Raw genomic sequence first — 72089 nt, forward strand, 5'->3', positions numbered from 1 at the left:
ATTAAAAGATGTATATCTTGAGGCTCCTTCATTTAAATCATATCAAAAGTAAGCTGTCTAACAGATTCAACAATTTGATAACTTTACAAAATATTGTGAAATTGAGAAAATAATTTGGGTGCATTCTTCTAACCTGAAAACACTCATCACCTCAAATTTAAGACATGAAAAATTCACTACTAAACAACTCAAGCAACTATAAACCATTGTAATGTTGCTTACCAAAATCCACTTGATAGGGACTAGGAACATCTAATTGACAAGCATCAAATAGGCTTGTTGATGGAAGAAATTTTGTAGCTAATACAAAAAACTCATGTTGATGAGTGGATTCTGCAACATTTCAGGCCAACACGTGAGGCAACAGTAAAACTATTATATACACACACATAGTAGAATTATATGTAGTTCGTCAGTCCTCTCCCAAATAGCTCCAACGGCTACTTCAAGATTTATGATGTGTTGACACAAAGGAATCTCAACAGCACCTCGATGAAACTACACAAAAGAAATTTGCAACTCTCAAGGCCAAATCCAGGACCAAAGTAAAAATAAAAAGATGCAACACAACCACATGCAGTCTACATTAATTCCTTTCTTGAACAGCTCCACTGGTTTTGCAAATTGTATTGTGCCGCCATCAAGGGATCTCGCTAAGATGACCCCAATATTAATAAATGAAAAACAAAAAAGAAGAATGACCCATCACAAGTGGTGCTACCGTCACAAACCCAACCCCAACCCCAACCCTAACCCTATTCTTGAGTTTTTGAGGCTTGCCGATCACAAAAAGTAATAATGCTACAACCTTCAAAGTAATAAACTCCCCCCTTTGAATGAAAGGAACGTGTGAGGGAGATATATGTTGAAGTAATGGCGCAATTTCATTCTCTTCATCATTTTAAGCGAGAGAGACAGGGAGAGAGAATTGACGAAATAATGGCATAATTTTATTCATTGATGAATGGTTAAAAACAAATTGTATTTAAGGTTTTCAAAATGGGAAAACTATTAATACTTTTCCACCATATGCATCTTCCTAGTCATACAATTTGAATGAACAGTTATGATGACCCCAATCACAATGTCACACCTATACATTGTTCTATATTTTATTTTTTACTACAAAAACATTTTGACACCAAATTTGGGGCGTTCGCTCCTCTCTTAAACTTGCACTTCAAAAAATATATATATTCCATACAAAATAAAATGACCAATACCTCTGAAAGTTTTGGGAGCATTTTGATCATTTTATTTTTTAAAAAATATTTTATTAATATTATCTTTAGGTGCATCCATTGAGATGATGAACATACTAAATTTCATTATATGATTTATAGAAAAAAAATTTTTAAAAGAAATCTCTAAGACATCATATCCAGATCATATGGCCAGTGGTTTATTTGTCACATTTTGAGACAAGTAACCTCGGCTGTTCATTTAAATTGGACGACTGGATAGGAGGAGAAGTATATATGATGTGTATGGTGGGAAATTATAGAAATTTTCCCTTCTGAAATATAGTTTATCAAACAAGTTACTATGCATAAGAAATTGATTACATGATTTTCCAGATGCGTTTACTAACCATGGTAAAAAAACAAGTTTGAAAAGCTCTTTTCTATAAATTGTTTGTATACATAAATAATTGGACACGATTTCTATACGACCAACTTGCATATTGTAGAAATGCAGGCTTGGCAATAAATATATTTTTTAAATATAATTTGATCCTAATTTTTAGAGAATATATAACCTTTAACATGAAGATTATGAATATGGAAAAAAAATAAATAAATAGAAAATAAAAATAATTATATTAAGAAAACATTTGGACCGTGTAGATATGCAATCCAACTTGCATGAAACAATTTTCCTAAATAATTTTAAGGCCCCATTACTATGCGGCCAAGCCCTCTTATGTAGATAAATCTATTTTTGAGTCTATTTTAAGACTTAAGTTTTTAGAACATGTAATCTCTAACAAGGAGATCATGAATATAAAAAAATAAATCAATTTTAAAAATTAAAAATAATAATTATAATAAGAAAATATTTGGACCGTAAGTTTCCATTGTTTTTAGATGGAACACCTACTTGCATCCATCTTTAAGATGGATGCTTTACACTTTCTGGACCGCATATGTAGAAATACAGTCCAACCCGCATGAAACAATTTTACATAAGTTTGTATGAGCAAACCGTTTTGTATAAATCAACCATAACGTTGTTAAAAAAATACATATATTATTTCATCCTTACAAAACCCGATTGGAGGGACAATTTTGTAACTTATAATTTAGACTATGATGGATCCTGGCCCGACACAGATCTGCGAGTTGTCAATTTGTAACTATAGGATGCAAAAAGGGGTAAAAAAGATGCCCCACACTACTGAAGTTGAGCTGACCACCAACACAATGTTATGGATTTGCGAAAATATCTGTCCCCTTCCCACACAATGCCCAAATTTAGTACTCTGCCCTACTTGTTCAATGCTCAAGAACCTGGGTTAAGTTGTTGTTATGCTCTATTTTGATCCAACAAATTAAGATCATTTACTTACAAGTAATATCCCCTAACAATATTGGATATGCATAATAAATTAGTCTCATTTTCTAAATTCAAGGGATTTGTATAGGAAGGCAGAATCATGTTGGAATTAGATGATAATAAACTGAAGCCCAATCCCATAAAGAGTCGGATATTAGTCTTTCAAACACTAATCGCTTGCAGTTTTTGGATACATGGATTACATTCTAAAAAGAGGAATGAGCCATGCCAAGACTTTGAACATGATGAGAATTGCTCAAAAAAATGGCTAACTTCATGTCATTCTTATATTTGTGCCTTGGATTACAAAGGATAAGCATAGCAGCACAATAAAGAAAAGCTTGATCTGGCAAGCCAGAAGTATCTGCAACAATATATATTCAAGGATGGAACAACATTATATCAAATATATATTTAGCCCAAATGGTAAGCATAGTAGATATAAATAGCGGCCTGAGTTTGCTAGCCAGAAATATATATTACAATACATATCCAAGAAAGGAGAAAAAATATATGGATCTATCTAAACCCAAATGGTGAAAGAGAGCACTCACAACTATGACTTGCATGAGAGGAAATTGAGACATCCTTGAACAATTCGTGTTCAAAAAATGAAACACGATTTACAAGCCATAGAAACCACAGGTAAAGACTGGGTTGCCTTAATCAAGTGTTGTTCAATTGTAAGTCCACCAAATGTCAGCATTCCATAATTTATTCAAAAGTGAAAATTTGCCTTCCGGGTAAATTTAAAATGGACTCCGAAAGATACAAAAGACAACTACAATGTTCAAATTAAATATCATTGAACCCAAAACCAAATGGGAAAGGTATACATGGCTCAGCTTTAGGTGACCTTCACATTCAAGAACCGTATCCTCGTGTTTCCCATTCATTCAAATGCTTCTTGTTTTCTAAACCTAAGTCTTCTTTTCTTTCCTTGATTCCTTCTTCTTCACCTTGAGAATAATCCTCCATATCCTCAGCAATCTCGATATTCTCATCATCTCCATGCTTAATCTCTACAACTCCAAAATTACAAACTTCTTGAGGGAGTGTCATCTTCAATCTCATTACGAAGAGTTGGATGCTCAAATGCTGATACTAGGGATCCATCTATGTAGAACGTGAGATATTACATGATCCGTTGCCATACGACAAAGTTACCAAATATACTTGGGATTCGTCTATGCAGAAGGTGAGATATTACATCATCAGTTGCCATACAACAAAGTTACCCAATAATTCTCACCTATTCATATGCAGTAATTGGGCCATAAACTCAAAAGAGAAAATATAGAAAGGATAAAAAGGAACAAAAAAGAAAACTCACCTTTGATTTAGGTATGCTTTTAACTTCGTAGTTGGTCTTCCACATGTTCATCATTTTCTCATGGACATTAGTGGACCGAAGCTCATATCCCAACTGAGTAAAAAATGCAGCAACGGATAAATCCAAACAGTAAATATGGTGCCAACACATCATTATGAAAAGAAGTCATATACACATGAGCTGGAACTAGCTAACCACGATAGTAGTTTTTGGTCCAAATAACGCATTTAAGGTTGCCACTGGTGGATCCAAAAGATGCTCTGGATAAACCTTGAGATACGAAAAAGCAATAAATCTCTCCATATTCTTATAAAAACTAAATGCAACTCTGAATGCTAATGAATCGATCACACAGAAACACTACCAGTACATAGAAAATGAAAGTCGGGCTGTGTGACATGTAGGAAGACAGTGTTCACTACCAAAGCAAGCCGACTTTCGAAGTTGAACAATAAACTCCAAAACTAGGTGAAATTTACAAACTATTTTGGAAAGAAAAAAGTGTCAATTATGGGAATCAACCTAGCTCAAGAACACAGAATAATAGAAAAGAAAAACCATAGGTACATTCCCATTTTTTCATTTATAAAACTTGTTTACTAAACAAGTCAAGTTGCTCAGTCAATTTGTGCTACTTATAGATGAGACTTTATTTACTGAATTCATATATACACTCGAGCTTATTAAACCAATAAACCTGATATGATTAGAATTGCAGAAGATCACTAAAGAGCATCAGTTAGGGTACTAATTTTCAGGAACAATAAAGCTTTGCATACAGGACATAAAATAGGCACGAGAATTGAAAAGGATTAAAGTGCACAAACGAGACATTTTCATATTCTCAATTGTTTTCTCAGCAAATGCAATGATTAGAAATGAAAAACTACATGGAGTGTCCAATGAATTGTACAAGATTTATAAGCAAAGACTAAGCTTAAGATTTGACCTAGTCTTGGGCTGAGTCAACTCAAGAGCACTCTACAAAACACTACATGAGCTGACTAAGTCTTTCAGATAAAAAGAAAAAGAAAAAGAACCACAAGACTCACCAAGTAGATGAGGTTAGACAACTAAACTGGCTGATCTTTCAAACACCGGGATTGTGGAACCTCGTGCTAAAAAGAGGCAATGAGAACGGTAAAATGCCTAAGTCTAGCATAAACTCCAAATTCCTTTGCATGGTAAAACTACAGACCAAAAAACATAAGAATCTCTCTCTCTCTCTCTCTCTCTCTCTCTCTCTCTCTCTCTCTCTCACACACACACACACACACACACACAAAAGAAGCTCAAATCACGTTTACAACACTATAAGATTAATTGATATGAAATGAATTGATTCGGAGGTCAAAAAGTTACCCACCCAATATATATATAAGAATTGTATACAATGAGACCATTTACCTTTGGTATAAGGAGGTCACAATACTTACAATCACTCGATGTGAAATCTGATAACTTGGGTGTGTCACAAAGTTCGAAAAAATTTCTTTTGAACTTTAAGCTTGGTCAATGAAATAAATGCAGCCACCTAATTTCATATCCGATAGACAAGATTAATTGTGACCACCTTGTATTAAAGGTAAATGGTCTCATTATACACTTTCCCACATATATATACATGGGTTATGTTAGGGTGCTCACACTATAAAGCATTTTATAATTGTACTCAACAAATTTTGGACCCTTACATACCATTGTTTTGTAATACAATATTTTTTAAGGATATTTTTTGACATTAAGAGGGGTGTGATATAACCCACACGGAGCATTAATGGTACCTCTTTATTGGGGAATAGATACTTTGGGTTCCAAGTGATGAATTGATGGATTGGAAAGCTAACCTTACAGCAACCAATTTTTGCCAGTCAATCTTCTAAGACCATAATAAATACAGTACAAGAGAGCTTGCGGAAGGAAAAACCTTTCACCATTGGAATACAAGCTCTTAACTTGAATGGTCAGACCATGAGAGCAAGGCAAAGTGAACTTACAAAGGAAAAAGGCCAATAGTAGCCAAATATTTTGTATCAATTAAATTTAAAGGAGGAGATGACATCTTTATGCTCGAGGGCGCTTTCTCATCATTAACATTGATGAATGGATTTTGGGGCTTCTTAGCAGAAGTCTTTCCATGAAAGAAGTGAGAAAGCCACTCTTGGCAGGAAACTTTGTGGCTTTTGGAGGCAGCAGCCAACTCTTGATATTCTTGAAAGAGCCTTTGAAGTTCTCGAGGAGGAACATGACCTTCAATTCGTTCCCTCATGAAGATTACCGAGTTAGTGGGAGTAAACTCATCATAACAAGCCCCAAGTAGAGGTAAACCACCGATGAAATTGAGGTTGAGGAGGGACATCCCGGCTTCACATGATCAAGAATCACGTTTGAGCAACGATCGTATAGCCAGGACGAACATTAGTAAGCTCAAGAGACCCGCCCGGCGTAAAGTGGGTTCGAATCTTGTGCATACTTCCTCAGTCCAAAAAAAATAAATTTTTAGGTAGTGGCCTTCACCGTCACTTCGGAAGCCATCCCTGTCCCATTCAATCTCTTTATCCAATATGTGATGGCCCAAGGTTCGTAGCTCTCGATTGCCTGAAACCTCTCGGTGAGCATAGTGGAGCACGAAGCCCTTACCTAGTCCATCACGACAGAGCCCTTAGCCATGGAAGGCCAAAAGGTTGGACTCATGAATGTCAAATCAAACGGCCTTTTTAGGTTTAACTTAGGACGCTTGAGAGCTCGAAGGGGAATATGGCGAGCTAAGCTAACCCCCGAAAAAGAGATGGTCCAGTCCTCTGTATCGATTGGAAGTTGTTCTACTGTCATGATGAACCCGCACGAAGACGATAAAGATGCACGCCCAATCAGTAAAACAACACAAAGGAGGTTCTAAGAGTTAAGAAGCTGAAAGCCACAAAGGAGGCTGAGGCTCTAACAGTTAAGAAGCTCAAAACCACAATATCTTCACCCAAAGGTCATACTGGGCAGACCCAGCCCATTATATAGCGAAGTTGTCAATTTTGACTAAAGAAAATCCATATCTTCTCTCTCCAAGTTCTTAACTGATAGATTGAACTGAATTCATGGCTAAGCCATTGATTTCAACCATGAATCCCTTATTTTCTCTCTCCAAAGTCTTAATTGGCGAACTGAGCCCAATTTATGGCAAAGCTGTTAGTTTTGACCTTGAATCTTATATTTTCTTTCTCCCAAAGTCTTAACTGACGTATTGAGCCAGGCTATGGCAAAGTCGTTAGTTTCGACCTTGAATCTCATATTCTCTCTCTCTAAAAGTCTTAACTGAAGGATTGAGCTCAGTGGCCCAGTCTATGGCAAAGACGTTAGTTTCAACCTTGAATCTTATAATTTCTCTCTTTAAAAGTCTTAACTGAAGGATTGAGCCCAGTGACCCAGTCTACGGCACAGCTATTAGTTTTGACCCTAATATCATTCCCATTATAGAACCATGTCGTCAGTTAAGTGTAACCAACAAATCAAGGGGAAGGAATTTAATGAGGGCCCATTTGTTAGGGAGCCCATCTCAAATTTGATGAGATTCACAAAATTTTCGATAGAATCCCCCACCCCCCCCCCAAGAAAATGGGGCCCTCAAAACTGGAACCACGAGTTTTTGTACTAGAATGCACTTGCATATAACAATGGATCACATTTCCATTGAAATTGATTATATTGAGATTTTGATAAAAATTCGAAAAAATCAATTCAAATATTAAACTCTCTATGAAAAACAATCCCAATAGTTGGTAGCAATGGTACAATATCATTTAGTTGGAGCAACTAGTCGATTTCAAGCATCAGTGAAAATTAATGGCATGTTTAGGAAGGGGTTTTGATGCCTTAAAGGCTGAAGATCGTGAAGAATGAGTTGGCGGTCAAAAGTTCACCATTTTGCCTGCAAATTTTACAATTGAGTTGTTACTGGAAATGCACGTCCCATATTTTCATGAAAGCACGTATGTTTGGGTATAATTTTGACTTACACTAATTTTGCCTTAATACATTTTGAGAAAACATTATTCCTCAACAAATTATCATTTCTTTACTTAGGTTATGCATGAAAGATACTATATAAATTTAAGTTGATGCTTAGGTACACTCATAAAGTACCAGGGATGGCATCTAGTATATGACTCGCCTAGTACAAGTATAGTTCTAAAATGTGTACTACACTTGATTTGCTTATTGTGAGACACTCTGGTGAATTTAAACCTATTATGAGACTCCGATGAATCTGCTCCTCATACGACTAATGCTATGGTGGATATGAAAAATAACCCTTATTATTCTATATCACACTTTTCAATACATAGACCATCTACCCTCAAAGATTATTATTGACTAAATACCCTTGATTGTTACTCACATCTTCTAAAACCTAGAGATCCGAAAATTTGTGAATGCATTCCAAAAGACTACATACACTAAACTTATCAAAAGAATGAAACATTTCACCCAAGTTACTCCTCATGGAAGACACCACATCCTTCTAGAATGATGCTTTGGTACACTCATGAAGTACCAGGAATGACGTCCAGTATATGACCCACCTAGTACGAGTGCAATTCTAAAATGCGCACTAACCTTGATTGGCCAATTACGAGATTCTCTAGTGAATTTGAGCCTATTATGAGACTCTCTGGTGAATTTGCTCCTCCTACCACTAATGCACCGGTGGATATGAAAAATAACTCCTATTATACTATTTCACACTTTTCAATACAAAGACCATCTACCCTCAAAGATTATATTTGACAAAATACCGTTGATTGTTACTCATCTTCTAAAACCTAGAGATCCGATGATTTGTGAATGCATTCCAAAAGACTACATACACTAAACTTGTCAAAAGGATAAAACATTTCACCCACACCCAAGTTACTCCCGATGGAAGACATTACATCCTTCTAGAATGACAAGCCTGATAAAGATGTCGCGGCACACATTCAAGATGAGATGACCAGTCTAGAATCTACAAAAAATCATGCAAGACCACGTGTCATTGTCAAAGCAAGACATAAGGACCACTATACACACTACATCCTCACTACTTGACACGATCAAGAGCCACTAATCGAAGTGTTCGACGACTATAAATAGCTCTATCAAACACATCAAGACATAAAAGAGAAAAGATGAGAGATATATTAAGAAATACAATCACTGAAAGATAACAGGCACACCAAGATATTTATTTGTGTTTACCATTGTATTTATATGAACAAATTCATACAAGTAGGCATAGCAACAAGACTTACTAGTCAGTTCCTTCCTTCTATGTTTCTCTTCTTGATGAATTCGTTTATGAACATATCCATTGTATGAGGCAATGAATGTAATTATCAAGGCATCTATGGATACCTTGGAATTGTTTGATCCCCAGAAATAAAATAAAGCTCTATCACAGATATACCCTGACAAAGTGATTTTTGAAGTTCTTCTGAGTATGTTGTGTGTTCTTTACATATTTTCAACTTAAAATCACCCCAACATTCTGGCGACTCCCCAGGGGATCAATTCACCGCTCTTCTCTTCAATCACGACTCGAACGAGTCGAGGGCCAATGAATATGTCCACTTCTTTCACAGTAGGAACAATTTGTGTTCCATACCAAACAATGCCATTAACGGTAGGAACAATTTGTGTTCCATAACAAACAATGCTATTTGCCCGACTAAGAATAATATGGCCACATGCCTGAAAACTATTGTTAGCCAGCCATGGAGTTCCCATCCAAGACCTATTCAACAACAAAGGGATGTCTCACCTTCTGAGGATTTTATTGTGGTAAGTGCTCCTTGTGATGACCCTTATCATGGGTGATAGAGGTCAAACGGTCAAGATTATCGTATTTAGTGATAACTGTCAGCTGCTAGTTCTTCCCTCGATTATCTAGTACGGAAGAAAGGAAAGTTTCTCAAACCAGCCAGAGCAGGGGGTATTTATCAAACCCGCTCATCTGCATCAGTTCTGAAACCATCTTTGAGTTTATCTCTTAGTCCTTTGGAATCCCAGAAGGGTTTGAATAAGCACTTCCCTCGCCTAGGGTGTGATAAGGGAATTGCCTCATAAATATCCTCCACGCGAGTTATACAAGTATCTAGTGCTACACCTTTTCAACCTCGTCAGTTGCGATGTTCGTATCAACCACTGAAGAAACTTTGGTCTACCTCAGAGAGGGATGACTACAGGTTCCAAGATCTAGGTAAGCATAAAGGGGGTATCGAACACATATCAAACCCTCAACGAGCGACTAGCTGGGCTGATAATACTAAGTACATAAAAAGGAGGGCACCAAAGCCAATATCTCCTAAATATATTTATGTAAGGACTACCCCAAAGCAGGAGGACTACAGGTTCCAAGCTTTACGTAAGCATAAAGGGGGTATTGGACGTATATAAAGCCCTCAATGAGCGATTAGATGGACATATAACTATATAGTTACTAAGCCCCTTAATAACAAAAAAAACGAACGGCTCTCTCAAACTTAGGCCCTATGGAAGGATCCAGGGTGTAGGACTTTAATAGCCTCCCCCAACCATTCGACTGGATGGGATATGAGAGATCGTCACTGGGCTAACCCTGATAAAGTATCTTCTATGCGTTTTGTGTGCTTTTCCATGTTCTAGGGAAGTCGACACCATCAAAGCCCTTTTTAATGACATTGCCCAAATTAAGGAGGATCTGTCAAGAGGTTTGTGGGTTGGCGAATCTCCTCAAAGCTTATAAGTTGCAACAGCTCCTTGAAGCTGCATATATGGAATTTGTAGCGACTGTAAAAAATGACTGTATCCTCCCGATGAGTGCAAATATGTGTCATTGATATAAAAGAATCTGCTGCACGTGGTAGACTAGCCCAAGGAAGAGGTAAAGCTCAATGAAGGGATGATCATACTTCTCCCGCTCTGGTTGAAGACAAAGCTTCTCTCTCCTCAGCATATGAGGAGGAAGGAGGAGTTGTCTCTCGATCAGATGATGACCGAGGAGTCCCACAATTGATCAACCCATTGTTTGAAGAGAATGACGAGCCAATTAGGCTTGAAATCCCATAGCTTATCCCAATATCAGGAAGAAAAGGGAAAGAAGCACTCCATGAGTCATCCCAATACACCTCCTCAGCCAGAGTTAGTCGACCATGGCTACAGCGTTAGTAGTTGCCGTGGGGGATTATGTGTCACAAGTACTAACATACGAGATTCAAAGGCTATTGGCAGAGAAGGAAGTCCATACCCAAGCATTGCTCTCAAGTAGGGACATTGACATCGGGGATTTGAAAGATAATGTAAATAACCTGCTTTCTGCACGACCCCTCCAGTGAGCAATCATGTACCACAAGATTCTGTACTGCCTAAATCAGGCAACCCCTTTTTGGGCCCAATACATACAACAACCTACTGTTGCCCAACGCTCTAATCAGCCTTCTGCTAATGCTTCTGAAGTCGCACAAGCTGACATCCAAAACATAATTGTGAAATGATTGAAGAAATTACAACTACTGGGGGTATGACCCTATGGGGCCTATCAAAAACCATGTCCGACATACATTGATTAAGTACCCTTCCCAGAAAAAAGACTAACCTCCATCACTTAAAAAATTTGATGGAACTAGTTGTCCTTAAGAGAACATCTCTCACTTTTTTGGCCTATAGTGGTAACACCATCAATGACGGGAGGCTTATGCTCCAGCAATTTGTCGCTTCCTCACTGGAGCAGCCTTAACTAGTATTCCATGCTTCAGCAGTTTGCTTGGAACAGATACAAGCAAACCTTGCCATCAACCATTTCAAATGAAGGATGAGCAAATGAATACACAATATGTAGGATACATATCTCTGGCATTGGAGAGATGATTATCATACGATATATAGCATGTAGACAGTAGTCCTACTAGTTATAGTTGAACACTTAATCATTCCTAGGTTAGGTCATGCAATGAACATTGCATGAAAACATCAAGAAACAATACATTTCAAAAAATTAGTATGGCACAATAAAGTTCTACTTTTGATTTACATGAGATATTAATGTAAAGTGCAACATTCTAATGGTGCTATGATTGTATCAGAAGCCCTTGCAACAAAAGCATTTACTTGAACTACACAATTCTCGCCCCCCCAGACTAAAATTATATCAAATTGTTTGAATTATGTTATGCATCATGCCAAGATTTTAAAATTCACATAACAAATATATGCCAATATTTTGGATTCACATCATCAATGTGTGTGTGTATCTAGAAGAATCTGAGGTTTGCCCACTAGCTGATAGCTACAGTATTAGCCCAACGGTCCAGATTGAATTTGGGCCGATCTAACAGTCATGACTTCATTTGGTAATATAATTTTAATATTTTTTATATAAATCAAAATCACATGAAAATTTTAGGCATCCATTCTTCACATTAAGGTGCACCTAATAAAAATATCAAAAAAATAATTCGTAAAAAATAAATTGATCAAAACACCCTTAAAACTTTTAGGGGTATTTTGGTCAATTTATTTTTTACGAATTATTTTTTTGATATTTTTATTATATTCTCCTATGTTTAAATAATAGACGCTCCAAATTTTAAGTGATTTCGATTTGTAGAAAAAAATTAAAATTAAAAAACGAAATGCAAATGTGACCATTGGATCGGCCTGGATTCAATCTGGGCCATTGAATATGAGCCATTGGGCTTACACTGTAGCTAATAGCTAGTTGACTAATAGGATCTTTTCCCTATATATATATATATATATATATATATATATAGACCTAGGCTCTAAACAATCAAATTAGAGCCTACCTTCAAATAGTGTTGAGAAACCTGATTTCAATACTAGAAATATTTTTGATAGCTTTAAAATATATTTTCAACTTTATTTATAAAGTTTAAGGCTTCGAAAATTGTGTAGATTGATAGATCAATGAAAAGTTGAAAATTTTGAAAATTGACGGTCCAAACATCCGTTACAAAATACGCTATTCCCAAAACTTGAAATCTATTTTTTTTCTCATGTCTATGGATCTTGATGTCAAGATGATCAATTTGAGGATATTTGGGCATCATAACAACCTCTTCTAGTGAAAGTTTTTAGGTAGGCTCTAATTTGATTGTTTAAAGCCTCGATCTTATATAAACTTTTCCCATATATATATATATATATATATATATATATATTAATTATTTATTTTCATGTTTGGATTGCGTTCAGCTCTGATCAAACTTTTACTCAATAAATAAAATAAGTGGGACACTTTTTTTTTTTTTTTTTTGAATGTTAAAATAAGAGGCAAACTTGACAATCATATAATTAGTTAGAAGCAAAATCAGAATTTATCAAGAGAACATACAATGTTTGTGCTAATGGCATAGTCAAATGGAGGATCAACAGCTGCGATCTGGTGTGAATTTCCCCAATCTAGTTCAGCAACTTGGATGGAACTCATCGACGCTAGTTGATAAAAAATAAAAAACAAAGATCACAATGTTGAAGAACCGGATAAATGATAACAAGCTAGAAAACTACAGAGTAAAATGTTTGGAAAAAAGAAATGCAGTTATATATGTACAAAAAAGGGGATAATATACACCAGGTAACCACATATTTAAGCATTAAGGTTCAGTGATCATAGTTCTAGTCAATTCTCTTTTCCAATGTTTAAACCCATCGATATAATCCATGCATATCAAATAGAGAAGTGTTAAACCACAACTCTCTTTTCCAATGTTTAAACCCATCGATATAATCCATGAACATCAAAGCGAGAAGCGTTAAACCACAACAAATAATTAAAAAGCAAACAAGTAAATTATTCCAGAATTGCCAATTTGAGCTAACTATTTAGTTAAAAAAAACCAGAAAAGGGAGTGGGAAAACATAAATAATTTTAGAAACTGTTATAAATGACCAATAACCCACGCTACTAACTTTTGCAATTATTATGTAGTTTATTCAACAGAGCCCAGAATCAATACACATGATCAAACAATCCCAAGCAAAAACCAATACCTAAATACTCAGTTTTTTGTTTGTTCAAATACCCAAAGTGGAAATCATGAAGCCACAAATCCAAAGAAGTCCAATGCACTAGAGCATCTAGAATATCCTATATTACTACATCTTTATGTAAATGCCTCTATGACGCTTGTTTCTCTTTTCTTTTCTTTTTGCTATATTGAAAAGGAGAAGAGTAGACCATTGATTGGTTGGCAAGTAATTTTCGTACGGGGACAGTGATAAGGGTTGACAGGATGAAGGCCATTGTTGCATGATGATGGAACAAAAAATAGAGTTGAGATAATTGTTATCCAGTTCGGATAGGACTAGCTGGTCAGACAAGGAGCTAGTGGCCACACCGATTAAACCAGTCGTTTTGGACCAGCATGACACTGAACCAGAGAATATGTGGATCAATCCAGTGAACTGGCTGGTCTGACTGGTGTAGACCGAACCATCCAGTCCATATGCCACAATAAAATCTACAAAAACAAAATAAAAGGAATTCATTTTTTCTAGGATTTTTCCCAGATTTTACCATGTTTTTTAGTCATTTGGGGCATTTATAGGGGCAATTGTGACCACAGCAAATATTGGGACAGTTTAAGACTTAAAAGCCCGATTATTGGGGAAAAGAGAGAGAGAGAGAGTTTGGCAATTTTTCTTTCCACTCTCTTTCTATCTACCAAAGACCTTTTAATTCAAGGCCCTTTTATGACAGAGGACTTTATAGACACATTACTGTTTCAACCTCTCAATATTGGCATTCATCTCTAGATTGAAAGCGATTTAGAGAGAGAGAGAGGGAGAGAGAGGGAGGAAAGGAGGGGGAGAGGGAGAGGGAGAGGGAGAGGGAGAGGGAGAAAGAGAGAGCAAGAGAGAGAGAGAGAGAGAGACTCTTCGAGTTTTGCTTTACCCCTATTTCTCTCTAGCCTAAAACCCTGAGATTTCCACAATATTTTATTTAAATTTATAGCGACAAGGCATTTGATGATTTTTTCATTTGGAACGAAAAAATTTCTTTTTTTTTTATAACTTATTTCCTCTATTTCGCATATATATTATAAATTGTAAACTTGTAAATAGTAATGAGTTTGTACCTTTATGTTTGTGCCTTTTGGGATGATTGTAATTTGTAATATGGTTCTTTGGGTGGACGATTTATTTATTTTTGGAGCCGGAGTGGATATTTTGATGAGTAATTGTGATTTTTTAGTTTGTTAATCAGTTTTTCAGTATGGTTGATTGAAATAACTGCAAAACGGAACTATATTTTAGAATTTTGGTCTTTCAATAAAAAAAAAAGGAATTTAAATGCATCAATATAATCTATGAAAATCAAAACTAGAAGCATTAAATGAGAACAAATAATAAAAAAGCAGACAAGTAAATTATTCATGACTTGCCAATTTGAGATAACCATTTAGTTAAGGTAAGCCAAAAAAAAGGTGTGGGAAAACAAAAAACGGATAAAATTTCAAAAACTGTCATAAGTGATCAATAACCCACGCTACTAACTTTAGTAATTATTACTTAGATTACTCAACAAAGGCCAAAATCAATACACATGATGAAATAATCCCAAACAGAAACCGATACCTAAAATACTCAGTTTTTCGTTTGTCTAAATACCCAAAGTTGGAATCATGATACTATGATTCCAAAGAAGTCCAGCATTAGAGAGCATCTCGAATCTCCTATATTGCTACAACTGTGTAAGTGTTTACAGAGAACTTTAGCTTAAGCACTCAAAGTATTTCTCTTTATTTTATTTTTTCTATATTGAAAAGGAGAAAATTAGAAAATTGATTGGTCGGAAAGTGGCTATGGTGAGGGGATAATGGCGAAGGGTTGATAGGATGAAGACCATTGTTGCGCCATGTTGGGACGATAAATAGAGTTGAGATAGCTATCATGACTGGATAGTACAGGTGGGCCGGACACGAAGCTAGTGGTCCCACCGGTCAAACTCCTGGTTCTGGACCAGCATGAAACCGAACCAGAGAATATAAGGCTCAATCTAGTGATCACATTGGTTTGACTGGTGTAGACTGAAACATCCACTCCTTACACCACAATAAAATCTACAAAAACAGAAAAAAGAATTTTATTTTTGGGCAATTTTTGCTGGATTTTCGCCTTTTGTTTAGTCATTTGGGCATTTATAGGGGCATTCGTGATCAAAATAAATATCTAGAATAGTTTTGAGACTTAAAAGCCCGATATTTGAAGAGAGGGAAATAGAAAGAGAGAGTTTTGCAATTTTTCTTTCCACTCTAATTCTTTCTACCCAAGACCTTATAATCTGATGCCCTTTTACGACAGGATTTGTGGCCTTCTAACATGTTATTACGTCAACCTCCCAAGTAAGTATTTTGCTTTTGGTTTTGTGATTATTTGATTTAAATTTATGAGAAGTTAGAAACAAGAAAGTGGTTTCTTCTTTTCGAGAAAATTTGTGTTGTTAACTTCTTTTCATTTTTTTGGATTGCATCTCTATTTGGTATTTAGACTTGTAAACTTCCAATGATCTGGGTCACTTCCAATGATGGGGGTGGTTTGTGTGTTGGGGTTGGCCTGACCTAGCATGTGGCCATGTAACTAGAGTTGTAGAGAGAGAGAGGTACCCAAATCAATGTGGTTTCTGTCAGATGTTCACAAGGGGCAGGAGCATTGATCAGGTCAAGGAACATTTGGATTAAAGATAACCAATTTTTCTAAGGTGTCCCCCAATACCATACACGAGATGCAACAAAGTGAAAGGAAAAAATGAGATAGTATTGCTGATGAGATTGAGAATCCATGATCAGAGACCATGCCTCTTGGTTCACTTGGTTAGCATACCAAGGGAGCCTCATAACAAATGACAGAATCTGGAGACGGGGACTCCAGATGGAAAACATATGCTATTGTGTGAAACAGAAAGGAAGACCCATGACCACTTTCTCACCTCTTGCAACCTTGTCCACCACCTCTAGCAAACAGTGCAGCGGAAATTCAACACAGTCACAACTGCAACACGCAGAGCCTGATAGCACACTGATTCCAAAAGAAAACTATTTTCTTGAAAAACTATAATGGGAGTTCTCTCTCCCTTTGATAATACGGGTGCAAGAAAGGAATCAGAGTGCAAAAGAGAATTGGAACCAATCCATCCAAAACCAACAAGGATGCATGGGAAAAGTACACGGTCAGATCAGAATATTGATCATGAACTGCTTGGAAGAGAAGTATCATGAATGTTATGGTGAATTCTGAGAATGTTTTGGAAGTCAATTGATGCCTCTGAGCAAACTCATCATGTAGAGATTATACTTAAAATAGTAACCAGTGTATATCAGAGGTGGGTGAGCAGTATATTATTAAACTAATCACAATGGAGCTGATCAGCTGAAAATTTATAGGATCTCAATGGAGTCAAATGGAACAGATATAGTACCAAGGCAGATGACCAAAAGCTTAATTCTTCATGGTGAATTTGTGATTGAAGTACTTGATTTATGCAATAGTATTAATTCTTCACCTTTGTGCAAGGCCTTACCTTCCCTTTTTTCCCTCTCCTCTGATGACAACTCCACTATTGCTGATGAACTGCCTATTGTTGATGGCAGAAGAACTTGGTGCCCTTCTTTCCACAAAAACTTTTCTGAGGATGAGTGCACTCAGTTCCTTCGTCTACTGGGTACCTTATCCTCCAACTTCCTCCCCTATTCCGGCAGCGACTCTTTGGTTTGGAGCCTATCCCCTTCTGGCTTTTTTTCAGTAACCTCTTTTTACAAAGCCCTCATTCAACCTCCAACCTTTCCCCTCAACCCCTCCTCTATCTTGTCGAAAGTATGGTCCACCATAGCTGCACCAAAGATCCAGTTCTTTTGTTGGATCGCAAGCTCCCATAGACCGCTTACAACCAACTTCAAAGGAGAGGTCTCTCCTTACCTAATAGATGTAGCCTTTGCCTCAGTGAGGAGGAATCCAACCCTCATCTGTTCATTCTCTACAACTATTCCCGCCAACTGTGGTCGCTTGTACTCCAACTCTTCGGCCTCCAATGGGTTACCCCACCCACGGTCAAAGCCCTCATCACCTACAACTTCGATTCTCACTGGCCTTTGGCTGGAAAGAAGGCCACGGTGGCTGCTACAATCTGGTCTCTATGGCTGGAAAGGAACAATAAGAATCTTCAATGGTGATCAGCTCCAACTGTCAGCCCTTTTCCACAAGATAGTCTCGTTAACCATTTTCTGGGCTTCTCATCATAAAGCCTTTTCGGGCATCCCCGGGAACACTTTCTTCCCTCATTGGCAAAACATTCTCTACCATAGACCTCCCAAACCCTCAAGAATCAGCAGGTGGAGACCCCCACCAGTGGGCAGCATCAAGCTAAATTTTGATGGTTGTTCTCTAGGCAACCCGGGTCCCTCAGGCGCAGGGGGTGTGTTCAGAGATAAACAAGGCTTAGTCATCTTATCTCTTTCGGCCCATCTTGGGACTTTCGATTCCCAATATGCAGAAGCCATGCATCTCCTATTGGGCTTGAGAAACTTTAAACATTCATGGGGCTCCTCACTGATAGTGGAAGGTGACTCTTCGAACACTATTTCTTGGGCTAGAGGCGTGTCCCCCCCTCCTTGGCAATTGTCATCAATCTTTGATGAAATTTCATATTTATGCAAGGATACCAGCGTCTTATGGTTGCATACTTGGAGGATGTCCAACAGTCTAGCAGATCTACTGGCGAAGGAGGTAGCTAGTTTGTATTTGGACTCCCTAGTTAGGTCCAACTCCTTTTTTGTTTAGGACCTACGCCGTACTGACCAAAAGACTGGGTCCAACTCCTTTTTTTTGTTCAGGACCTCTACAGTACAGTCTACCACCTCTCTTTTCTAGCAAGTCAGTGCTCAGTTTTTTGTATATCTCATTGTATATCCTAAACGATGGGCGCTTCTTATAAGCCTTTACTGATCTTGGAAGACTAATGCTTTAATGTATTTTTTACTGTTAGCCACCATGGGAGGGTGTGCTCTCAATCTTATTGCATGTAAACTCCATAGTAATACAATGTTAACCTTTCTCAAAAAAATATTAGTATTAATAATATATAAACATTAAAAACACCAATTTACCGAGTATCGTAACATACCTTAATTTATTTTTATCTAATGTAGCTCTATGGTGGCCCAAATAGAGGAAAATGAAGAACTTGCAGAAGATGGCTCTCACATATTGAAAATGACTTGATTTTAAAAATGACTTGTAGTTCATCTGGTTGAGAGTTCAAATTTAGCTCTTTTGATGGAAATTTTCTAACTCATTGTCTTATTACTCGTAAGTTAGGAGTCTCCATATGTGATATTATGGCATACCTAATATATATTACATTTTCCTAAATAATGCATTCATGTATTATCCAACATAACCTTACAAAGAACAACAAACTTGAGTAGAAGACTAGTAATTGATCTTGTAAAGCTATCCATTCTGTTTTGGGTGAATGAGAAGGTTGAAAGAAAGCTATCAAGAGCCCTATCACATCGACCCCATTGCCATGAAAGGTATGGATAACTTTAGAGAGTTGTTTGTCGATGTTGGAGATGTCGTGCTCCCTAAAGAATGTTTGAGATGGGGCCAAGTTCATGAGGTTGCTGAAGCCCATTGAGAGTTGTCAGGGCCCTAGATCTAGATCTTCAAGGAAGAGCAAGGGACAAGGGGAGGAGGAAGAGCACTTATGGAGAAAAAGGAAGAAGATAAACATTTTGAGGAAGGTGACTCTAATGATCATGGTTTCACATCATCAGCTTCGGATGCAACAAGTGATGTGATGGAAAAAGCGGCAGACTATGGTGGTGGTGGTGATGATAATGACAATGTACCTCAGTTTATTTAAGATTTCTTAGCTTGTTTTGTTTTAAGTCTTTTGACTTTCATGACCTTCTGGTAGCAATGACGAATTGAGGATTAATGAAGTTGGTATGGACCGACTATGGCATGTAATATAATTGTTTAATCCATAAGGCCTATGTGTTCTATAGAAGATATTCCTTTATTCATATTCACAATGTTGTATGACTCGAGTGATTCTTATTGTATTTCAAGCTCAGCTTTCATGTTTGGGCAAGTTTCAATCTTCTAAAGTTCTAATAATTCAAGTTTCAAATTCATGTATCTATGCTAAACGAAGAACAACACAACATCCACACAAAACATGCTAAAAAGAAGTCGCTTTACCATTTACTAAATATATTTTGGAAAGTACACAATAAGGTCATTTAATTTTGTACAATGAGTTCATAATAAACCTTGGCTACTGGGTGTGAAATTGAGCAGCTGGGGGTCCCATTAACAGGGTTGAACCCTGCCCTCCCACCTCCCTAACCAGGAAAAGGAGCAAAAAAAAAAGAACTTTGAGACATGCTCCACTAAAAGACGTCAGATTTCACATTTGATGGCTATGGGTGATTATGACCACCTTATACCAAAGGTAAATGGTTTTTTAGCATACGGTCGAATAAGTTTTAAAGGGCTTCAGTATCCACCCCCCCCTCCCCCCTTTCTTTTTCTTTCTGTTCTCTGTTTTGGGCATCCTCAATCATGAAGCGTCTATCTAGCCTATCAAGGCACCACCTAAGTGGCCAGGATCCCTTTCTACCTAGGTAGTTTCTTTCATATTTTATAACTTCAATTACATATGAATTGCAAGTATAGGATCGAACTTTGAATTTGAATGTGTGAGTTTGAGGCCTCAAGCCTTGAACTTAAAACTTTCGAAGATCGTGTCTGATGCTTAATGGCTTGTTGAAGAATTAACATACGATCTTTGCATGCAACGTGGACTATAAACATGGGATTCACTTTACATGTCTAATGCCCTTCAAATCAATACATATTACTTAATACAATTATGCTGTATGTAATAAACTATTGTATACTTTGGCACATGGAGGTCAAAGATGAACAGTCGTTGGTTCCGTCTTTACTTCATTTATCACTCACCTGGTGGTGTATGCCTTCTCCCTCTTCGAATATGGTTGTGTTTCCAAGATCGGGGAATTCTAACTATGTATTAGGAAGGGATGGTTAGAAGGTGGTTTCTGAATGCTGCTAGCCTACACCTCAACCTATCAAGAAGTTTCTCGAGGAATGGGAGTGTAATTGATTCTCCTCACCCTCTTTTTTTTTTCTTCTTGGCTTCTACTGTTGTCTATAAATGACTATATAATTTCTCTGCTTTAAATATTTTGGAAATTTCCAAGATTTTCAAGATTTGATTCTATTTTCTTCCATTGATTTCCATGTAATTAATATTTTCCTAAATTTTTCAATTAATTTTAAAATTTGACTGTTCTGACTGATGAACCAGCTGGATTCACCCAGACCGACTAAAACATAGCCTCCATCAGTTTAATGGTCAATCTGATCCTGATAACAATAGTTTAGATTGTACAAGCCAGAACATGATGCTTAAAAGAACGCTAAAATGAAAACATTTGAAAGTACTAGTGCAATTGACAAGATAAATCAGAGAGAGGTAAATTACGGACAGATCCAATGATTACCCAATAGTAGTAGGACATCAGACTAGTGATATGTCTTTTATCAAAATGGTCAAACTGATGAGGAACAAAAGCACGTCATTATGTAATAAGGGATATAAATAGTCGTTTACCACCATAGTGGAGATTCATAGCTACTGGGATCTCCCAACTTGGTGGTGATATCACTGCTTGAGCTAGATCTTGGTAGATATTGCTCCAACATGGGGGGAACACGATTCGAATCCCTTTAGGATTGGTCCATATTAAAAACACCCCTGTTAGATTGATCCTTTATGAGGAAACATGTCTAAAATATATATCCACTAAAAAAAAAAAAATTATGGTGCCACATCATGTTCTATACGTTTTTCAAAGAGATAGGAGATGCTTCTACCAGGTGGGTCTCCGACCTTTAGAGTTTATAATGCAATGCAAAAAAGTTTGTACGAGATCGCTAAAATTCAGGGTGTACAGACAACAATCCCGACCGTAGGGAGCTTCTAGCCCATCAAAATTCCATGCTCCAGCTCCCAACCCAACAACTATGGAAGACTTCATCTTCTCTTCATAGGGGATTGATAGGATGGTTGTGGGAAAACGGTTCAGGCTAGCTGTAGAAACAAAGAGAAGCATTCACTCACAAAAACTAGAACAAAATCTGAAAACAGGAACCCTTCCCAAAATAAGGAAAAACCATCCCAACAAAATATGCCACAGAGGCATCAACAACACCATGAAAGTTGTCATGAGACAAGGGAGAAACAAAGACTTTTGCGATGGAGAAGGCAGCCCCATCAGCAACACTAGTGAAAGTTGACATGGGGTAAGGCAGAAAAAAAGGACTTTTAAAATGGAGACGGCAGCCTCGAAAGGAAACAGTAGTCTGAGATTGGATGGGAGCCAACTTTTGTCCAGTACAATTGGAAGAAATGATATCAAATGAACTCAGCTCCTAAAGAGTCAGGCTTATTGTAATACGTCGAACCACCACTCTGTCACTTTGAAAACATCTTACCTTCCCCACCTCATCCTTCCTTCTACTAGCCTGCTCATCTTCTTGGATACACTCCTCACTAATGACTCATTCCATATCCCTGCTCCATCCAACCACACCAATGTGCTCATGGCATTTGCACTACCAAAGCACGGGATTATTTATTGTAGCAATTATTTCCTCTCCTTAACAATAAACCCTTTCACACATCCCTTGTGCAACCTTCAAAGACCAGATTTGCTTCTCTGAAAAATCATCACTCTTAGCACCCATTCATAGCTGAGATCCCAAACATTGAGAGCACCATCCTGCATTTCTTTCCATGATGCACAAATTTTATAAGGCTACACCTCAACAATGTCTTTGTAAATACCTCTCCCCCTTGCACCCCATGTCAATTTACCTCTCCCCCTTGCACCCCATGTCAATTTCTACGCCTTAGGCTCCAAAGTAGCATGGCCCAGCAAACCCACGTCAAAGAGATTTGAGAAATATAAACAAAGGCAGCAGAGAGAAGTGAGATGGTCAAGAAATCCTTCATCTACTGATGGAAGAGTACATTTTGCATTTCCCGAAAAAAATAATGAGATTTCCTTGCTTTTAAGTTTTAATAATGGATTCGATTTAGTTTTCTCTCTCTTTAATGAAAAGTCTTATTGACCACAGTAATGAAGCAATGAGGACCTTTTTCTACAAGTCTATATCTCTCCATTGTCTTAGGAATGTAAATACCCCTCCCTTGCACCCCCTGTTGATTTCTAGGCATTAGGCTGCGAAATAACCTGGCCCAGCAAACCCACATCAAATTTGAGAAATATAAACAAAAGCAACAGAGAGAAGTGATAGGGATAAGAAATCCTTGATCTACTGATGGAACAGTCCCTAATTCTTTTAAGTTTTAATAATGGATTCTTTGTATCCTTCTCTCACTTCATGCATAAGACTTAATAGACAACAATAATGAACCAATGAGGACCTTTTTTCTTGTAAACCTTACTTTCACATCTTTCTGAGATGGTCATTCACAATAATAAGTCAAACATCTAAAATTCCTATTAAACTTCTTTATGAATCGATAAAATATTCTCATGCACTTAATATTTTGTCTGAGAAAGACAATTGATAACGTACAAAGTGTGTCAAGTGGGGCCAGTGAAGATTAACATTTATAAGAGCAGTAGGTTCCTCCTAACACTTGCAATTATTTAGCAGATGCAAACCAGAGATGAGGTACTATAAGAACAAGACTGAGTGGGATGTTTTTCAGTCTATTTTGGGATTTTTTCCAGTTTATTTTCTGTTTAGTTTTAACTCCTTCTATTTCGTGGTGGAGTGAGGGACATTCTATGTATTTTACTTTAAGTTAGGGACTTATTCAAAATTACTTTAAGTTAGGACTGATTATTTTTAAATTTAAACAAGGGGTATTATGGACTTTTGTGATTAAGTTGGAACTATTTAGTTAATTTCATTTTGGTTAAGGTTATTTTTGGGCTTCGTACCCTAGTTAATAAAGAGGGATGAAAATCATTCATGTGAGCTAGTTAGTATTTTGTGGGAAGGAAACCGAGGTTTCCTTCAACTTGTGCTTGTGCTTTAGTTCGAATTTGTTAATTTTTTGTTTTCCTTCTCAAATCCCTCCATCAATTGATATTAAAGCATGGTTGAAAGACGGTTAGAGATTGTAATGGCTGGTCATGGAGGTTTTGGCTATACGAATAACGTTCTGATCCAATTGCATAAGAACATCAACATCTTAAAGGAGAGGGTTACACAGCTGCTGCGCGAGAGAGCTCAACAACAGCCTGCCCCAAACAAAGAGGGACTTACTGGGTTGGATCCAAATCATGAGGGTTTAGATTTTTATAGCTAGAGCTCGAGTTAGTGTGGGAACAAACCAGTGACGTGTCAAATTACATAGATGGGTTCGATACACGATGGAATCCACAGGAGCATAATCTTGAAGAACAAAAAGAATTCAATCCTCAATTGGATTCAATATTCTATGAATAAGGGAATTGTCGTATCTTTGATAATGATCATAAAGAACCGGGTGAGAGTGACAAAATTGTTCCTAGAACAATGGGAATGTTTGGTTTCTGAGCTCCCGATATAGTAATGAGAACAATGTTGATGGTGGTGGTGAATAGGTAACAAATGAGAAGGTAGGTGGAAGAGACTACAAAGAGCTCTTTTGTCTCACCAATGGTGGTGCTAACCCTTCCTATTTCCAATCAGAGGATTTCAACCATAGATGCATGCTGTTAATGTTTTCTGCATCCAAACCCTAAGCAATTTGATCGAAGATATTTTGACTGGGACCATAACTTAGAGGTCCAAGGATCAAGCAGCAATGTCCATGTCCAAGTTTCTGCTTGGAGAATATCATGGGTTTAGTAGAGGATTCAGTAGCTTAGCCTATTTCAAAACTTGAGAATGAGTTCTCTCCAAGTAGGGGAGTATGATGCAAATCAAGCAAAGCCGAATTCAAAATATATTTTATCTATCAATTTTAGGAACATGCATAGGCTTCAAATTATTGTTATGGGGATTAATAGCTTTTGGGAGACTAAAAGGGTATTTTATTTCATTTCTTAGGTAGGATCTATATGGATCTCAAAAATTGGTGTAGTAGTCCACTTTTGGTGGCATGAACTTCCTTGATTTAACCTATTTTTAAGGGATAAAGGGGATTTCCTTGCTTTGAGGGATTTAACGGAGATATATATGGGGATTTAGTGGAGATATACATGAGACTAAAGGGAAAAAGTAGGTGAGCTAGAGAGGTAAAGAAATTTACTTGAGTTTGTAATTTTTATTTTACATTTTTTAGAAGTCTCGTACTAAAAGGACTTGGATGCCCCATTAAGAGACTTGTGTTATTGTCAACAGATTTATTCTATGAAAGAAGAGATATTCTTCTTCTCTTGGGTTGATTCATAGCCATAGTTCTCCTTTTTAATGCTGTTCTTTTTTGCTTATTTGAGGATCGAAAAGAGGGTGGATTTCATTTCCTACCTTTTCTTACTGCATCAATAACCCAGTCATTACATTCCCACTAATACACTTCTTGGTAGCAAATAGTGAAGTTGAATTTTCTCAAGAATAACAGACGAGTTGGCATAGTCCTTCAAGATATGTTTGGGCAAGTCGAATGTTTCTAGACGGCCCTTTGTATACACAAGCATTGGCAATGATTGATCATTCGGTAGACCTCAAGGGTTTTCCAAACTTACAATAATTGACCTTTTAGTAAGAATGTGATATTATGCAGTAAAGGACTAGTTGTTGAAAAGAAAATGAGAACATCCTAGGACAAGCTTGGTATATATGTAGAAGAACTGGATGTCAAGAACAGGATGTGGATGAATTTGAAGATGACCCTACCAAGTGAAGTATGGCATGATCTCTTAATTTAAAAACTTAGTCTTTCAGATAGAAAATCAGACACTAGGATCCCACCCAAGGTGGTGCTCCTGCAGTTGGGGAGAGGGAAAACTTCCCCTACTTTGGCTGTTTGGCAGGTTTCATTGTCCAACCTACAAAATGCATCTCAATATAATTTTTGGTTTTAAAGAAAGATGAACATTTTCATTCTAGACAAAATTTGAAAGAGAACTAGGGGTTGAAGTCATTCAATTATTTTTTAAAAATATATCTTATTTCTAATTATGAATGCTCCCATTAGGGAGATTCTGGCAAACAATGATACTCCACTCCCGATCCTACTCCCACTCCTAACAACTATGACCAACATGCTTCCTCACATGGTTTTTTGGTACTGTAAGCCTTCAATTATTTGCAAGGGTTCAAGGATGCTTTCAGATATTATTTTCCAACTTTTAACAAGAGAAAATAAATAATAAAAGCACAAAAATGTATAATCTGTACTCTGCATACACCATACCACAAATTTAACTTAATGTACTAATCTTTCATTCCAAGCAAAATGACACGGGAAAAGGAAAAATAATAAAGAAGACCACTCATAAGCTTATACTGGAGATACAAAGTGCATAGACAAGTACCATCATATACCCAGAACATTCAAATTTGCTTGTTTAATCCTCGAAATATTTCTCTCAACATTTCTCATCAGCAAAGGCAGTACTTCCTTCTGGTCTGTTGAAATAACATTGCAACCTAGGAGTGCCATGCCTAAAAATGATGTAACAAGCATCAACAGAAAGATACAGGCTACTGTTATAGACACTAAGTTCACTTGCGACTAATGTTTGCTACATTAAGTTCACCATGATGTTAAGGAGCGAGTAAGCATACCAAATCCTGCTAGTCCACGGCCAGCCCCAAGCTCAATAGCTCGTTCACCCATCAATTTATTCGGGCAAAACTGACCCCTTCTGCAGTTCCTTTCCTGAACTTGTACAATAAGATCTCAAAATCAAATTACAATATAAGATTTTTCAAAATCAAATTGCAATATAAGATAAAGACCAAAAACCTTTCGCATATGCTAAGTAAATCATAACTAAAAAAACAACCAAATATAATAACAGGATTTCGACATATTAAAACAGCTAATAAAAAAATTGGAAAGAACCTAGTATCCCACACACCAAAGAAAGTTCCATATCACCGATGCCAAATAAGAGAGGTCATCACTTCAGCTATTCTATAGGCATTGCAGCTATCTATAGATCACATAAAGAAAGCATCAATGTAATAACTTTGCATTCTCTTCCCATGCCAGTTTTCCAAGTTATCATGACTTCCCTGACAAATGATGTGCAATGACTGGAGAGAGATTGCCATCAAATCCCAACACAACAAGGAAACATGGAACATAAACATTTGGTTAAGTCAAACTTCATGCGATCCACTTGGCCATTTTCTCACAAAGGAACAAAGTTTGTAAGGATCATTGTCAATTTAATTGTTGATGCCAGGCCACAAAAATGTGATCTTCTTATTTGTTGAATTTCATGCAAAGATATGTTTAATATAAATGTATGCAAAGCACCCTTACCGACTATGAAGCAGAAAAAATGTGGCATGGCAATAGAAAGTGAGATTTCAGAACTGTAGCCAGTAATTGGATACACGGTGAGGACAAGATGACAATTAGCGACTCAAAAGATGTTGTACATGGGTTGAATGCGCAAAATAGCCATTTTACCATTCATCCAACATCAAACATCAAGTGATCTGAATAGAACACAAAGATATTTGAGAATTCAGAAAGCAAAGCCATAACAAAGATTAACCATGATGCGTTGACAAGATCTTTGTTGCATGTAGCAAGAACAGGAATAACATGTGCAATGGGACAGCAGTTATTAGAACACAAGTACCTTTGTAAAGACTGAGAGATACATACAGCTGTGCAATGATGCTGCGCCAAGGAAGCTCTAGTTACTTCATCATTGGCATTTTTGCACTTGATATATCCAAAGTTTGCATGCACCCTTTTGGTTCCATGAGAGAGAAAACCAGAACTTAACCCCTCCCTTTGATTAAGAAATCCTATTGCATGAAGCATCTAAATCTAAAATGACATTAAAGAGAGCGACTTAACTTGAAACGCCTGTCTAAAACTTTTCAAAATCTCAATGACATTGCTAAAACAGAAACAATGTTAGAGCAAGGAATGGAGCACATTATTTGATGAGCATGGTGTTGACAATTGTAGCATGGCATCCTAAGTTCAAATCTACTGCCAACTTATCCAAAAGGAGAGAGAGTAGTCTCACTTAGAACTATCTCCTTGCACAACATACTCATCTCACTTTCAAATATCCAGACATTCTACCATACCTTCTATTCAAATCACAAAAAAAATTTCCTCAGACATTCTCTCTCTTTTTAAAGTCAAACACCCTAGATATTCTATATATTTTTTATATGCACTACATTCCTCTCCTCCAAGTACACGTCCTTTATTTTATCATTGAAAGGACTATGTGACCCGAATAAAAAGAATGAGGGTGAAGAGATCTCATCCATTCATTCCTTAGATCAATCATCATGATTAAAAGGAATGAGGTGGAAGCATTATCCCTCGGTTTCCATAACTCTATTCCCATAAGAAAATAGTGTAGAGAAAAATACTATCTTTTTGCAAATAAATTTCAATTAATCTCCACACTCTCTTATCTAAAATCAAACAAAATTTCTACACAACACTTTCCTTAAATTTTAAACAAGTGGATATCTTAATACACAGCCATAGTCTTGGATGTCTTAATACACAAGCCATGTCTTAAGAAATAAAAGCTTCTAATAGTTGAGCTACGATGCAGATAGACCATGAAAGAATCATGCCTAGAGGATTTTCTAATGTTTACAATTACAAACTAGCAAATTGTTCCTGGTTCTGAGGGTATCGTCAAAGTTCACACCACAAGTTTTTTTGTATGTATCTTGACCGCTATAAAAGTAAGTGTTTGTATCACGGCCTAAATTGTTTAATAAAAGCCTTCATGGAGGCCACATGGCACCCACATAGATAGACAATAGTAGATATCAATTCCTCTATAACTCACACTCTTGAGTCAAGTTTCTATATCCATACATTATTCATAGGAAATGAGTGAAGAACTGAGTGCTGGATATGCACTTAAATGTACCTAAACATTTTTTAAACTCGGAAGGGGCAAACCTCAAGTTTCTTTAAAATGAAAAAGATGCAATTGCCCCTTGACTGAATAGCAGAAGTTTAACTCCAACAGCTGAAAATTTTTCAAATGCAAAAAGAGATAGAGACACATTAAATGCCACCAGCTTGTAAAAGCATGAAAAAAGATGATGTTCTGTTAATTCACCACTAAACTTAACAGTTTTCACCAACATCCTATTTTAAAACCTATTTGCATGGATACAGATACATGTGTCAATGTAGGACACTTGTATGCGTATCAAGTTCTCCTTTTCTCAATTCACAGAAAAAAGAAAGTGTCCAGTGCTTGTTAATGAATGCATGGCCAGAATTAACAAATAGTAATTCTATATATTTGATTGATCTAGAATTTTCTAGCTCTTTGAGCCTGTCCAAGATATGGTTCAGGGTTTCATTAAAGCGGGCCACTTGATCTTCGGGACCATCACCATCTTGACTGACTACCATCACATCAGCTTGTTCTTCAGGGCCATGTGGTTCCATGGTAGAAGTAACTCTAGTTCGCTTTGTGCGCCGATCTGGCAATCCAGGGCAATAGGGGTTCAGACTACCCCGATTGGATCTGGGATTGCCTTGATGATCAGGTGATCAGCGGCTCTTGACAGCCTTGGGGTCGTAACTCAGGTAGATATGCAATGAGACAGCCTTGGGGCCATGGCTTGAACTGACTAGGCACATGACAGCCTTGGGGCCATACTTCCATAAGTTGGTGCTCAAGACAGTCTTGGGGCCATACTTCCATTGGTTGTGGCTCAAGACGGCCTTGGGGCTGTGGTTCAAATGAGCAGGATTCATCTTCCAGCACCTCGATAACTGTGCATTGAACGGTACAGTTCATTTTCGGTTCATTAGTAGTTTGCAATGGGTAGAATGGGTTTTTCTTTAATAAATCTTCAGAGGTGGAAGACTCTGGCTTCTTTCTTAGGAGCGGCACTTTCATGCCTTTTTACTGCTTGATTCTCAAACTCCACTAGATGCGCTCCCAGAACTGGAATTGGGAATGGCATCCTTCTAATTGGCCTGCCTTAAAGAGATTAAAGCAAAGTCAATCAGGTAAGGAGCGGTGCCCCAAGAGTAGGGAGTTCGGGGTCGCCTTTGGAAGTTTGGTTTTTGAAGAAGAAGGGAGGGACTGTTCCATCAGCCTTGGGGCCGTGATTTTTTCCTGAGTCCATCCTTGAGGGCCAACACATACATGGGATGTAGAAGGGGTTGACAAGAGTGTACTCGAAGGGAATTTCTTTGAATACCATGTTGTCATGGTTTTGGGGGTAGAAAAGGGCATATACTGCCAGCCCTTCCCCTTAAAGCCGCAGACAACATTGGAACTGCATGTGTGTGCTTGATCCGCAAAAGTGTTGGGTGTGGTTTGGAAGCCAACCCTTAGTGAAGAGAGAGGTCTAGCGTTTCAAATGTTGACCTTTGCAGTTGGAGTGGTCTTAGGACCACTTTGGTTTGCAAGCATGTACATAGTTGTTTGGGACCTACAACTGAGTCACGGGTTGTGTGCTCTTTCGGGTGCAATATTTGGATTGCCCTGAGCTAAATGAGTATTATGCAATGTAGTGTGAGGTGGTGTTAGCTTTTGCTTGTCCCGATTTATCACTGCAATGGCTGAGCCATTCGTAGTGATGTGAGTGAGGGTGTGTCGAACGGCTTTAAAGCCCTTCGCGGTAGATGGTCTAGCGATCAATTCGTCAGCATGAAGTGTGTGAGGCATCATACCAGGATGAGCAGTGCCCTTGTGGAGTGGAGATGCGGTGACCTTATGGTTACCCATTGAAGTGGTGGCTTTAGAAGAGCCGACCACGAGAGAAGAGGTAGTGGTGTTAGGACCACCCTTGAGCTTAAGACTGGTGGAGGGTCCACAAGTAAGGGGTGGCGGTTTTAGAAGTGCTCATGCAGTTGACAACAATAGACTTGTCATTGATGCCAGTAGAGAGGGAGTAAGGGGTTTGGGGTCCCTTTCCCGAGTTTCCTGGGCTTGAGCCCGGGCATGAAGGTCTAAGTGACCTCGCAAGATAGGAGTGGAGTCGGGAGGTAACTGTAAATAACAGGGTGGGTCGCGCCCTCTCGCCTGGAAATGCAAGGAGATGGTCGTGTCTTGCAAGGCCTCAGCCTATCAAAACCCCAAAGCGCACTGGGGATTGTGTGTGCGAGTAAGGACATTACGAAATGGGAACTCCATTTGTCATTGTCCTCCCTCCTGAATGAGGGTAGAAGTTCCAAGTTACAGGATTGGCTTAGCCTGATCGATGGGGCTTCTACTTCAAGAGTAGGCACTACTAGCTTCTGTCTGTATAAATTGTATGCTTTAACTAAGTTTCTGACTGTGTGATTTTGAGGAATGTTCATGTAACTATTAGCTCATGTAAATGTGCGAGGTTTTAATACCTAAACTTTACTCTGTATATTCCGCCAGTATACTCTGATGCATGACATTATTCTATGACACCGCGTGAACTGTAATAATCTGTGGGCCTATTATCCCTCATGTGTGCATGTAGGCAGGACTGCAAGGGTACTGATTTACTTACTGGGCTTTTAGCTCATACCTCTTTTTTTTCCCTTCTATGTAGAGTGAGAACCTTTAGCTCATGCGTGGGCAGCTGGCCGGTGGTAGCAGACTTTTGAAGCTCGAGTTCTATCCAAGGATCTTTTGATTGTAGGTGTCTGGTGGCAGTGCCACGCTATCATTCTGATGAATATTGTATTTTTGTTGGCAGGCCGGTAGCGGCTTGAACATTTTGTAAAAGAATTTTTGGAGATTGAATATATATATTTATATGAGATGGTTTTATTTTGCTTAGTTCATGGCCTTTTGTTTTATGAATTTATTTTGTTTCGTGGTTTGCTTTGATTCCGAAAATTTTATATGCGTTGAGCCACTCCCACCTAAGTGCCAGTCGCGACCTCCGATCGCGATCCCGTACCCTGTCGCCCTCCTGCTAGGCAGTAGGGACCAGGGGGCGTGGGCAGGGTCGTGACACAAAGCTCACTCTCCCTTGAAGAGTGGGGTTTGAATTAGGGACAATCTAGAGAGGGAAAGGATAACTTCTATTTATCCAGCAATAAACTCCTCAGAAGAGGAAACATATGATGCATGGATACTTTAGAATGGGTATCCTTCATGGATATTTTAAAAAACTATGTAAAATCACAGACAATTGATTTTTTAGCTATGTCTGGAGCTGTATATGTGCATCACAAACGGAACCTGTTCACTAGTCAATCACCAATAAAAGAACCATTTACTCATTTACTATCTTCTTTAAGCCTACCCAGTCATAAAACTCCGCTTTCATTGTGCGACACTTCGCTTCTTCTTCCTTTGTGTGGGTGTGTGCGCACAACTCATTGTGAAAAGAGCATGGATGAATCATCGCACTCATTCTCAATGCTTAAAATTGTTAACAGTTGTGCCACCTCAACTCATACACCTGAATTGTGTCAACTGCTCTTACAGCACATGAGAATTTGATTCCTCCTCCCCTTGCCTATAAATATGGGTACTAGGTAGAAAAAAGTGAATTTTTTGATGCAGAGTAAATGTCACAAGAAAGAAAATGAGATGATCTATTGAATGAAAAATTAAAGCGGGAGCCTATAAGCCAGGCTTTAATTGCTAACCCAGGAAAAAGGATATCAAAAAGTCAACTCTCTTCATTCTAAATTCTCTACATAGACCCCTACTTATAATAAAAGACCTTACTCAGAGCCCAAGAAATCCTGATTCTAATTGAAATGGAAGTCCTAATTAAACAAAGTTTGTAAGTACAAGCATTGTAACTTTTAAAAAAAATCTTAAAATCCTAAAAATTTTATTCAAAAAATAAAATTGCTTCAAAAAACTCAAACACCCAAAAATATTCCAAAAATACATCCTTAAAACTTGTAGGCCTTGAAAGCATTTTAAAGTAAATATTTTATAGTGGATGTTCACACTCCAGTGGGAATATTGGTTGACTAGACTTAGGTTACGCAGTTTATGGTCTAGGTCACATCAAGAAACCCTGTACTCCTGGGCATAGCCACTACCAATGAGGGTTTCAATGATCATCCCTTCTTGAGGTCAAAGAGATGCCTAAAAATTATGACGAGAGCAAGGAAGCCACCGGAATTCCCATGTGTAGTTGTAGGCCTGTGAGGGCAATGGCCAATTCTTCAATAACCATCGCATGGCATGTACACATGATAGCCGCATTTTGGAGAAGCATCGCTATAGAGAGGGCACTATGTATATAAGATAGTGCTCCCTTGTACTATAGCGATATGTGTGTGTGCATCCTTATGGATATCACTTGCTTTTGTTTGGCAGGGGGACCAGAAATCCACACACTAGATTCATGGTTTCGTTATTTACTGACCAACTTTGATAGTCCAATCATGAGCCCTTGCGATTGACTGTGGGTCATGGGTTTTGTTGAGTTAGTTTGAGAAGATGGTTGTGGATCTTGGTGGAGTGCCTCAAAGATATCATTTATTTATAACCCATTAGTACCAATCCACTTCTAGATCTGTTTTAAATGTGTCTCAGAATTTTTGGTATTATCAGAAATATTATTTTCCAACCTTATTTATGATTTTGCAATTTTTAAATGTTTTTCAAAATTTCAATAAATTTATTTTATGCATAAAAACCTAGAAAGGGCGTTCTGATATTTCCAAACTTATGAGCGGTTTTGCAAGACCCATGTGGAGAGCTAAAAGCCCAACCCCCAACCCCACACATTGGGGGACCCAAGTGGGCAACGACGTCGGCCCCACTAGGCCCACAAATCCAACCCTTATGGGAGGGCCACCCCATGTCCTTTAATGATTTGTTAAGCATAATTTTCTTAAAGAGAATTATTTTTTATTTGGTTAGTTAAGCCTTGACCAAATTAGATTTGAGTTAGATGTTTTCGTTGACTCTTGATTTCTAAAGTAATTAGAAGATGTTTCTATGTAAGAAACATCCCAAATTTTATGGGATTATGGAAGATATAGTTCTGGTCCAAGCAGAAGTGGATATGGGTTAAGGATCTGAGGGGTAATGGTTATAGAATTCCTCAATAATCATGATCCCTAATCTAAAGAAAGGATGCCTCAAATTTGATTCTTTGTTGCTCACAAATCACATAGAACTCCATGGTCAAATTTGAGTCCTATTGGAAGATGGCATACCCTACGCCATGAGGGCTTATGTATAAGGGGGAACCCTTTCATTCCCATCATGTGTTACTGCAGAGACCTCTCTCTCTCTCTCCTTCCCTCTCATTTGTGAGAGGGCACGCCCAGCCTAGTTTGGTTTCAGGGGGTGGTGCCATATTGTGGCATGCCCTAGGTTTAAAGGGTTGAAAACAAACCCTAGTTTATTAAAGCTCTCAGCCCCAATTTTGTGAGAGGCTATTACCATGGGTGCTACCCAGATTTGGAGGGCTCAAGTAGGGCCAAGGATCAATGCATCGTTGGTCTGGTCATCGAGAGTGGGTTGTGCTAAGTCCTATGGGGGTGGCCCTAGGCAAAGATTAGATAAGTATTCCCAAGTTTTCGTGTTTCTTTTGAGTTTTAATTTTATTTTATTGTTCTTAATTTCTAATGAATTAGGATTCCTACTTGAATTAGGATTTCCTATTTGACTTAGAATTTTACTTATAATTAAATTCAGATTATGAATAAAGTTTCCATTTTTCTTTAAGGCGGTAAGAGTTGAGATCCATAGGTTGTATTTAGGTTCTATTTTATGCTTCTGCCGTATAATTTGGCATTATAAATAGAATTACCCAGTTGCTAATAACAGAAAAAAAAAAAAAAAAGTAAATTTTTTAATTTACATCCCAAGAATCCTACATAGCCACTACTTTCAAAATTCAATACGAAAATTAAAAGTAAGAAGTATATTGTCCTGCATCAATCACCTCTAGTTGAAGAAAACTCATTTTCGAGTATTTTAAGTAAGCTGAGATGAATTTTGTGTTAATGACACAACCTTCTTCACCCCAAGCGTTATGCTTCAAATCCTAAGACCTATGGGTATTAGCCCAATCAAAACACAACCATTATGCATTAACAATGAGGGTTTGGAATCATTTGACATAATCATAAACACTTTTGAGAAACCCTGGACGAAAGGGTCATTCTATCAATGAAACAACCATGATATATATGCTCGATTCGGTCACATAAACTAGCTGAAATAGAATCAGTTCAACCAAATAACCCTGCTAAAATTGTCGTGGCTCAGCCTAAAACAAACCAAGGGAGCATCTTCAAGATAAGCCCCGGTTCGATGATCAAACCAACAGCTTCACCTATTTATTCTCCTGGAAGACCTACATTTTTTCTTCATCAAAGACCAGTTCAACCACAAAAACTTTTTCTTCATCATAGATCGGATCTCCTACAAGATTTTGTTCTTCATCTAAGAATGTGTCAAAGGTTTGTGGAAATTCAAATTTACAATCTGCTACTTTTCTATGCAAACTGCATCAAAATCAAGAATGTCCACCTTCAAAACAAAAACCCTGGAGTGATATCACCCACATCTAGGTCTTCTAACATTTTCCTCTTCACGTGTCTCCACGCACAAAGCACAACGGTGAAAAGGGTTGTATTCAACATCTTCTTGGGCAAAAGATCACTGTCTTCCCATGAGTGATGTTCATTAAACTTGCCTTAGAGATCTTCAATTTCTTCATCTCTGGCATCAGGCTAAATGAGCTGCCCTTCCACGCCCCCCTCTTGTTGCCACGGGTTAGCTGAAATCAGCAAACCCTAGGCTGAAATCAGCAAGTTGGCTGAAATCAGTAAACCTCGGGCTAGAAAATCAGCAAATTTCATTGTGACATTTCTACCCTTGATAAAAACAAGTAATTCCATAAGCACTCTACCTTTCTGAACAACTACAATCCTATCAATTTAAAAAAAATCCTAAAATCCCTTAAAAAAAGTTTAAAAACACTTAAAATGAACCCTTAAACATTCCCAAATCTAATAAGGAAAATTCAAAAATAAGCAGCATCCTATCCTGCATCATTTTTCTTCAGCAAAAGTTATTATTTTCGTTTAATCTTAGCAAAATTTACACTTGGTTGAGACATCATCTTCATCTTCGAACATTGTGGACGGGCTCTTATTTCTTTGTCTCTATCAAAGAATGAAGATTTTGTGCCTCCAGTAGCCTCTGAAGTGTGCATGATTGCATTAACTTCATTTCTAGAGAACAATGAGGAAACAGAGATGAGTGGAACAAATGGGACACGAGGGACATGAATTCGAAAACCTAGGAAGGGCTGAAGCAGGGCCCTCTCCTAGACATCTGCCTCGAGGACAGCTTTTGAGGTGGGAAATCAAAACAGAACAGGGCGCAATGAAGGATGAATAATTTGGACTTGAAAGAGCGGCTCCAAGGACTACTTGTTACATAAGCAGCAATAGAGGCACGATGCCAACAACTTCTAGCAATGCTGGACAATAAAGCCACCTAAATTTCTCAACTAGGACACCTGTCATCAATGGCACAAACCAATGGAGGGAGGTGAGGCACATAAAGGACTCATGGTGCACTGTTGGGAAGGCTTTGAGCAAGCAATGGCCTCCTACTTAACAAATGTTACACGGTTGCATGTGTTTAAGAAGCCCTTCAAAAATCTCACTTGCTGCTGGAAACAATGTCAAAAAGACACTAGAGGATTGTAGATGTGTGCTAGTTGGGGTCATGCTAGCCTTGTAGAGTCACTGTAGAAGCCTCTAACTGCCAGGAGGCATAGCTATGACTGGAGCTCTTGGCCAGACCGTGCACCAAGGATCATGCACCATGTTCATGCCACATCGTGGGCTGTGCCAATGACATAGCCATTAAAAATCATTGGCGTCCATGGCCTTTAGCCCATGCCATGGCATGGGACCTTCCGGCAACCTCACACTAGTCCGCATTGGCCACCTAGGACCTCACACGACCAAGAGCTAGGTTCACAGGACAAAGGACAACCCCCCAATAAAGATTTATGAATCTAAAAAATTGACCACCATGAACCTATTCGGACAGACGTCCAGCACTATTCGAATTAGTCTCCAATAGCAGGTGAAGTTCCTAACAGTGTCTCCCTCTTAAAAGCAAACGTGTACATACAGCCAAGTGAAGCTTTAACAATGGTTATATAGGAGGCCAGTGCCTACTTGAAGCCTACTAGGCAGCCTGCCAATTGTCCCTTCATGTCTTGCCTACCTCAAGAAGCTACATGGCACAGACCATACCAATCTCTGTAGAGAAATCCTGATGGCATTGATCATCTACCATTGACTCCAATTATTGGTGTTTTTCTTAGAAGACGATGGTGCATTAATCCTCTAAGACACGAATAATGTCATATTTCTCCACAGAATCTTCTCGTATCGTTTTGATTTCCAACCTTAGAAGTGCTTTGGCCTCCTACAGTCTTGATCCTTTCTTCCACACACCCTTGCACACTACTTATATGTACAGTTTTCTCACTACCCTCAGGAATACAAGGCAATGTCTAAGTTACTAAATTCAAAGAATAATACATAAGCTCTGTGGTTTAACAGACTTTACCATATGAAATGCGTTGTGCATAAGCTCTTGTGACAGGCTTAGTGCATAACAGTGTTTTGAAATATGGATCAGTGGGGTGGATCGTACAACCACCTATGCCGTGTCAAATTGTTGGATTGCCAATCTGGATCATCGAAATCGACAATCAGTCAAAGATAAAACAACACATATACAGGTGGATCGCACACCCACCTATCTCATGTTGAATTGTCAGATTGCCAATCCAGATCGTCCAGATCGGCTATCAATCAAAGGTAAAATGATTGCCAATCCATATCATCCAGATTGGTGATCAGTTAAAGGTCAAACAATACACATACATACATACATATATACATATACATACAACAATATATACGAATAATATAAGAACAATGTAAACGTTTACAACTGCTATTTTAAGCAACCTAGTCAGCTACTACTACATACATATATAAGAATAATGTAAACATTTTTTTTTTGAGAAATATAAGAATAATGTAAACATTTATAACAACTATTCTAAGCAACCTAGTCAGCTAGTACACTGGCTGTTGATGCCAGGGTTGTGGTCACGGAGCCCACTTCTTTTTTATATAGTATCAAAAACAAAAAATTAAAAAAAAAAAAAAAATCAAGGATAAGAGTGCTTCTAATGGAGGAAAATAGACAAAATAGACAAAAAACAGTTCAATAAACTATCAAAATAGGACAGCTTTGAGTAGATATGGCTTTCCATACACAGAAAAGTGACCCCAAAACCCTAGATAGGGTTTGTTGGTACTACACACCCTGTTTTTACTGTTCACAGCCCAAAAAGTGTTATACACCCTAATACCCCAGGCCATTTTATTACATTATAAAAAAAAAGAAAAAACCAAAAACTACCATCACCTAAGTTAAAACATAACAAAAATACCATATAAATCCCTTCACTTAAAAGAAAATTTGTAATAACACTTTTGCCCCTAGTAAAATAAGTAATTCTATAAGTATTCTAATGACTTTTTTCAACATCAGAATCCTAAAAAATATAAAAGATCCTAGAATGCCTAAAAAATTTTATAAACCCTAATCCTAAAACTAAAATAAAAATATACATACTTTGAAATTAAACAAATATTAAAAATAAGAAGAATTTTTCCCTCCATCATTCTCCTCTAGTTAGAAGACACTCATCATCAAGTTTTGATGTTTCTAAGATGAATTTTGCATTAGTCTTGCAATCTTCTTCAACTTGAATATTGTAAACATGATTCTAGGACTTGTGGGTTATTGCACTAATCAAAACACGATTGTGTATTGAAACTAAATCTTTGTAATCAGTTGATATATCCATAACCCCTTTTGAGAAACCCTTGAGGAAAGGGTTGCCACATGTTGATAAAGTTTGTTCAGCCACATGAACTTGTTGAAATTGCATCAGTTTAACCAATATCCTTATTAAAATTATCTAGGCTCAGCCCTAGAATACAACATGGGTGCATCTTCAAGATGATCATTGGATTTGATGATTGAACAAATAACTTCACCTATTGATTTTCCTTGGACTCCTTCACATTTTTCTTCGTCAAAGATCGGTTTAACCATGAAATCTTGATCATCATCGCAGATCGGATCTCCTACAAGATCTTGTTCTTCATCTAAGCATGTACCAAAGATTAGTGGCAAATCCCAATCTATAACTTGCTGATTTATTATACAACCTGCATCAAAATCAAGAATTTCCTCCTTTAAATTGAAAACCCTACAGTGATGATCCCCACGTCCAAGGTCTTCTATGACTTGCCTCTTCACTTGACTCTTCACACGTAACACGGAAGTGAAAAGGGTTGTACACGAAATCTTTTTGGACGGAGAAAACTTCATCTCCCCCACGATCCTTGCCTTTAAGCCACCTTGTAAGTTCTTGAACTTGCCATCCCAGATCCTCTATATCCTGATCCTGCAAATCACGAGGTGGATCCATATGAATACCCCTACCTCGACTTCTTCTTGCTCTCAATGGTTCATCGAAATCACAAATCCTAATAAGAGAACCAACAAAACCTAGCTAAAACCAGAAAGTTCTAGGCTGATTTGGGAAAATTTAGCCTAAAATCAACAAGCCCTAGACTTGGCTGTGGATTCCCAAATAGAGAAAATAGGCATAAACCAATTAAATAAATCATCAAAACAGGCCAAATTTGAGTGGATCTGGCTTTCCTTACACAAAAAAGTGACCCCCAAAACACTAGATAGGGCTTGCTGGTATTGTTCACACCTTGTTTCTATTGTTCACGCCCCAAAAAGTGTTAGAGACCCTAACACCCCATACCTTTTTATTACATTAGAATAAAAAGAAGACTACTATTCCTAATACAGTTAAACACTATAAAAATACCCCATAAGTCCCTTTTTTTTTTAATAAATGTGACATTGCCCCATAAGTCCCTTCACTTAAAAGAAAATTCATAGCGACACTTTTGCCCCTAATAAAATAAATAACTCCATAAGTATTCGAATGACTTTTCTAAACATATCCTAAACTCCTAAAAAAAATAAAAATCCTAGAATCCCAAAAAAAAATTAAAAATCATAAAAATCCTAAAACTAAAGCTATAATATACTTCCTTTGAAAATTAACTAAAAGTATTAAAAATACGAAGAACTTTGCCCTCCATCAGCTTCAGAATAACAGGTATAATTGATTGGGAAGGGATTCGAACCCCTAACCTAATGCCTCGGAGTTCTCAAGCTAGCCAACTAAGCTATTATACCTTACTTCGCATGAAAAGAAACATAATAGCTTATATTTTTAAAGAATCGCCAATTTCCGATATGAAATCAGCCAATAGGAAATTAGGAAAGTATCCAACGAACGAGTCAGATCACATATTATTTTTAAACACTTCTCCCATGGTTTATAGATCGTATTGGACTACTCAAAAAATTGGTATGGTAGCCTACCACTTGGAACTATTTTAGACTTCTTAGTAGGCTCAAAATTGTAGGTTTTGGGTTGTAAAGGAAAGGGGTAATTTTAATTGAGGTCATGAAAGCACCAACTCTGGGGTCCATCCACCTCTCTCTCTCCCTCAGAGTTGGTTCTTTTCATGACCTTAATTGAAATTACCCCTTTTCTTTATAACCTAAAACCTACAATTTTGACCCTACCAAGAAGTCTAAAATAGGAGACAGAGAATATCCCCATGGATTGGAATAGAACTAGGATAATAAAAAAAGAAAAACGAGAGGCCTTTTTATTGGTTTCCTTGTGGGATACCTTTGACTTAGTTCAGTCTATTTCTCTTTGCCATTTGAATTAGTTCGATGCCTATATTAAGTAAAGTTACTTGATCACAGAGATTAGTAGGTTTCGGGTTCTAAAAGAAAAGGCATAATTTCATTTGAGTAATGAAAAAAAAATCATATTTTTGTTGAGAAACAGCTCAAAGAGGCCATCCACCTTAAATCGTTCCCATTCAATCGTTCTTTTTTTCATCTTCTCTTCATGAATCTTTTATCAGTACCAAATGGATCATAACAGTGACTAGAACAGAAATAAGGCATGAGTGGTATTCAAAACTTGAAAGGAAAAATACTAACCTTTTCTTGTCTTCAAAGGAGGTGCTCGTCCTTAACCCTCTATCACCCAAAGTACTCACACCCACTAGGGCCTATTTTCCTAGTCACATCCATTTGCTGCTTCTTTTTTTTTTTTTTACTATATTCACCTCCATTTGCTATTTTCTTGTCTTCCTTCCTTTTTTTATCAGCTATGTCTATCTTCATTATCATAATTGTCTCCAAGTCTCCATGTCACACCAAGGAAATCCTTTCTAGTAAAAAAAGTGACGCTCTCTTCATAACCATGAGTGAACTCGGAAGCAATTCCAATAGTCCATACCATCTCCAACAATAAGAACGTGTTAGCAGCTAAGGCTTGCAGGAATCTATAGCACCATAAAGTATTCCCCTCTATCTAGCAATACATATTACTGGATAGTCCTTCTTTGGTATGTATAACTAGAAATAACACTCACAAATTTCAACTCTAACTTCAACCTGCCACAGCATCAACCAGCACTATGCCATGGCAATACAAGGTGTAAAACTACTTGATATTTGATCATTTATTTTCCTCATCCATGGAATCTAGCATCAATACTTCCCACATTTAATTCTTTCCAAATAAAAATTGGGACAACAAGTAATCATTGGTTGGCAAAAATGCACTTAGTTCCTAAATATGTCCTGTTTGCTTTCAGTGATGATATAATCATAACATTCACAAATATAACCTCCTATGCATAAGAATCCTGCTATGGTGATTCATATAAAGTTTGAGACAGATGGTCTCTTTCCGTATTTTAGACCCACCAATACGGCCATGATATCTAAACACTCAGTAGATATAGTCTCTTAATAAGTTGCAGAAAATCATCTAAAGAGACAATTTATGTAAGCAAATAAACCATTTCCCTATAATATTACAAGTTTCAAGACCCAACAACTCAAGTACTCTATAACCTGCATATAAACAATCATATGATCCTGCAAGTTTCTGTGTTGAAAAAACTATCAATAGAAAGGGAAAATATGTGAATATTTGTTGAAAAAAGAACTAATGCTAAAGGATTCTCTTTCTTTAGTTGGCAAGATTAGATCATTATAACAGTAAACAGATGAGATAGGGATAAGAAAAATCAAAGCTCTACTCGCCCATAGATACAAATTTATAGAGAAAAGAGGGGGAGCACGCCTACCTGTCTTCCTCCATGAAAGCCCTGCCTAAACTCAGTAGCCGTGTGAACCACACTAATTTCACCGCCGTACTAGTTACGACTTATGCCTGCACCCTTTCGAATTCGAATCCACCCAAAAGCCAACCTTATTCGTGGCTTTACTAGCAGCGAGGCCGTGCTGTACACGGTGGGTGGCACGGCAGGATATGCGCCTGAGTCGGGCCAGTCCTCATCCAAGTCGGGCCAAGTTCTATAGGGCTGGCCCGATCCCAACCAAGACTAGGACAGCTCGGATCAGACCCTAGACTCGAAAAATTAAGGGAAATTATCGCGAAAGGGCATGGAACCTTTGCCTTAAGGGGGATATCACGTAAATATGTTCCCTTATTATCAAAAACCAAATACTTTCGTTTTTACTAGTATGCCCATTTATTGGAGTTCCCATTTTGGTTTTCCAAGAAACTGAAATAAAGGTTAATTTCGGCTTTCGAAAAACTAAACATTTGAAATTTTCGGTTTTTGAATTAAAAAATTTCGATTCTTTAATGACAGAAAAAAAATTTCTCTTTCTTATGGATTCTCTGCGTATTGTCTCTCTTCCTCTCTTCCCCCCTCTCTCTCTCTCTCTCTAGACGCCATCTCTGAAAATCTCTCTGTATAGCTAGTTGATGTAGCATCACAAAACGATCATAAGCCTTCCATGGTGTTTTGATGGCCTTTTTGTGACTAGAGAATTGGTTATTTGGTTTGTGGTTTTGAGAAAAAGAGCAAAGAGATATGAGAGGGAGAGAGATTCCAGAACTGTTATGATGAGAGCCACTTTGCAGGTATCTCAAGCGAGAAGCAACCGGCGGCTGCTAATCCTGAGAAGGGGCCTTCGTATCAAGCTGAGCATAAGCGCAGGCCAGCTACAGGCAAAGAAGAGAGCAGTGACAATTACTCCAACTACTTGAGAGGAATAGCAGTCTTAACAACTCAGCTCGAAGCTCAAAATGTGAACTGTGAGCTTGACCGAAACAAGAGAAAAGATCATGCTCAGAGCTTGGTAGAGAGATAATATGTGGAGTACTCTCAAGAGAGAGCAAAGACTCAGTTTTTGAAAAACAAAAAATTTAAAATTTTAGGGTTTTCAAAAACCAAAATTATCTTGATTTCGGTTTTTGAAAAATCAAAAAAAGATAGTTTAGCCTTTTAAAAAAAAATGTTACGATGTTTAAAAAAAATATAAAGTATTCGGTATTTTGGCAATAACATAATTTAAAACGGATATTTATGTAATTTCCTTTTTTTTAATTACATTGGGGATTGTATACAAGGAGACCATTTACTTTTGGTATAAAGAGGTTACAATTACTTACAACCATATGATGTGAAATCTGATAGCTTGGATGTGTCACAAAATTTGAGAAAATTTCTTTAGAACTTTGAGCTTGGTCAACAAAATAAATGCAATCGCTCAATTTCATATTCAATGGTCAAGAATAATTGTTACCATCTTGTACCAAAGATAAATGGTCTCATTATATATTTTCCCTAACATTTGAGGGTATTGATTTTCTCTTGTCATTTCAATTAGATACCTCCTTAATAAATTAATATATAAAATATCTAAATTACCTTTATGAATAATCATAGGCGTTTCACAATCGAATGATAAAAATACCCCTAATTGTTATGCATTTCAAATAAGAAATACATTGTCCATTATTTGTGTATTTGAAATGCATAACAACTTGAGGTATTTTTGTAATTTGATACAGACAAAGTATTTAGGTACAAAATGATAAAAATACTTCTAGGTGTTCTGCATTACTAATACTAAACAATGTGTGTCTTATTTGAATTTTGAGAAATTATTGTTAATATATCTTAATTTTAAAAAAATCGCAAAAAAACTCCCAACTTCCCAAAACAGCGCCCACACCCTTTTTCCCAATTTTCGGCATTTTCTAGATGAAAATACACTTTACGGTAGTCTTTCTACTGTAATGCATTGCGACTATTATGGTAATTAAAATACCGTTGTAAATAGAGATAGAATTACGGTACTTCTAGTACCGTAATAACATAAACATCTATTATGGCACTTTAATTACCGTAATAACATAGAGTATTACGGTAATTAAAATACAGTAATACTTTAAAGTAGTATTACGATAATTTAAGTACCTTAAATTATTTTACTCTCTCGAGCCTACTATTTAGTTACTCCCTCGACAAAAGTCCACGCTAGCTGTAATTTTTCAAATCTCAAAATTTGAGGATATAATCTCTACTTAATTTTTATATGATTCTCAAAATTTTAGAACAAAAACGTGCTTAAATAGGTGTTTTTGAGCGAGGGAGTAGATCCACATCGTGCTTCCATGGGAACATAGATTTTTTTAAAAAGGTAGTCATGATATTAGCTTTGGTTTGAAGCTTTTAAAGTATAACGATGGTACACTAATACTTTAAAAGCTTCAAACCAAAGCTTATATCAAGGCGACCTTTTTCAACCGTAATACTTTAAAAAGCTTCAAACCAAAGCTAATATTAGGGCTACCCTTTTCAAAAAATCTATGATCCCATGGGAGCACGATGTTGATCTATTGCCTCGCTCAAAAACACCTATTTAAGCGTGTTTTCATTCTAAAATTTTGAGAACCATATAAAAATTAAGTAAAGATTATATATTAAAAATTTGAGATTTGAAAAATTACAGCTAGCATGGATTTTTGTCAAGGGAGTAAATAAATAGTAGGCTCGAGAGTAAAAAAATCTTTCACATTGAGTTGGGCTATATTACAGTACTTAAATTATCGTAATACTACTTTAAAGTATTACTGTATTTTAATTACCATAACACTCTATGTTATTACAGAAATTAAAGTACCGTAATAGATGTTTATGTTATTACCGTACTAGAAGTACCATAATTATATCTCTATTTACAACGGTATTTTAATTACCGTAATGTTCGCAATGCATTACAATAGAAAGACTACCGTAAAGGGTATTTTCATCCAAAAATTTTAAAATTGGGAAAAAGGGTGCGGGTGAGGTTTTGGAAAGTTTGAGTTTTTTTTTGTGATTTTCTTAAAATTAAAGTATATTAGCGATAATTTCCCTTGAATTTTTTATCTGCGAAGATTATTTTTTATCATTCGGTTGAGGCCTCTTAAGGGTCAAATTACAAATGCAGATGTTTGTTATGCATTCTAAACACTGAAAAATGGCAATTTAGCTATTTTAACATTTTTTATTGAGATGGTATCTATTAAAATGAAAAAAGAAAAGTGTATCCTCAATTGTTACAAGAAAAAAATTACCCCAAAGTGATATCATATAGGGTTTCATTCCCTTCAATGATATTTTCAAACAAAAAGAAGAAAAGAAAAGAGAGGGCCAGACCAGGCCATTGCCATTCTAACATGATCCATTTAAAAAGGGAGTTGTAACTTTCAAGACTTCATGAATTGATCAGTATGTCATTTTATAAAGAGAAATATCTCCATACCTATTATTTTTAAGTTATATATCTCTATAGACCCAAGATTTCAAAACATATATTAGGTCATAGAAATTCTAAGTTTTATATTTTTTAAGCCCCCGAGCTAATTTTATCCCCTTTAAACCTTTTTTTTTTGTTCCAAACAAATATAAGAAAGATATATCCTTTCTAAACCCCATCTTTTCTCTCTCTTCACATGATTTTTCCCTAAAGCTGCCTCTCTGACTTTCCCCAAACCTCTCTCTCCCCCCGTGTCTCTCACTCTCTCTCCCCTCGTGTTTCCCCAAATCCCTCTCTGTCTCCCCATGTGTCCCCACCCTTCTCTCACTCCCCATTACTTAATATCTTGGTGATGGGCTTAATATCTTGAATATTCCAATGCATGCTCTAAGATTTTATTGTGATTTAGAGATTATTTCAATACAGACACCATGTCGCAAAATGTTGTTGATATAAATGGTATGGCGAAGTTGAGTATCAAATGGAATTGGCTTGTTTAGTTTACAACCAAAACTTGGGATTCAATTGAACTGATTGCTTTAGATGAAAGAAAGACTAATGCGATCTTACTGGGTAATATATATATATATATATATATATATATATTCTTCTTTTCACCCCTTTTCTTTTCTTTTTCCTTTCTTTTGGCAAATATCACTTACAAGTAGTCTTATTACAATAATTCTTACTTCAAAGAAAATAAAACTAACAAATCCAAGATCTTAAAAAAACACCCTTGATGCTATTAAACCAATTTTCTTTAAACAAATAAAATATCTACAATTCTTATGCTTGGGAATATAAAGATAATATAATTAAATATAACAAGAAACAAAAGAGAGTGTCGGAGATTACCTCAACCGGACATATTACACCCTACATCGAGTCACTACCATCTGATGGCGCGGGATCAATGATCACCTTCAATCTCAACTGGAAAAACACGTTTAGGCCAAGTCACACCAAGAAAACATGTACCCCTTTAATCACAAACTCAAACTCTAGGTGAATTCCCTTAGCAACGTAGTTTGAGAGAGATAGATTCTCTTTTTGCTAAATCCTAAAACCCTTAGCCATAAATCCATAGTTGAGAGACAGGAGAGAAGAACTCCATAACTTAAATCCTTAGGTTCTTTCACAAAGTGGGAGAGAGAGATCAAAGATGAAAGAGTGAGGCATGCCCCCTTTGGCTTTCATGAGAGAGAGAAACTTTTCTTAAGAGAGAGAGAGAGAGAAACTTTTCTTAAGAGAGAGAGAGAGAGAAATTCTAAGTGGGGTGTGCCCCTTTGAGGGCAGTTCAACGTCAAACTCGTGCGACGCAAAAGAGCCGAGACATGTATCGTCTAGCCTCGTATGACGTGAAAGGTCGGGTGTATTCAGTTCAATGTCAAACTCGTGCGACGTAAAAGAGCTGAGACGGGTACCTTCTAGCCCCATATGACGCAAAAGGTCGGGTGTATCTAGGGCACAACTACCCTGTTCATTGGAAAAATGTCAAACTCGTGCGATGTAAAACAACCGAGGTAGGTACCGTTTAGCCTTGTATGACATGAAAGGTCGGGTGTACCTAGTTCAATGTCAAACTCGTGCGACGTAAAAGATCCGAGGCAGGTAACGTCTAGCCCCGTATGATGTGAAATGTCGGGTGTTTTCTGTCTTACCCCGCATGACATAAAAGGTCAGGTGTATTTCATCTATCCCTGTATGACGTAAAAGGGTCGGGTGTATACCGTCTATCCCCGTATGAAGTAAAAATGTCGGGTGTATGGTCCGTCACTGCATGACGCTAAACTGCTTAGAGGGGTCTATGGTTGTAGGAGTTGAAACTGCTAACCAACCTTCTTGTTCGAAATATCTTTCTCTTTTCAAAATTTTTACTATATATCATGTGTTTTCAAAAACATTAATTTCTTTGTTAAAATCGTAACCTGTCCTTGCTCTGGGTTCTATTTCTATTCTCCCCCTACTTTCAAAATTTCTAAAATACTTTTAAAAACAAAGGAGCTTGGGCACCCGTATATGATGATTACCGGTTGCCGTGATTGCCGTGTCGATGCCTCGTCTCTCTCTTCGAAATCTGCCAAACAAGTCTCTTCCTATAGAAAGATTTTTCCTATAAAAAGCCTTAAAAAACCCTAACGAAATCAAAGAAGATGTTAGGGTTAAAACTTTTAAACTGTGAAATCCCCGAAGTTAAGTGGCATGGTCAGAAAATCCAACTCGAGTTTCAAGCTTGTGTAACTCACCGACATCTCACGCCGAAAACCCTAGGAGGAAAAATCCCCTAGGCGGGTGAGCTCGGTGAGCGCAATGACTTGGAGGGATTAGTTGGTACGCCCTTTGACTACGTGACATCAGGAAGAAATTTAAAATTTCAGTATTACCTTTGATGTTTACCTGCCCCTCGAAGGATAGGGAACGCAAAAGTGTCCATTTCTTTGCCACTCACCTGTCCCTCGAAGGACAGGGAGTGCCAAAGAGGGGCACCTGTAGACACCGCATTTTAAATATGGAAACTTCTATGTTTTCTGAACCTTTAGGACCACATTATCTTAGTAAATCCAAATCCATGACCCAAAATCAATCTACTTACTTGAAACCCTGCATAAACCCTATTTTGACCCAGAATCCTACAAATGCCCTATTTTACCAAAAAATTCATTAAAAATAGTAAAAAAATCATTTTTGACCCAAGTTTTTTCTAAAAGCTTCACAGAAATTTGAGGAACACACCCAAAGTGAAAAACATCAATTTGGACAAGTTTTGGCAGTGTCGCTCAAGTCATCCTGCAAACACCTTGTTTTACCAAAAAAATCATTAAAAATAGTAAAACAATCCATTTTGACCCAAATTTTTTTCTGAGAGCTTCATAAGAGGCTAAGGAACACACCCAAGTTGGAAATTTTTAATTTGTACAAAATTTGGTGTGAGGGACAATAGAACCCTTCTTGTCCCAAATTGAAAATTTTCACTTGTGAGTGATTTTCTGACCTTTTTTGAGGTTTTTTACAAAATTTATTTGGGCGACACTAGGCGTACCGCCCAGATCCGTACCCTCGAAAATTGAAATTTTGGATAGGGATTTGTTGGTTACGGGAATATATCCTTTCCAACAGATCCTTAGCCCTATATAATCCCTTTTCGTGGCCATTTGGAGGCACGACTTCAGAGAGAGGAAAACCCTAGAGCTTCAGAGGATTAAAACCCTAGAGGATAGACTTGCTTAAGAAACCCTAGCCTCCTGAAACCCTAACCTAGGGAATAAAAACCCTTGTTCTAAAACCACTCTAGCGTCGACATCCGAATCAGAGAGGCAAAGAGGACGCTGGTGCTGAGACCGGCGAGCCTTTGAAGGCTCGAGAGTCCCGAGCCATCCAGCCCTATTCGGTATTGTTGTCTTCTTGTTTTAATTTTATTTTGATCTTATTTTAGTTAGTTTTCTTTAAAATCGTATTTTAGTGTCTTGGATCATGTTGGCTCTGCCATAGATTTGAGAGTAGATATGCTTGTTTCGAGGTAGATCTGGTGTCAGATCTGAATTCAATTTGTCCCATTTTCTCTACCACTACATTTTCATAAGTTTAAGATGTCAAGATCCGAGAGATCTTCGTCGGAAGATATGTCAGGTTTTCATCGTAAATACACTTTCATTGCTATGATCACTGGTTTTAACTAACAAAATGAAGTCTATTTCTTGTCAATCCACCGCCATTTGAAAGGTCTTTGAGTTGGCTTAAACTTGCATGTATAAATTATTTTGAGATTCCTCGTAGATGGAAAGTTATGCATCATTTTGTGAAGATATGTTACTGGGGTCAATTTTGATAAAACTCAGAGCTATCACCTTGTTTGGCATGGGTCTTTGAACAACCAAATGGAGTCCTAATGATTTCAAATTACCCTTGTTAGAAAGATATGTGTCTTGGCTAAAACCTTGACTTTGAAATTGTCTCAAAATACTTCACGGATTGAGAGTTATCGTGATATAAAGAAGGGTATGTTGATGTCTCATATACATAGCAAGGTGCAGCTAGCAAACCCCGACTTTCTTGTGCCTCTAAGAGGTAAAAAGGGGTCCAAATGTCTTCAAACCACCCCCTTGTGAAAGGTAGATGTGTCTAGTGAAAAATTGGTTTTGGAACCGTTTTCAAATTCCAAATGAACTAAAAGTTATGACCCGATTAGTGAGCGCACATCATTGCCTATAATTACAAGAAATTAAGCTTTAACGCTCAACTGTGATATTGCTACTGTTATTATGATACTGCTACTGTTACTGTGATATTGCTACTGTTATTGTGATACTGCTACTGTTACAGTGATACTGCTACTGTTACAGTGATACTGCTATAGTTCCTGTGATATTGGTAATGTGATAATGCAATACTGAGTTACTGATGTGATGCTGACCACTACGCAATGGAGCACCCATTGGTAGTGGCACTGTTGTATTGAGCAAAATAGTGTGATACTGACAGGTTGCGATACTGACCACTACGCAATGGGCTACCCATTGGTAGTAGGTAGTGTATTATTTTTTATACTGTGAGATACTATGCCTTTGACCACCACGCAATGGGTCGCCCATTAGTGGTTGGATATTGCTCTGCCGACTACTGATTTGACTGTACCTCGACCCAATGATATGAATGGGGTTGGGAAGTGAAACCAGAAAATAAGGTGGGTCGCTTCCGCCAATTGTTATGGGCACTACGCATTGGGACACCTAAGAGTAGAATAACGCCCTCTCGCTAGAAGAGCACAAGGAGAGGGTCGTGTCTTGCAAGGCCACTGCCTATCAAAAACCCCAAAGCGCGTTGGGGATGTGTGTGTGTGAGGGCATTACGAAGTGGGATATCCACTTGTCATTGTCCTGCCTCATGAATGAGGGTAGAGGTTTCAAGCTACAAGATTGGCTTCGCCTGAGCAATGAAACTTCTATTTGAGGAGTAGGCCTCTTTAGCTTCTGTAGCTGTGATCTGTTAAACTTATTGTACTTCCTAAAGTGAAGTGATTTATGACTTATACACTGTGTATTTGAACTACTTTTATTATCATACTATTAGAATACTGAAAGGCACCATAGAGGGACTCTTCTTGATATTTTGTGAATTAATATGCAATGTTTACTGTTGTCACTGTCACAACGTTGGGATGCAATGGTGTAAATTTGCTTACTGGGCTGTTAGCTCATTTCATCTTATTTACATGACTGTAGAATGAAAGTGTTAGCTTCTAAGCTGAAGGCGGGTAGCTGTGTTGTGCTCTGGTAGTTGAAGCTTGAAGTTTGAAGAGCCGTCTTCCAAAGTTTTCTATAGTATATTTTTGTTGGGCTAACCACTGCGATGTTCACTTTACACTTTGTATTTTTGGGCCATTAGCTCCTTGAAGAAAATTTAAGAACTTTTGGATATCTAGTGTAATGGAAATGGCTATTCTTTTGGAACAATATATGTCTTTATGTGAAGTTTTTAGTTTTACTTTCATGGTTTGCTCTTGATTCTGTGTTTTTATGCGATTGAGCCACTCCCACCTGAATGGCGTTCGCCACCTCACATCGTGGTACCGCACTCTGCCACCATCGGCTTGTACGGTATAGGGTCGGGGGCTGGGTCGTGACACTAGACAAGGAGGGGAGAGACTCATCTTCAAGGGAAGCATGTAATGCTTCAGGGAGAGGATATGGAGTATTGGTGTTGATAGAGGTTAGAGGGAAGATTTTGCCATTTCTCTCATCTTCTTTGAATATGTCCAAAAGGACACGCCCTACACCCTCAGAATCCTCGTGTGGAGATGTTCCACTCTTCTTATAGATTTGCTTTTATCGTCCTTGGGTTCTTGAACAAAGTAGTACTTTGCATCGGCATAATGTGTCTGGACGACATGGAATGATATTTTGTCAGGACTGTGTATTATCTCCCATCCCGGCTATGCTTAAAGCATTGATGAAGGGTAGACAAAACCACTCCTTGATCATGCATCCAAGGGCGTCCAAGGAGGATGTTGTACGAGGTGTTGGTGTCGATTACATAGAACTGGAAGTAATCATTTAATTCATCGATCATGTGCTGGTTTCTCCCCTGACAGATTAAACCCCTGAGCTGTGATATTTGTTGGTGTGAGGTCATTAGATCCCAGCCCTAAACAAGTGAGAAGCCTTCTTGGGATGAGATTGATTACTGATCCCTCGTCTAGCATGATTCGGACGATGGGACATGCATGCAACTCGTCGGTTACAAAGAGCGGTTGGTTGTGGAACTTTCCACCTAGCTAAAGGTCGTCATCAGAGAAGGTGACTGTTAGAAATTTTTTTAGGATAACAGGGTCCACTTCAATGGGCTCTACTTCAGTCTTGTATACCTCTGGACTAGAGAGAGCATGGACAAGGGCCATGAGATAATCTCTTGAGAGAATAAGGGCTTCATAGATGAGGGAGTTTTCTGAGGTGCTCAACCATGTCATACTTGACCTTATCATCGACAATCTTTTGAGCTCCTGGACCCGCCACAGGTTTGGGTAGCATGGAGGGTTGTGAGGTAAGCTTAGGTGGAGGCTTGTTTTGGGACACCGACTGACTTTACTGTACAATCGGTGTGGATTGGGAGAGAAAAAGAGAGACACAGATGGTGAGCTAGTTGCCGTCGGTGAAAGAGAGATAAAAAGAGAGAAGGAAAGACGCAGACGGCAAGCTAGCTACTGTCTGTGAAAGAGAGAAGGAAAGACACAGATGGTGGGCTAGCTGCCATATGTGAAAGAGAGGAAAGGAGAGAGACGCAAACAACGAGCTAATTGTCATCTATGAAAGAGAGAGAACAAGAGAGAAGAAAAATGTAGATGGCGGGCTAGCTATCGTCTATGAAAAAGAGAGTAAAGGAGAGAAGGAAAGACATATACGGTCAACTAGCGACCGTTTGTGAAAGAAAGAGAAGAAGAGAGAAAAACAGAGACACAACAAGCTAACTGCCATTCTTGAAAGAGAGAAAATGAGAGAAGGAAGGACACACTTAGCGGGTTAGCTGTTGTCTGTGAAAGAGAGAGAAGAAGAAACACTGTGGCATTGAGGCCCTCCAAGAGGTTAGAGTCCACGTTGCTATCCCTAAGAGGAGAGAGAAAGACAGAGAAGCAGAAAACAAGTAGAGACGACAGCGAGGCCTGCCAAGAGGGTAGAGCTTATGTTGCTGCCCTTGAGAGGAGAGAGAAAGGTAGAGAAGAAGAAAAACAACAAAGACAGTAGTGAATACCGCCAAGATGGTAGGGCCCACATTGATGTCCCTTCGTGACATTGAGAAAGAAGAGAGAAAGAAAGAAGAAGAGAGAGAAAGGAAAGAAGAAGATTGAGAAAGGAAAGAAAAAAGGAGAGAAAAGAAAGAAGAAGAGAAAGAAAGAAGAGAGGAGAGAGAAAGAAGAGAGGAGAGAGAAAGAAGACAGAGAAAGAGGAAGAAGAGAGGAGAGAGAAAGAAGAGAAGAGAGAAAGAAAAGAGAGAAAGAAGAGAGGAGAGAGAAAGAGGGGAGGAGAGTGAAAGAGGAGATAAGGGAGAAAGAAGAGAGAAAAAGAAGAGGGAAGAGAAAGAGGAGAGGAGAGAGAAAAAGGAGAGGAGAGAGAAAGAGGGGAGGAGAGTGAAAGAGGAGAGAAGGGAGAAAGAAGAGAGAAAAAGAAGAGGGAAGAGAAAGAGGAGAGGAAAGAGAAAGAGGAGAGGAGAGTGAAAATTACCTTGGTTGGGTCTAGGGTACTTGCACAAAGTCTTCTCTCTCCTCTCTCTTTCTCTTCAAGGAGAAAAGACGTGACCCAAAAGATGAGAAAGAAGCCAATTTTTATTGATCGAAAAAGGGTCCATTACGTGAGAGCATCATGTGCTTATATAGAGTTTCAATCTAAACATGGATGGATGCCTAATTCCTGACCTAATTGATTAAAAATAAGATTAAAATGAATTAATTAAAATTAAGAAAATAGGGGCAAAATGATAATTTTGCCCCTTGCCACAATTTTTGAAATTTCAATTCAATCCCTGTCATGGCCATGTAGTCCTTACGATCTTCTGTGGTCCTTTTGGGGTCTTTCTGGGCTTCATCTGGCCAAAAGATTATTGCTCTCTCGATCACCTCGAGGAGACGATCATTTTGATACCCATTTCGAATCATGGATCGGGCTTTTGGGCCACGATCACGAGGTGTGAAAATCATGAGAAACGTGCAATCTTTAATTCAACATCATGCCCGTTTATCGTTTTTTTTCATTGATTTCTTCACTGTATTTTGACGAGCATGCCTTCATGAATGTTTGGCAACGAACGTGGCTCGATTTGGTGCCCGAATGTTTCAAATTAGGTATTTTGGCTAGAATTTGGTTTCTGGTTGCCAAAAATTATAGTGACTTCGTCACCTTTTTACGGTGAATCCGACCGTCCATCATGGGTGATGTTTGGCTCGGATGAAGTCTCCAACACTGTGGTTGTAATGGATTTGATTTGAGGCCGATTTGATGCGCGAGCATCATGATGTGGCCGTTGATCATTGAGACCCCTTGCTATAAAATTTTGCAATCATACTTCCGATTGCGATACTCTCTCTAGTTTTTCTCTCGACTCGGGCCACGACATGGGTCGTGTCATATATCGAAATGCTCGAGCCGACGAGACGAATATGCTCCCAAAATTTGGGTTCGATCTAACTTCGAACAAGAGAGATATTACCTTCCAAAGTTCAGCCCGAAATCACAAAACTAGTTCACTGAGGGTGCTTCGTAATAGCATGTGGCCCACTTGTTTTGGGTAATTTGGCCATAACTTGGTCTAAAAACGTTCGATCAAGCCAAAACTTTCTCTTTGGGGGGTTTTTGAAAGCTTTGGATCTAATGGCAGTGGTCTCAAAATCATTTGATGCTCCAGTGATAGGGATGTCGTTATAAGGTCCATTTTCAGCGTGTTAGAGGCCGATTTTCCAAAATTGTTTATGTATCTGCATTACCTTAAACTTATTAGATTGCGGTAAAACTTGGCAGGTGTTCTTGGGAGACCCTCGGCTACGTTTTGAACCTTTTTAGGCCATTCTGAGATTGTCAAAATTTTCACTTCTGGATCAGGACTTATTGACCTATGGCTTCCGTAATTCCCAAGCATTTTGGAACCTTCGGACCTAAGTCTTAAATTTATCTCTCCTTGTTTTTATCAGGGATACAAGAGTTGAAAAATACCCTCAAACATCAAGCCCGGGCTTAACCTCAAGCACGCGTCTCTTTAAAGAGTGAGGGTTAAGTGAAGGATGGGCTGAGCAAGAGAAGTGAAAGGGAGAGAGAGGATAAGAGAGAAAGAAAGAAAATCAGCCTTAGGAAACTTGTCAAGGCATGTGATCCGCTCTGGGATCACGCTAAGGCTTAATTTCAAGCGTAAGTCTCCTTAGAAAGAAGGAGAGAAAAAGAGAGAGTAGATGAAAAAGAAAGAAAGAAAGAACAAGAGCCCTATGAAACTTGTCAAGGGCTGTGATCTGCTCTGGGATCAAGCTTAGGCTTAACCTCAAGTGCAAGTTTCCTTATGGAGGAGAGCAAGGAGAGAGAAGAGGAGAGAGATAGAGAAAAAAAGAGAGCCACGAGAAACTTGTCAAGAGGTGATCTGCTCTGGGATGAAGCCTGAGATTAAACTCAAGCGCAAGTCTCCTTAAGGAGAAGGAGAGAAAAAGAGAGAAAGAGAGAGTGAGAGAGAAGGGAGAAGAAAGAGAGAGAGAGAAGGGATATGAGACCGGCAGCCTAGTCATCAATGTGGTGGAGAGAAAGGGAGAGAGAGGAGGAAAAGAGACGGGGAGAGGAAACTAGCGGCCTAGCTGCCGGTGTGGTGGAGGGGAGAGAGAGAGGGAGAGAAAGAGGACAGAGAGAGGAGAGAGACAGAGGAAGAAGAGAGAGGAAGAAGAGAGAAGATAAGAAGAGATAGAGAGAAGAGAAGAGAAGAAGAGAGAGAAAGAAAAGAAAAGCACTTAGAAGGGGAGATTAGTAGCTTGGGAGATGGGTTGCTAGACAGGGGAGAGACCAGCAGCCAGGCATGGACTAGAGACTGATGGTTTGGGAGTCCAACAGCTAGAGAGGGGAGAGGCCAGTGGCCAAGTAGGGGAGAGATCGACATCTAGCCAGGGGAGTGACTGACGGTCAGGTGGGGGAGAGATAGACGACTAGGCAAGGGGGAGATCAGTGACGAGGCAGGGGATCAGAGAGTATGGAAGTGGGGAGTTTGGAAGTGGGGCAGTATGGAAGTGGGGAGCATGAAAATAGGGAGTATGGAAGTGGAGAGTATGGAAGTAGAGAGTAGTTTAGTGGGGTATGGTAGTAGGGAGTATTGGACTAGGGGTAGAGGTGTATGGTGTATGTGTGTAAGATGGGGCGTAGTTTACCTAATGAGTATGGTATGGAGTGGTCGGTGTAAAGTTTTATCTCTCCTCATTCAAGGGTAAAAGATCTTCAACAAGGATCAAAGAAAAACTTTCTCTCTCCTAGGTTAAGCTTACTTTCAATTTATTTCTCACCAACCTTTTACAAATTGATGTTATAGGCTTATATCAAGGTATGCCTTAAACAAGGGTGTACACTCAAAAGCTAAGTAAATTGCCAAAAAATAGAAATAAAGTGAATAAAAACTGAATCCCGAAATTGGTAAAAAATGACCAATTTTACCCTTAAGAAAATTTGAAAATGACAAATAATCCCACGAAAAGGGCCCCCTTCCCTTTCACATGGTTCGAGGTCTTGTTTCAGGCAATTTGACTATGTTTCGGGTGATCTATCATCATGAAAATGTAGAACGCCCTGAGAGGAATGATTTGATATGTATTTTGGATGATGTGGTGAAGTATTAATCGTGGTCTTCAAAGTTTTGAATTCTGACCAAACATGAAAACTTGACTTTCTTGAATGCTAGATCTAGCTCGAATCACCACTTATTTGGTTTTTTTATTTTTTATTTTTTTTTATTTTATTTTATTTTATGGTCAATCGAAGAGGAAGTTGTTGTGGTCATTTTGCAACAAAAACCGTTTTGGACTCTGATTATTTGTTTTAGGATTTTTGGAAGTCACCGGAAAATGGTTTTCCAGTGATCCTAAAATTATGCCTTTGGTGCGATCTTCGCTTCGATGTCTTTCTAGTCTTCATCTCTTGCATATCTTACCTTAAATCGTAAAAAATCATTGGCATAATGGTTTCATTTTTAAGTTCATCTAACTTTGGGGCTTCGAGATTCGTCCGTCAAAGCGAGCATAAAAAATTATGCAAAATGTGTTCTCTGGGGCAACCTTCTCTTTGATATTTCTACGGCCTCAGTGATCAGCTCGAGATATTCCTTATATAAAAATTTCCTCTCGACGAGGGGAACGATATACTAAAATTTGACCTCGATGCGCCTCGTGGTCGCTGAGTTACAAGCCTCACAAGAATGCCCAATTTTTAAAAATGCAACAGATTTTCATTATAAATGGTAACTAGTTATTGATGGTTACACATGAAAAGTAAAAGGCTCGCTGATTTTAGGAAAGTTGGACCTAGAAATGTTTATTTGAGCTGAAATTTGGTGGTTAAGCTCTTCTCAACCTTCCGAATCCATCTGCGATGATCTGATGATTATTAGAGGTCACTATGATAGGGATCTAGCTATGAGATAGCTCGTGCATGTTAGAGAGTTGCAGTCCAAACCAAACCTTCATCCTGCTCCCTCACACCTGTCTGGTTGGGGCGAAACTTTGGGACATCAAAGGTCGCTCTCACATGCCTTTTGGGGCTGACATGATGCAATTTCGATAGCTCTTCAAAATTAGGCTTATTTTTGCTTGGGCTTCCATAGTCCATAGGCATTTTGGTACCTATGGGTCTGGGTTGCAATCACTTCAGTATGTAAAAAATACCCTACAATAGCTTGCCACACCGAATGCCGCTCTTCGAGAGGAGCGAGATGTGTGACATTTGAAACAAAATCACCCAAGTTCATCTTTTGAATTCTTACCGAGGCATTATTATTTCTCCCAATTTTGTTCTTCCCAGTTACCAGCATCAACATGACCTTTAGAAGTAAATCATGCCTAGCTTAATCCATGGAGGGGTAACTGTGGGTGTTTTTGGTTCCAACAACCGGGCGCTTTGCTTAAGGGCTTGTCAACCCATCTTGTTAGAATTCAGATTTGTCTGGTAGTCGGGGGCCTTTCTTAAGGACTTTCTTCCCCAATCCGTTAGAATTTCAAGAAAGTATGGTGGTCGGGGTCAATGGGAGCTTCCTCCTCGATTCATCAGGCTTCAATTTGATCTACTGTTGGGGGGCTTTGGCGCATGAACCCAATCCAATAGATGTCATTTTGGTTTTACAGTTGGTGCCCTTCTTGGGCGTATGAGTTGCTTCACCGAGATTCAAATCGATTGCAGTTGGTGGCGTCTTTGGGGCGTGTACCTAATCTACCAGTGCCTAGTCGGGGGCATTTGGAGCTAGAACCCGAATTTGAGGCTTATATGGCAGTGGGGGGCCTTATTAAGGCGCTTAGCTAGACGATTGAGATATTGAACTCATTTGACAGTCGATAGCGTTTTGGGGGCATGTGACCCCATCGGTTGAAATTATATTTTTTGTTGACTTCTTGGGGGACAACCTTTCAGAAGGTTATCGATTCGATTTTCCATCTTGTTGATCTTTCTGACATTTAGGAATCCTTTGGAGGCCAATCCCAAATTGTTGAAGCTTTTCAACTATTTTTTGTTACAAGTAGGTGCCCTTTTCGAGGGGCATTGTTTTCCAAGCTACTGAGCTTTTCATCTTGAGCTGGTTGAAGCCGCCTATTATGGTGAGTGCTACATCAACCTGTTTATTAGCCTAGGCGCCCTTCAGGTTTTCACCTGGACTTGATGAAAGTGATGTCGTAGGACGATTTTTACCAACTTCCTCTTTATTTGTCTCTTTTACCCGTGACTTCATGATCACATCTACCTCTGACCACTTTTACTCATGATGATCTTTATTAGACTTGCATCATTCCCAACTTCTCTTTTTTGGCATTTTTACTCGTGGAATCATGGCCATGTCCTTCTCTATTTTCTCTTTCTATCAAGTCTTTACTATGCCTGATTTTACCCATGGCTTCATGAACAAGTGGATTTGAGGTGGGTTTGTAGGGTTGAGTGAGTGTTTTGACTGAGAGGTGAAGGCTTAAGAGAGTCGTGAAGGGCTGTGACTCAACTGGGAAGATGGAGACTCATGAGAGTCATGGAGGATTAAGTGTAGAGCAAATGCTCATGGAATCTAGATGATGCATGAGATGGATGGTGATGGAGGCACTGACATCCATGTTGTCGGTGTGGATGATGGGGTGTTAATGGATGAGTGATGATGAAATTGAGTGGGTGGTGAAAGTGAAAAGATGGATTTGTGGGGTTTGATGGGTGTTTTGAATGAGAGGTGGGGACCCAAGATAGTCATGAGGGGTACGGCTAGATGGTTAGATGCCTCGATCTCGCCCTCCAGGTCGGATGACCTGGTGGGGTAGTTCTGGGATTGAGATGGATCAAGGACCTGAGATCGCTCCCTCATGAACCGTGTAAGGAGAATGCAGGCAGGAATACCAATCGGTGAGAGAGCAATTTGGGTCGTGAGGCGGGACTCACCTCACGTGGGTCTGTGACACACTCGAGCTGATCATGTGGAATGTCTCCCGGCCTGTGGCTGGTTCGGAATTGCCTCCTGTAACCTGTTTCTTCTTACTTGCGACCACACACACACATTAGAATACATACAAGTGGGTCTGAGGACCCCACCTTGTCATAGGGTGAGCACACACGTGCGTTTGTACTCAAAGGAAAATGGAAGAACTAACATAATGGAGTCTGTGTCAATTCGACATCCTTACGGCATCTCCTTGACATGGGACTCTTAGTACATATTTTACAATAAAGAGAAAGGGAAAGGGATTAGATGGAGCCAAACATTAGAGAGAAGATAATTTTAGAGAAATGAAAAAGAAGGGAATAGAGAGAGAAAAAGAGACGAAGGTTGGTTTGGCTTTCATCCAGATCCTTCAGATGAAAAAGAAGGGAATAGAGAGAGAAAAAGAGAAATGAAGGCCGGTTTGACTTTCACCCAGCATTTCAGAGAAAGATAAAAGAGAAATGAAGGCTGGTTTGTTTTTCACCCAAATCCTTCAGAGAAAAGTATTTTAAGAGAAATGAAGGTTGGCACGGTGGCAAGACTGACACAACGCCAAGACTAGCACAGCAGAGACCTGCACCATGGCTAGTTTGACATGACAGCTAAACGGACATGGTGACTAGACTGACACGATGACTAGACTGCTCAGCGACAAGACTGGCACGGTGGCACAAGGCTCAGCCTGGCCTTTGGTAGAGCAAACAAAAGAGAGTGAAGAGAGAAAGAAGAGGGTGGAAGAAGAGGAGGAAAATGTGCACAACGGTATGCGCCACCATGTCAGACAGAGGGAGAGAGGAGGGGGAGAATGCACATGGATGTGTACTCTGTCATGCTAAACACAGAGAGAGGAGAGAGAAAAATGCACATGGCAGTGTACTCCAGCATGCTAAAGAGAGGGAGAAGAGAGAGAAAAACTGTGCACGGTAGCGTATCCTACTGTGCTAGACAGAAAGAGAGAAGAGAGAGAAGAAAATGCACGACGATGTACCCCACCGTGTGAGGCAGAAAGAGAAAAGAGGGAGAAGAGCACGCATGGCAGTGTACACCATCGTGCGAGACAAAAAGATAGGAGGGAGAAGAGTGCGCACAGCAGTGTACCCTTTCGTGTGAGACAGAAAGAGAGAAGAGAGACAAGAGTGCACACGGTGGTGTACCCAGCCGTGCGAGACAGAAAGAGAGAAGAGTGTGCATGTTGGTGTACTTCATTGTGCGAGACAGAAAAAGAGAAGTGAGAGAGGAAAGAAGAGGGAGGTGATATCGGTGGTGTCTTGGTTTCCCTCTGGGGGGGAGGTGGAAACCCTCTCTCGAACAACTGCGGAGGTTTGGCTCGTGGTGCACGCTCGAGCCCTTGGTTTGCTCATGTTCGTGGTTTTGCAGATGGATGCAAGTTTGCGGATGGATGCGAGCTGCCCTATGGATGCGGTCGTGTGCGTGGAGATGAGAGTAAGAGAGAGAGAGAGAGAGAAAGGATGACTCAATTTAGGAGAGGTGGGGGGGGGGGGGGGGTGACCTGCGTGACTAGGGCGCTCGCGAGACCGTGCACTCAGGGGTATCCCTTTTCTCTCAATGTTTTCTCTCTCTCCGTATCCTCTCTCTTGGAGACTAGGGGCTCACAAAGAAAGACAAGCTAATAAGCAAAATCTGGCCTCGATCCTTCCGAGCCTTTAGAGGTATTGAAGCTTCCAAAAAGAAGGGTTAGAAAAAAAGGGGCCCCCCTTTACAAGTGAGTTAAGATTGCTTATATATAGGATTAACCAAACGAGGATGGATGCTCAAAAGTCAATCTTAAATACAATTAAAGAAATTAAAAAAATCCAAAAATTAGGTGCAAATGACCAAAATGCCCCTATGATCTTTTGCCCGAATGACGAGACCGTCCGAGTCTGTGGGTGCTTTGTGAACCTGTGAGACTGGACTATCACCGGCTCTCCCCTTATTCGCACGGGCTTACGGAGGTACGTCAAAATGGATGTATAACAACTTGCCCCACCGGATGTTGCTCTTCGAGAGAAGCGAGAAGTACAACATTAGGAAAAATTTAACGTCGTAGCTCCTCTGACGAATCCTTACTAAGACGTGTTTATTGTCTCTCAATCAATATTTTTTTTCTTGATCACCGGCACAGTGCAATCCTCGAGGAGTAGACCTTGCTGAGCTTTTTCCTTGATCGGGGGGTGACCAAAGTGGATTCTGGTGGTTCGGTTCCTTGTTGAGGGGATTTCTTCGGGTTCCATCAGAATCCGTTTTCTTTTGGGAGGTCATGCTGATGGTCTGCCTTCGGCGGGCTTACGACTTTTTTCTCAACACGAACTCCTGATGTTCCAGTCAATGGGGGCCCTTCTTGTGAGCTTTCTCCCATTCTGGCTGGGAGGTCCTTGCGTTAGAGTTGGTGGGGCCCCTTCTTGTGAGCTTTATCTCTATCCAAACAACAATGCTAGGAGCAAACAAGGTACCTCTAGGCTTACGTCCTATTGGTCCAGTTGGGGATCACCAGAATTACGTAGACTTGATAGGAGGATGGCCTCTAAGGCGGTCCCATTTTAAGGGACTTCACCTTGGATGATGGAGTTTGATGAGAAGAATGGCAGGCAAGGTATCTCTTTGGCTTATGTCCTATTGGTCTAGTTGGGGATTGCCCGGATTACCTAGACTTGATAAGAGGATGGCCTCTGAAGCGGTCCCATTTTAGGGGACTTCACCCTGGCTATTAGAGTTTGATGGAAGAGAAGAGGAGGAGAAGATTTTTTTTTCTTTTTTTTTTGACGTGGCGACACTAAGGCCCGGGATAAAAGGGTGGCACCGAGGCACTAAGGCTTCGGTGCTGAAAATAGGAAGGCGGCACAAAGGCCTTGGATAAAAGGGTGGCACCGGGACAATAAGTCTCTGGTGCTTAAAATAGGAAGGTTGCATAATGGCCCGGGATAAAATTCGGCCTGAAGGCTGAATAATTTTTTGAAGGCACTGGGGGCCTGGAAATTTTTTAGAAGACATTGAGGCCCGAAATATATTTTGGGAGGCAATGGGGCCCAAATTTTTGGAAGGCACTAGGGTGCGAAATTTGTTTGGCAGGCACTGGGGCTCAAATTTTTTTGGAAGGCACTAGGGCCAAAATTTTTTTGGAAGGGAACTGGCCCTCGAATTTGGGAAGGTTTGGCCTGAAGGCTAGAAGGAGGAGGCTGGGTTCAGGTGCCCTTTGCGGGTTTTTACTTGAACCGAGTGGGTATGGTGCCAGAGAGTGGTTTTCACCATATCCTTCTCTGGGGAGCTTTTACCAGTGACTTCAAAGTCACGTCCACCTGTTGATTTTCGCTTTTACTCATGGCACCTTTTGTGGGTTTTCGCCATGCCCCGAATTTTTTTTTTTTTCAGGACTCTTTTAGTCATGGCTTTGTGGCCATGCCCACCTGTCATTTTTAGTCATGGTGCCCTTTGCGCGTTTTGACCATGCCCCTTTCTCTTTTTTTTGTTGGGCGATTTTACCCATAGCCCCCATTGCTCCTTTTTTTTTGGGGAGGGGCTACGTCCTCTTGAAGCTCTTTTACTTTTACTCACGATGGTTTCCAACGGGCCTGACTTCTCTTTCTATTATTTTCTTGGTGGGGAGGAAGGAGGTCACTAATGTAGTGAACCTTGATAGCGGAGTCTTGAGAATCGTGAGGGACTGGCCCTGCCTTGGGCTAATTGCAATGGCTGGCGGCCAAGGCTGGGGATCTTTTCGCCCTTTTGGGGTGTTTCGCAGAAGAGTAGCTTTATTGTGACCCTGATGGTTTGTGCCCACGTGGGTTCAATGATGGTGGTGCCCACGTGAGGTGTTTGAAGACTCCCGTGGAGGTGGCATGGTGGAGGCACCCGTCGGGGGAGGGGGGGGGGGGGGGGGGGGGGGGGGGGTGGAGTGATGGTAGTACCCACAAGAGGTGAAACGATGGTACCTGCGAGGGGTGAAATGGAGTGACACCCACGGGGGGGCAAAATGATGGAGGCACCCACAGGGGTGTGTAATGAAGATGGTACCCGTGGGGGGTGAAATGATGGACGCACCAGCGGGGGGGTGTGTATGAAGATGGTGATCGCGGGGGTGGAATGGAGTGGCACTCGCACGGGGTGAAATGATGGAGGCGCCCGCGGGGGATGGAGTGAAGATGGTACCCGAGAGGGGTGAGGTGTGATGGTTTGCCTCGAAGAAAGCGTGCTTAGAGAGGTGGCACTCGATTGACGAGGTGACTGCATGCTGGGGAGAGGTCGGATGGGGAGTGCCACGTGATGGAGATTCCTTGCGCAAGATCTTTTTGCGTGATCTGTAGAGCACGCCAAGGTGGCTATATAGCGGCATGAGATTTAACCGTGATGCTTCATGAGCAACGCCTGGCCAGTGAGGCATGAGAAGGTTTAAATGTCACGATCAATGAGGCGCCATCATGGTGACATGTGGTCGAGCAGCCGGGTGGCATGGTGCTCGGGAAGCAGCAAGCTTTGATGAGCCTAAGTCGTTCAAAAAGGGACTAGGCAGGACACCATGAGAGCAGATTTTTCCCCTTTTTGTAACGGGGTTGCTCTTCTTGATGTTCCTTTGTGTGTAGGCAGCTTAAAGACTTCATTTTCTTTGAAGAACTTGACCGGTGAGCGATGCCTGCTGCTGGGGATGACTGCTTAACACTAATGTTTGGGGCATGAGCGGGCGTCCAGTGAAGGTATTCACTCGTGTGGAAGCGACGATGGACCCGTGACAGAGGGCGAGCTTGTTGCTCCGAAGCTCTTTTGTTTGTGCGGGACTCATGACATGAGGCTTGCGGCCGTGTATCAGGCGTTGAGGGCCCGCCACCCTGAATCCCAACATACCTTTTTTAGATATGATGGTAAATTGCAGGAGGGGGGCCGGTAGGCCAGCGAGTTTGTCTGACCCGATGCCCTCGTCAGAGGGCACGTTGAAGGAGGAGGCGCTCCCTCTTCAAGTACTACTTGAAGAGATGGATGCAACCGCTTTGAAGGCACCACCACCGTAAGAAGGCGGTGGGACTCTTTGAAGGGAAGGGATCCACTTCAGAACGGATGTACACATCCTTTATTTTTTAGGGATTGGATTGTAACAACAAACATGTAACCTTTTTTTGTTCATGAAATGAAATCCCCCTTTGCATTGAATTCTCCTTCTTTGCCTTGTGCCGATGTTTACTGCTCTTATTTTTTTGGTTGGCCGGTGAAGTCCTTATCCCTGCTGATTATGGGGATAAGGAATGGCTGATGAAATGCTCATTGTGCCTGTGGGGCGAGTGCTGCTTGCTGTGTGATGGTTGGGATGACCTCGCGGGTTTTCATGCTAACCCCTTGGGAATGGGTCGTTGTTGATTTTCACAATTCCCCGTATATATATATATATATATATATATATATATATATATATATATATATATATATATATATATATATATATATATATATATATATATATATATATATATATATATATATATATATATATATATATATATATATATATATATATATATATATAGTGATTTCACCTACCCTTATCACCGTCCAAATTCATCGCATGGTCTCAATTATCCAGTAGTATTTCATTTTTTTTTTTAATGAGCATATGTACATATTAGTGAGGTGCACCTAATAAAAATATAAAAAAAATAATTCTAAAAAAACCAATTGATCAAAATACCCCTGAAACGTTTCGAGGCTATTTGGGATAATTTATTTCATGTAAAATAGTTTTTTGATATTTTCATGGAGTCATCTATTTTTGACGAACACACGCTCCACATTTAATCTCATTATGATTTGTAGAAAAATCATGAAAAATGAAACACTATCGGACAATCGTGACCGTGCGATAAACTTTGAACGGTGATGAGGGTAGGCAAAATCACTGTTCATTTTCGCTTTTAGGAGTTTTTTAGTATCTTCATATATATATATATATATATATATATATATATGTATATTTTTTTTTTTTTTTTGGGGTCCACAGGAGCTTCCATATGTGGAGCGAGACAAGGAACGAAGTTCGCTTGCCCACAAAGCACAGTGGTGCAGGGGTGTGCCCGGGGCACTTTGAGTGGGCCCGTGTTATAGGCAAGCCAAGTGGGGATGGGTTGCATGCTTGTGTGGCATTTGAACGGTGTTAGACGTGCCATTTCTGATGGACCGTATTGTGCATGCAAAATGGTTAATGTTGGGAGAGAGAGGCGGTGTCGATGCCGTACGACGGTTCGATTACATGTCCTTAGTGCTTCCTTAGTACTGAGTGTAATCTTATGCACGTGTGGCACATTGCTTCATGTGATGTTTGTACGACCGTACCTTCGAGGCACGTGGCGCCTGCTCATGCCACGCTTCTATTCGTACGCCGACGGTGGCTCGGTGTCCCTATTACTATGTGACGCATCGCACTGTGTGCTGCTCATGCTCCCTTGTGATTGGACGGTGTTCTTCTTGACCCTACAAGACATGTGTGCATTTGACTCCTATAAGACGAGGGCGTCGGTGTTCGCTTCTGAATCACAAACTCTCGTTTTCTCAGTATTTTCCACCCGCGTAATCCTTGTTGTTCTTTCTTATCAATGCTCAGCCTTCCTTGCCTGAACTGCTCGTGGGTGACAATGGTCAGAACAAGCGCTACCCCTTATCTTGGTGAGGTGTTGCTCCTCTTCTCCCCCACCCCCCCCTCCACCCCTTTTATTTATTTATTTATTTATTTATTATTATACTACTTGAACTGCTTACCTTGTTTTCCTTTGTGGCTCCGCAGCGAAGGTGCTTGATGTGAACCAACTGCTACGCGCGGGTGGGCTGGGGGTTGATCGCTATACGAGAACCCTCTTGTCAAGAGGAACCCCACTTAGGGAGACTAAACTCACCCAAGAGATAAGATGGCCCTCGAGCATCACTTACGTGGGGGTGAATGCTGGGCTTTACACTTATGGCAGTGATGATGAGGCTCCCCTTATTGAGGAGGAGAGTGTTCCCCTGTACCATGCCCTACATAGGAACTTTATCTCCGACGAGGGCATTCCCACATTAGGGAAGAGAATGTTAGCGAAACCTGGTCTTCAGTGGGCCCCTGGTGCTCTTTGTTTTGATTGGGAACACCAGTTTTTGAACAGGTATACGACCTGGACTCTTGACGTCCTTGACTCCTTCTCGAGAGCCCTGGCAGATATCAAGTTGGCCATTGCATGTCAATGCTCGGCCTGCTATTATGATCGCTGTCCAAACACCGTCATGACTCTGTTGGAGGCATGGTGCCCATGAACTAATAATTGGAACTTGGCGAAGGGCGAGGTCGGGAATACCTTTCTAGACATGTACTTCGTGAGCGGACTGCCCTTGTTGGAGGAGGTATACGAAGAGTTTGTACCCAGCAACTCAGTCATCTTCGGTAAAGAGCGTCTGACTGACATACCGGCTTGTGTTGGGCTTAGTGAGCTATTCGAGATTTACCAGCTGATGTCGGTGGGGTCCTAGTTTCCTTTCGCATCGGGGTGAGGAAACCCTCTCTTGAACAACCGTGGAGATCCAGTGCGTGGTGGACACGCGGGGCCTCTTACTTGCGGATAGAAAGCTGACGATGAGAGAGATTTTTGTGACTAGAGCACGGATCGCTCTTACGCCGCTTGAGGGTTAGGGGAAGTGCCCGAGCGGATGGCCCTGCAATCCAAAAATTAGACGCAAATGATCAAAATGCCGCTGCGATCGTTTTCCTAAATGACAAGACCGTCCTTATATACGGGCTGCTCTACCATGGGAAGACCTTGGACGCTGGTTCTGCAACATGTGGCAACTGTTCAGATTTTTTAGCAGCATATTTCGTTCTTCTCTCGATTGCGAGTATTTTGATGCCCTTCAATCGTGTTGTGGTGGCCTTCTTTCATGAGGTGAAAGTCCGGCCAGTCCTGTGAACTTTGTTTGCCGATGCATCTTTGAGCTGTGTCGTTTCATCTCTTGGCTCTGCTTGCAAGTTAGAGAGGAGGTCATTATAGTCATTTTGCACCAAGTTGGGGTTGATTTGGTGTAGATTTGCATCTTCAATTGTTTTGGAAGGTTACCGGAGAAAGGGATTCCAACAACCGATTGGATTTGCTTCTTTGGTGACCTGAGGACTCGAATTCATCGAACAAGGGATTGAATGCAAGATTCATACCAGAATGTAGCTCTGTGCGAGGTGGTTCTTTTGAACTCCTCCTTGTGTCAATCCATGACCTGGATTTGAGTTATGCTTCACCGAATCCAGAGCCTGCTAAACCTCTTTTTTGGTCCTAGTTTCTCCTGTCGCTTTTCTCTTCAGAGCAATAGGGGTTCCCATTCACGCCATAGTGAGTGCCTTAGGTCAAAATGATGAGGTTGATGTGATCTAAAACATGTCAACATTTGAGCTCGATCTGATTTCATTGAAAGGCACCGAGGGTTGTATAAGTTACTAACCGAAAAACCTTGGCACAATCCTGGCCTGCAGGTGTTTCATGAACCCGTGAGACCAGACTGTCGCTGGCTCCCTCCTTCTGCTCATGGGCTCATGGAAGTACGTAAAAAATGATGTACAACATCTTTCCCCGCCTGATGTTGCGCTCCGAGAGAAATGATAAGTGCAACATTTAGAAAAATTTAACGTCGTAACTCCTCTAATGAATGTTTGAATACATTTTTCAGCACCTTGGGTCCCCGATGCGGAATAAAAAAGAAGTTAGTCAATAAAGCCTTAACATATAATGAAATTCTCGACAGTCTCAAAATTGGCCCAAAATGGGTCAGAATATGCTTAAGCACTTCAAAAGGCCACTTGCCAAGTTTCGTCGCAATTCGACATGTTTAAGGCAGCCCATACAAAGAAACAATTTCAAGAAAATCAGCTTCTAGCACCTTGAAACGCACATCGTAACTAGAACTCTATTTTTTATGCATCAAAACAGCTATGGGATCACAGTCATTAGATCTGACACGGTAAAAAATCCCTATGAGTCAAGTTTCGACTTAATCGGATACTCCAGGACAAAGGTATGGGTAAAAGACCTAAAACTGGTAGGCCGCACGTTATTCTCGTGCGGCCTCCCTGCACCATTCTCTATTAATGGAGGCTGAAGTGCATAGTCATGAGCAACAACTTCGAAGACCCGTATCTCACTCTTTTTTAGTTATATCGCTCTCAATTTTTGTGAACATGTTCTTCTCATCAAGACGAGCTTTTTGATATGTGGTACGACCCGTGACAATACCCGAGTAGGGAGGAAAACTAGAGAGAAGTTGACGATTTGTGAAGATAGTTGTAGAAAATTCAGTAGCAGCACACCTCGCTCGAGCGACCATATCACAATGCTCATATCGACGCAAAACCAATTGCATTATGTACATAAGGTTTAGGGCTATCTTTCGTCCGAACCCCACGTACGATGAATGGTTGGATTCGATACACAAAGGCGTCAAAGTTGCTGCAGATTCTGACTGCTGAATTTCTAGATTCTGACCAAAAATCAAGACGACCAAATATTTGTTCGGACATGAAATTGAGTTGCATTCGTTGCAACGTGATCGTGCCGACATGCTCAGTGCAACTCAATGAAGAAATCAAAGAAAAACATTAAGAAACATGCACACTATCCATTTGAAGTTTTCAAGATCTATGCAAATTTCGAGTCGCATGATCGTAGTCTAGAAAATGTGATCCATGGCTCGAAGTAGGTATCAAATCCATCGTTATGTCAAGCCTGATAAGAAAGCAATCATCTTTTGGCCAAACGGATATCGGAGCAACCCCAAATCATCATAGTATATCACGCAAGTTCTAGGATAGTAACAAGGACTATTTTGGAATTTCACATATTATTGGGCAGGGGCAAACAGTCCTTTTGCACCCAATTTTAATATTTCTTTTAATTAAATTAAATTATAATTATCATCAATTTAGGTAATTTTTGGGCGTGCACCCTTGTTTGGGCCTAATTCTATAAGTACATGTTAAACATAATTGTTATGGGACCCTTGATTTTTCAATACTCATCAATAAAGTACGAGAGTTTTCACGTTGAAGTTATGGGTATGTCTTGGAGAGAGAGAGGCGAGAGAAGAAAAGATCAGGTACCATTTGGTGATTGAAATTTTCTCTCTCCTCGTCTCATATCTCTCTTTCTCTCTCTCTCTCTCCTCTCATCTCTCTCTTCTCATCTATCTCTTTCTCTCTTCCTCTCTATCTCTCTCTTTCTCTCTCCTCTTGTCTATATTCTCTTTCCTTTTTCTTCTCTAATCTTCTTTATCCACTTTCCGTCTCTCTCTTTATCCTTCATTTCTTTTCTCTCTTTCTTTTTCTCTCTGTTTCTCTCTGTTTCTTCTCTGATCAGGCATCGCGGAGCCTATCGCTGGGTATGATGTCCTCCTACTTCTGGGGCATAGATATTGGGCTAGGCCTTAACCCGAGTGGCTGGCCAGGCCTCTGTCAAAGTTCATCTTATTCCCCTATATCATGGACGATGGAAGCTCATCACCGTCCATGTCTTCTCTCTCTTCTAATTTTTGTGTCAAGGATGGTGGAAGCTCATCGCCATCCATGTTTTCTCTCTCTTATTCCCCTGTGCCATGGACAGTGGAAGCTCATAGCTGTCCAGGTTTTCTCTCTTCTAAATTCTTGTGTCATGGGTGGTGGAAGCTCATCGCTGTCCATGTCTATTCTCTCTTCTAAATTCTTGTGTCATGGACGACGGAAGCTCATCGCCATCCATGCTTTTTCTCTCTTATTCCCCTGTGTCATGGATGGCAGAAGCTCATCGCCATCCATGTCTTCTCTTTATTCTTCTCTTCTCCATCATGGACAGTGGAAGCTCATCGCTGTCCATGTTTTCTCTATCTTCTCTTCTCTGTCATGGACGGTTGAAGCTCATCGCCGTCCATGTCTTTTCTCTCTTCTAACTTCTCTGTCATGGACGGCGTAAGCTTATCGCTGTTCATGTCTTTTCTTTCTTCTAACTTATCTGTCATGGACGGCAGAAGCTCATTGCCATCCATGTCTTCTCACTTTTATGATTCCTCTGCCATGGACGACGAATGCTCATCGTCGTCCATGTTTTCTTTCTCTTCTATCCTGTGTCATGGACGGCGGATGCTTATCGTTGTCCATGTCCTCTCTATCTTCAATCCTCTATCATGGGTGGTGGAAGTTCATCATCCTTCATGTTCTCTATCTCTCTTTTCTCTAACTTCTTCCCTCTTCCTTTTCTCCCTTCTTTTCCCTTCTTTCTTTCTTCCTCTCCCTTCCTCTTCTTTCTTACTGCTCCTTTCTTCTCTTCTCTCTTTCCTTTCTTTTTCTCACATGCATGACATTGGTAGTACTGTGCATGCTTGTCTCTCTTTCTTTTCTCGCTTCTCTTCCTTCCCTCTCGTTTGATCAAGGAAGGTTAAGTCAAGCACTGCTATGGTAGTCTCATCGTCTATTAATATTGTCGCTGTGCCCGTTTTAGTCACTATGCCACCTTACTGCCACAATAGGCTAGCCATTGTGCTAGGTCAGTCGATGATCATTTTGTCGTCTAACAGTGTTGCCGTTGTGCCGGTCTAGTTACCGTGCCCGTCTTGCTATCACGTCAGGTCAATCACTTGCTGGTCTAGCTATTATATTAGTCTAGCCACCTAGTCAAATTCCTATCTTCCCTATTCCTCTATTATGTCTCTTTCTTCTTCTTTCATCTATTCTCTTACCCTTTTTCTTCTTTTAAGTGTGCATGCCTATGTGCATTCGCCCAAAGACAAGCAGGGGTCACTTGACTCACTTGTCTTGTAACTTAACTATGTGTGTGTGATTGCAGAAACAGGAGAGTACAGACCAAGGGAGGCGATTTCGAACCAGTTCTATGATTGGGTGGCTTTCTTGGTGATCTAAGAGGGCGCCCAAGCTAGCCAGCCCAAGTAAGTCCCAAACCTACCTTAAATTCCTCTCTCATCGGTTGGTATACCTGCCATTGCTCCTGAGCGAGGTTCTCGAGAGAGCGATCTCAAAGTCTTGAGTTCCCCTGAAACCCGAGATGTGTGCAACCAGATCATCCGAATCAAGAGCATGAGATCGAGACACCTAACCAGCTTGTCGACTCCACTGGGGACTTACTACCCCTTCGTTAGATCATTCTTGTTTGGCTAGTTTTTCTTTTGTTTTTCTATTTTCACATACCACATGGCTATTGGGTTTCTTAACCCCTTTATCCAGATCGATGATTTTCTCATCCCTGCATTTGCGAGTGTCCCCAAGGAACAACTTCCTTGAACTTCATTCCCAACTTTACTTCTAAGCGAAGACCCAGTGTCTAGCTCTCAGGTCTTAACCTAGATAGACGTGAGGAGGGACATAAAAGTCCCTAATTCCCCATCTCCTAGCTCCTGTGGAACTTCCGCCAAGGAACTCTGCATCGGTAGCATACCTGCTGCCACTCACAGCATGCACCCTGTCACCAGTAAGTCACTTGTCGATCACATCGTCGACGTATACCGGAAGGCCGTCCAGTCCCTTTCTGAAAAAGGAAAAGAAGTTGTCATTGCTTCTGTGGGTCGTCGCAAGTCTACCCCCCACATTCCTGCACGACCATGAGTCTCTACCCTTAGAGGCTCGGCCCATCGAGGCAGAGACCTTG

The 72089-nt window shown here is 39.6% G+C and overlaps 1 protein-coding gene across 22 annotated transcripts; it reads right to left on the reverse strand.

Annotated features, from left to right (window-relative positions):
- Nucleotides 1-2969: 2969 nt before the first annotated feature.
- On the reverse strand, nucleotides 2970-42410 carry LOC110007522 (uncharacterized). Of its 22 annotated transcripts, XM_088854483.1 has the most exons (9): nucleotides 42342-42410; nucleotides 27762-27929; nucleotides 26705-26798; nucleotides 26469-26581; nucleotides 23118-23121; nucleotides 13251-13351; nucleotides 4085-4159; nucleotides 3890-3982; nucleotides 2970-3743 (listed from the first exon to the last, which is right to left on the reverse strand). In XM_088854483.1, exons 2-9 carry the CDS (start codon nucleotides 27921-27923, stop codon nucleotides 3720-3722), a joined length of 666 nt encoding a protein of 221 aa, XP_088710609.1. In that variant the 5' UTR covers nucleotides 27924-27929; nucleotides 42342-42410; the 3' UTR covers nucleotides 2970-3719. The 22 variants fall into 22 exon arrangements, with proteins under 22 accessions (XP_088710609.1, XP_088710599.1, XP_088710601.1 ...); XM_088854473.1 differs by lacking the exon at nucleotides 23118-23121 and having other exon boundaries at nucleotides 26452-26581; XM_088854475.1 differs by lacking the exons at nucleotides 23118-23121; nucleotides 27762-27929 and having other exon boundaries at nucleotides 4088-4159; nucleotides 26452-26581.
- Nucleotides 42411-72089: the final 29679 nt, after the last annotated feature.

Source organism: Amborella trichopoda, chromosome 12 (genome assembly GCF_054954075.1).
Source record: "Amborella trichopoda isolate Santa Cruz 75 chromosome 12, AtrichopodaSantaCruz75HAP2 v2.0, whole genome shotgun sequence".
Taxonomy (NCBI): domain Eukaryota; kingdom Viridiplantae; phylum Streptophyta; class Magnoliopsida; order Amborellales; family Amborellaceae; genus Amborella; species Amborella trichopoda.

Coding starts and splice junctions, on each gene's coding strand:
- LOC110007522 (XM_088854483.1), bottom strand. CDS start 27,923: ATGCTTCATGCAATAGGATTTCTTAATCAAAGGGAGGGGTTAAGTTCT. Junction 4,160..13,250: donor ATGCCATTAGCACAAACATT/GTATGTTCTCTT, acceptor TCGTATCTCAAG/GTTTATCCAGAGCATCTTTT. Junction 3,983..4,084: donor GACCAAAAACTACTATCGTG/GTTAGCTAGTTC, acceptor TTTTTTACTCAG/TTGGGATATGAGCTTCGGTC.